The sequence below is a fragment of a genome, unplaced genomic scaffold (assembly GCF_019419815.1).
Source record: "Pyrus x bretschneideri cultivar Hongxiangsu unplaced genomic scaffold, Pyrus_bretschneideri_v1 Contig1, whole genome shotgun sequence".
Classification (NCBI taxonomy): Eukaryota; Viridiplantae; Streptophyta; class Magnoliopsida; order Rosales; family Rosaceae; genus Pyrus; species Pyrus x bretschneideri.
This window is the reverse complement of record NW_025999390.1, coordinates 17,141,437-17,197,421: the sequence shown is the minus strand read 5'-3', so window position 1 is coordinate 17,197,421 and position 55,985 is coordinate 17,141,437. Positions and strand designations below refer to the sequence as shown.

Sequence of the window (55,985 nt, the reverse complement as noted above, 5' to 3'; positions counted from 1 at the left end):
TCCTCACCCTTTTCACTCGTGTACATTGCACAAACAAAAATACAAAAGAAATCATAGTTAATTTCGTTTACATCTTTCCAAGTAAACTTATTTGAACTGAGTTGAAAAAAATTTATTCCACCATCACTTTGCTTATTTTTCAAGCGAACGTATTCCATTAAAAAATTCCCACCTTACTAACATTAAACCCTAATTACCATCTTATTATAAAAATTTGTGCCTTTCGAAATCCAATTTGCATGATATGTGTGAATAGGGAAGAGGATCGAGAGTCGAGACCCTTTGAATAAAGAAAGCACTTTACTCGTGGGACAGCCAGAAAAATAGTGCTCCCTCTCCTCCCTCCCTTTCCCACTGCAACACACTATACCATACCCCTCCCGCTCTGTCTCTCTCCCACGAGAAAACAGATTCTAGAGAGAGAAAGCTCAGAAGGGAAGGAGGTGGCCGACTCGGAAAAGCTAAATGACAGGCGGTGGTTCATCGGGGAGGTTACCAACATGGAAAGAGAGAGAGAACAATAAGAGGAGAGAGAGGAGGAGAAGAGCCATTGCTGCTAAGATATATTCTGGTCTCAGAGCTCAGGGAAGCTACAAGCTTCCCAAGCACTGTGATAACAACGAGGTCTTGAAAGCTCTCTGTGCTGAAGCTGGCTGGGTTGTGGAAGAGGATGGCACCACCTACCGCAAGGTTTGTGGGATTTCATTTTACTGTTATGCAGATTTGACTGAATCCGCTTTTTCTATAACTGGGTTTCTGCTTTTGCTTTTGGCTTTTGGGTTTCATAGATCTCTGCATGCAAATCATATTGGACTTGATTTTGGCTGATTTAGTGAATCCTTGCTTTCTTGTTGAAATCCCAGTTGGGTTTTGATCTTTGAGGATCATTGCATAAGGAGGTGTGGATTGAAGCTTGGTGATTCCAGCTTAAGGAGCTTGTTTCTTGTGGATCTTAATTAGTGGGAAGCTTTTAGTTCTTTAAATGAATTTGTTTTTATTTTTTTTTTTCACAAATTAATCTATACCACAAAATAACCAAACCCTCTTGTTTTTTGTATATCTGTTTCTCTGTTCCGGTTCTGATATGAGTCAGGATCTGTATTATCATGAATTGGGTCTCTCACTAGATTTAAGAAGAGGATTATGAAATTGTCTTGATTTGTTGAAAGTTATGGATGAAATGGTTGAGATTTAGGCATGCAATTTTGTCTTCAATCTTTTGTGAGATCTCCGATGTTGTTTGTACTCGAAAGTATTTGTTTTTCTTTGCTTTAAGGATTCAGCAGGTCATTGATTTACTCTGCTCCATGTGTCAATATGTTGGATTTCAATTGACAGTAGGGGAAAACCCAGGAATTTTAAAGCTATATTTGCTGATTTAGCTTTCTGTTAATTGGTTTATTCGTTTACCTTTTTGTTGAGTTTGTGTGCGGAATGCTTGTTTTGGATGCAGGGATGCAAGCCATCTCCAATGGAAATTGCAGGTGCCCCAACAAATATGAGTGCATGTTCCTCTATTCAACAAAGTCCACAATCCTCAGCTTTCCCAAGTCCTGTGCCATCTTACCATGCCAGTCCATCCTCCTCCTCTTTCCCAAGTCCTACTCGTTTTGATGGAAACCCCTCTTACCTTCTTCCGTTCCTGCGCAACATAGCTTCCATTCCCACAAATCTTCCTCCTCTTAGAATATCCAATAGTGCTCCTGTAACTCCACCTCTTTCTTCTCCAACCTCAAGAGGTTCAAAGCGAAAACCTGATTGGGACTCCCTTACTAATGGCTGCATAAACTCCCTGCGCCACCCTCTTTTCGCAGCCTCTGCCCCTTCAAGTCCTACACGTCGACACCATCTTACACCTGCCACAATACCAGAATGTGATGAGTCTGATGCTTCCACTGTGGACTCTGGGCGTTGGGTCAGTTTTCAGACAGGGGCACCCTCAGTTGCTCCGCCTTCGCCCACATTTAATCTTATGAAACCAGTGTCTGAGCAGAATGTTCTGCAGAATGCTGTTGAAGCCCATGTGGGGATGGGATGGGCAAGCACTGCAGAGAGGGGACGAGGCTCGGATTTTGAGTTTGAGAGTGGCACACTGAAAGCTTGGGAGGGTGAGAGAATACATGAGGTAGGAGCGGATGATCTGGATCTCACACTTGGCAATGGGAAGAACCATTAAGCATCACTCGAAGCTTTAGCCTGAGAATGCAAAGAATCAGGAGGGAAGATCTTAGCATCTTGTGTGGATTTCACTGTGCATTTCTCAATGGTAATTGGTTTTATTTGGCAGCTGAGTAGAGCATCGCTCAGTGTCTACTTTGATTCTGCTATAATTGGGGAACTTCAAAAACATATTTGGTGCATCATGTATTTCTTTAAATGTACAGCTTCCTCTCTCGTGGATCCATTACAGGAATCAGTTCCTATTGAATTTGTTGGTTAAAGAGAGAATTTCCGGGTGCTCTTCACAGAAGGCCTGCAATTCTGAGTCTGAAATATTCCATGTGGGGGAAAAAGAAACAAGAACTCGAAATCGGGGGTGTTAGTTCCCTCGATACGTTTGAAGTATCTTCTTCAATTCTTCATTGATAGACCCCTAATCAAGTTGTCATCAATGGGATTATTTCACCAGCTTCAAACACAGAGAATGCATCGCGTCTTCTCACGAGCATATGCATTTGTTTGTAGACTCTATTGGAAACCCCATGCTCAAATTTCTTGAAGGTAGGTAGTATTATTATATCTATGTATCCTTTTAGAAACTTCTCTATTTCTTTCATGAACACAATCATAAATTGGGAAGGACAGTAGGGATGGTGGGATGACCAGGATGCATGAGAGATGCAGTAAGTTTGAATGTGATTTCGCTCGGTACGGCCACGTCCTTCCTTCGTGTCGATTAGGGTTTCGATTTCTTATGCATTCATACGCAAAGCAGTAAAATCATGGAGGGAGTGAAGAGTTTCTTTCTTCTCTGTAGTGTTTTGTTGCCTTGTTCTTGTGAGTTGTGTGGGTCAAAAAGCATCTCTCTCAGAAGGGAAGCCTCCGAGAGGGACCCATAGGCATGTGATTGTATGCATACTGTGGAAGCCCATGCGACCTAAGGCACGCTTGATGTCTCAGTGTACCAACCAATTCAATAACTTTGCTGCTTCCCCAATTATTGATTGCCCCCGAGTTCAAACTAGTCGCCCAACATCAACAACCAATCTTATTAATCTTCTTCCTTTTTCAAATAAAACTCAATTACAAGCAAAATTTGACGGTTGAATGTGCGTCAAAGAATTTAAGTGAGAGTAAGTCATTTGTATGGTCGTATGGATAGCAACCGGGTGACGGGTGAGAGCCCTACTAAGCCTACCACCCCCTTCTCCGGTCTCCTTGTCGATGCATTTGGGGCCACAGTCAGGGAATTAGAATCATGCATAACAGTATAAATGATATTGGGTCTCTTCATGTTGTTGCCAATGTGTTGAGATCAGCAACTTACACGCGTAATCCAATGTGTGTTATTCATGTGTTAGGTTGAAGTGATGGCATGCAGGATGAGGTGTCAAGACCCTAACCTACGAACTTGAAGAGTGAAAACTAAACCTACTGTTTACTCTTCGAGTATGATCAACCCAAAAGAAAGCTTAAGAATAGCAATAGTATGACCAGTGATCTGAGAAACACAATCAGTAGGGCCTTGGATTCGTGAGGTCGACAGCCCAGATTCAGAACTGAGCTAATTAAGGGATGAGGATCCTCTTCCGAGCAAAGGATGAGGATCCTCTGATCAAGCTTATCGGACCGTTGAAATTTTATCCAACGGTTACAATTATTATAACTTTTAAAGAGGTCCCATATTTATAACCGTTGGATAAAATTTCAACAGCCAGATGAATGTAATCAGGAGGATCCTCATCCTTTACTCAGGAGAGGATCCTCATCCCTAATTAAGGGGCTATAGCTTAATTAACTTATTGGGCTAATTATTTTATTGGATCACCTCCCCCAAACCACGTGGGAAATCAATGTGGCATGTCATATTAGATTCAATTATTCTTCGTTGTAACCTTGCAATTATTAGTCAAGTATGGACAGCGTCCACTTGCTAGGATTTCTTTTCATGGACTTTTACTTAAATGCACAAAATATTGATCGACTCAATCTTAATTTTGAAAATATTATGTACTTATCTCAACGTGATTTTGTTATTATTGTTGAGAATGATTGGGCGTTAGTCGTCTCAAAGCGAATCGCTAGAATGTAACAACTTTTCCACTCTAACGAGCAAGTGATGCTTATGAGTTGATTCAAGCAATTTGTGATGATTAATCATTCCTATCACGAATACATGACTCCCTAGATCTTCGATCTTTCTATTTTACAAAATTGAAAATAATTGCTGCAGATTCAAAGTTAGTTTACTTGAATAGATGGATTCTTTTTCTCTCGTTGATGTGATGTTAGCGGAGGGAGGAATCAAACTCAAGTGTAGTAGCGAATTCTCTAAACCAATTGAGTACAAGTCTCTTGTCATAATTAATCAAGGTTGAACAATATATTAAGAGCACCAAAAACATGCATTAAAGAGTGTCAATTGGGAAGTCCCTGAAATAAGTTTTTTGAAAGATTCTCGCTATTGTAAGTAATTTAATAATATGAACTGTCAATTGTTTAGGTTTCCCTGAAAGATAATCAGCCTTGCATGGCCAAAACATCACCCAAATTGAAAATTTTAACAATTTTGTTAAATGATATTCATAATTTGTGTGTCTTGGATGTATGATGTTTGTCTATTTATTAATTAGAATTCCCTACAAATTTTCTATATCATCTAGAGTCTAGACTAAATATTTGTGCCCTTTAATTTGATAAGTTTTGACCAACCCTCAACATTTTTTGTTAAATTAAATTACATGTCATTATTGTATTTGTGTAATTAAAATAATTTTTAAATTTATCCATTTGGTTGTTTGATGCGTTTTTCCTTATAAGTGGAAATATATTTTCTCTTCTTTCAAATACGTTTCTTCGATAACAATTTTTTTTTTTTAACAAACATTTAATATAATCTCTTTTCCCAAATGGTTTGTTTTTATTAATTTTTTTTCAAATAGTTGTGATCCAACATAACAAGTTCTGTGTAATTTTTTCATTTTTTTTTTTTTTGTGAAATATTTTTCTTTGATGGTTTATTACGTATAGTTGTTGACAAACTGTTATTAGGTACAATACATTATGCATATATTATCAGTGGGTACGTTTATATTTGTAAAATCGTTGATTGGCACGTTTATTTGTAATTTTGGTACGTTTGATTTGGTACATATTGTTAATATTGGTACATTATTTTTCATTTAGGTACGTTCAATTTCATACACATTGTTTATTGGTACATTTATATTGTTTTCAGTTCTATTTTCTCTTAATTAAAACTTATTTGGATACATTTAATTTCGTGGGATTTGAAAATAATATTTTACATCGTAGATAATCATTCCTATATTGTAGGGATTATGGTGAAAATAAATTGAATCTAACCAAGTTTTTTTTTTTTTTTTTACAATTATCTCGAAAGGGAGAGAGGATAATCAAATGGCTAGATTATAGGTAATTTGTTATGATGTGTTTTTGGAGAAATTTGGAGAATTTTGCAAGAGAGTTGAAATTAGGCTTTTGGGAGAAATGAGAACTTTTTATAAGAGTGTGGCCGACCCCTATTTGGAGAAAGGGGTCCGGCCACTTATGGTGGTTTTTGGGTGTAATTGCAAGATATTATGTCAAAATAATATCTTGCAATGAATTAGGAAATTAATTTAGGTAATTAATCCTATTTTGAATGAATAATTAAAGATTACCTTGTGGGAAGGATTTGATGAAGATGGATGAAATAGGTTTTGAATAAATACCTATTTTGATCACTTTTGACCTTGATTGACTTGTGATTGTGTTGCTTGCGCGTAGGAGTTCCGGTGTGCCTCGAGGGTAATTTTGTCTTCTTATCCCAAAAATCCACGTGTCGCCACCATATTTTTCTTGATTATTTTTGGCTCCACAAATGTCCCCACACCTGCTGGGCTGCTCGCAGGAAAGGGCAGTGGCTGTAGAGATCTCCAACTTTGATGCATATTCTCACTTGGACTTGGAATTAGATTCTTCTAGGAAAGGGAAATAAATCGCCTCCAAAGCCTATTTAAGCCTACCTTAAGTAAGGGATTAAATCAACTTTGGAGGGTAATTATTTATCTTCACAAGAAAGAGAGAAAACTAGAGGATATTTGTTCCCTTCCCCTAGCACTCTTCTTTGCTTGCCCGTGCAAAGAACCGTGTTCCGTTGATTTCTTTGTCTTATCTGCACCGCACCGATGTAAGAAAAACTTAATTCTCCTTGTCTTCTTCTTGGGAGGTGCTGCTACTGGGTAGCCGTAGAGGTGGTGTGACACGTCGGTTAACAGGGGCCAAGAGTCGGCTTGGCATGGGCCAAGGAGGAGGTGTGGCAAGGGCCATTTCTTATGCTGCTCGTCTTGACTGAAGCTAAGGACTGGCTCAACATGGGCCAAGGAAGTGGAGTGGTATGGGCCACAGTTTGGGCTACCGCGTCTGAGCTGCTAGCCAAAAATGAGGAAACTGCTTAAGTTTGATTTCTTAGATGCCGTAGATGGAGCAGTCAAGGATGAAGCTGCCAAGATCAGAGCTGCTGAAGATGAAGTGTCTGATGAGCGAACTATTGAGTGTAAAGTGGTTACTGCCCCCTGACCATTTATTGCTTAGTTGGTCTTCAAGCATTCGATCTTTTGAGCTATGTGGCCTTCTCGCACTGGAGAGCTTACCCAGATGGGTGTCTGAGAATTAGTTTACCTTATCACACTGGAGAGCAATTAGTTTATCCTCTCACACTGAAGAGCATATCCATATGGGTGTCAAGGAATTGGTTTACCCTCTCGCATTGAAGAGTAATTAGTTTATCCTCTCGCATTGGAGAGTAAACCCATATAAGGGTTTAAGCAGTCGTTGTAGATAGCAGTTGAGTCCTGACTTATGAAGTAACTTCTTGAATCTTCATTAAGAATAAAGAAATGGATCAACTGTGCTGGAAGGTAGAAGCTGCATAACAAACTGGATAATCCTCAGCTTGCAAGGTCTTGTTCGTCGAGCTGCTTGAGACTTCGAACTTATTTGGAAAAGCCCTAACGGGGTTTAGAAGGTGATGGAGATTTCCCTTGCTTGTGTAGGCCGTGTTGTTGACCTGTCAAGATATTCGTCGTACCGGCCCTCATTTGTCATCTTTTCAAGGTACTACTTCCACTTCTAATAACCGTTAGTAGTATGGCCTGGTCCTTGATGGAATGTGCAATACTTTGTCTGATCCAGCCTGGTAAGATCTCCCTTCATAGGTGGTTGGTAGTTCGAACCAAGGTTCGTTCTTAAGCTTACGGAAAATTTGGCCAATTGGAGCTGTGAACTTGGTGAATGTTTCAGGCGCTGAGTCTTCTCTGGTCGGGGAACGTTCCATTCGCTTATTTTCCAACTCGTTTTTGCTAGACTACTTGGCCTCATCCCATAGTGCGTGCTTCTTCGCCAAAGTATACGAAGTTGTCAGGGTCAGTTCTTCTCACATGATTAATTTTCCGAATAAAAGGTGTTTGGTGGGAAGCCCATTTCTGAATGATGTCATTCCTATGTCTTCGTTGCAATCAACAATCTTGGCCTTCTCCGCTTTAAACCTCTTGACATAATCACAAATTGTCTCCCAAGGGCCTTTTATGATGTTGAAGAGATGATCAGATGTCATTTTGATTGAGTAGTTAGACGAATATTCCTTAGTGAAAACTAAGGAAAGTTCGTTGAAACTCTAGATTGACTATGACGGCAGAGTGTGAAACTAGTCTTACGTCTAGCCTTGTAGAGTTGTGGCAAAAATTTTGCACATAAGCGCATCGTTGTTCTTATAGATGATCATGGTACTACGGTAGTGCTTGAGATGTCGGTCCGGATCTTCCTCTTCCTTGTACGGAGTGAAGTGAGGCATAGTGAACCTGCAAGGTGTATCTGTCTACTCAATCTCTTCCGTGAATGGTGACCTGCTTTTATTGGTCATGTTTCATCGAAGCGCATTGTCAGTAGCCTTGTTGCGCTAGAAATTACGCAATCATTCAGTTATAAGCATCTCAACTTTTTCTTGAATTTGCCTCTGCTGAGGCAGTGGAACTTTCGACTGCCCTCAGTCGTGACCTATTGGTCTATTCTGCTCTTCCCTATGCTCGACTCGTCTATGCCGTGGCTGCGATGCATGTGGCACGTTCCTAGCAAGCGAACAGGCTGTTTACAGGCTGCGGGTTGAACTTGAGCTAGATTGAGTGACTGCTTCTTTCCATCCATCGTGCTGCCTACTCCGATGTGAGGTGGAAAATGCTCCTTGCGAGCCTAGTTGTGAATGAACATTTCGCCTGAAAGTTGTCTATGTTGATAATCAGAGTGTGGCCTTAACTGTGAATATATGCTCGTTTGTTGGCTTGATCGGGAGTGCACGCTCCTTCGCGAGCTAAGACGAGAGTATATGCTATCCTGAGAACTTAGGTAGAAGCGTAAACTACTAAAACGCTTGGATCATGGCTAGTTGAGGAGCTGTTTGTCGAGACCTTGCTAGAAAAGTTCATTGTCTGCCCTTGTTATGCTTCCAAACACCTCGTCTAGGGCACGTTGCATCTCGGTTCGCTGCAATAGCTGATTCACCAAGGTCGCCTGATATGCAAGGGCGCTTGTTAACTCTTTAACTTGTCGAGACAAGTGTGGTTTGCCATTCGGGTTGGAAAGGTTTGGAAGATATGCATCTCCTTGAGTAGTTGAAATGTAATGGACTCCAAGTGTGAGATTTGAGTTGGGAAATGTCAAATCTGCGGAGAAATAGGGTGAAAATACCCCCAATTCAGTCGTCGGTCCAGAAATCTGAATCTGGGACGGTTGAACCGATCTTGGACCGGTCAGGATCGCCAAGTGAGCCACGGGAGCATGTTAAGTTGTGCCACGTGCGCGGCGCGTGGGCGTGGTGCTGCCCTGAGAGCTCATTGGATCTGGGCCAAGGGAATGGTTAGCGCAGCTCGGGGCTGCAATGTATCTTGGCCAACAGTTTGGGCCTGCTCGCACTGGGCTTGGCTCAATTGCCCTGCGGCTTGGGCTGCAGATTGGGCCGTCTGCTGGGCTACTTGCGTAGCTGCTGCCAGCGCTTGGTCCTGGGCTTGGTCCTACTGTAGTGGCAGCGTATAAAGTCATGGTTTGCTACCATGGAGTTGGTCTACTCCCCACTGCCACGGTGGTCTTCGTGGCTACCATGGTGATGGTGCTTCGTGGTGGCAAAGTTGCCCTCTTGCCGCCGCGTTGAGCCTTGTGGATCGTCATGGTGAGGCTACATTGCAATCTCCATCACTTGATCCAAATCTTTGAACATATAAAGCTTCGTTTGTTGTGGTTTCAAAATTTCTTGTCATTGTACTTTTCTTTTACGTTTATCAAAGAATTTTTTATATGAAAAAATTCTAGGAATAAGAATGTACAAAAAATCTACGAATGAACAAAAAATGAGAAACCTTGAATGCGAGAGTCTTCTTCGAGCATGTGAATCAAACTCTCAATGAAAGCACTAATTTGTAGATGCAAATTTCCGCCGTCTTCTTCTTGGACGAAATTGTACCTGCAAAACAATTAACACCTTAGGTCAAGCCCAAGAGCCTCACATGCCCACGATGAAAGGGGGCTTTGGCCGCAGAACCTCCGATGCCAAAGTTAGAATTTGAGGGAAAAGCGTTTAGAGAATTTGGAGAATTTTGCAGGAGAGTTGGAATTAGGTTTTTGGGATAAATAGGAGCTATTTATAGAGGTATGGCCAGCCCCTATTTGGTGAAAAGGAGTCATGCCACTTATGGTGGTTTTTGGGTGTAATTGCAAGATATTATATCAAAATAATATCTTGCAATCAATTAGGAAATTAATTAATTAGAAAATTAATTAATTAATTAATTAGGAAATTAATCAATTAATTTAGGTAATTAATCCTACTTTGAATGAATAATGAAGGTTAACTTGTGGGGAAAGATTTGATGATGACGGATGAAATAAGTTTTGAATAAATACCTATTTTGATCACTTTTGACCTTGATTAAGTTGTAATTGTCCGCTGCTTGCGCGTAAGAGTTCCAGTGTGCCTCGAGGTTAATTTTGTCTTTTTATCCCAAAAATTCACATGTTGCCACCATATTTTTCTTGATTATTTTTTGCTTCACAGATATTATCTACACTAAGGTATGGGGAGTAGGCTAAGCCTCATAATAAGCTTCAAATTCGCCTTTGGCGAGAATTGAACTTAAGAAATCTCACTTACAAGTGAAGAGAAATATCACTAGACTGTAGTACTAAGTGGCCACATTGCAATAAATAATAGGGTGAACTGCCAATTTAATCTCTGAATTATCACTTCGGTGAAAATTAGGTCCCTAAACTATTTTTTTTTTCAAAAAAATCAGTCATTGAATTATAAAAATCTGTCAATCACTAATATTATATTTGAAGATACTATATTCAATTTTTCGTTAATTTAAGTCACGTTACTTGCATGTGATACACATTGAAGGGTAGATTAGCAGTTTTTCATAAAGAAATAGTGTATAGAGTTAACTTTGGAGGGTAATTGGTAGTTTTTCATAAGAAATACTGTAAGTTAACTTTGAATGGTAAATTAGACATTAAATTTGCAACCTATATGAAATGTTAAGGGATTATAGGCGAAAAAGTGATGTTATTATACTCTAAAATGTGTCATGTAACTTAAGTAGACGAAAAATTGGATAAAATAGCTTTGAATATAATAGTAGGGATGAAATTAGCAATTTTTAATGAATCTAGGGACTTATTTTACCCATAAATAATTCAGGGACCTAATTTTCATTGAGGTGATAATTCAGGGACCTAATTTTCACTGAGGTGATAATTCAGGGACTAAATCGGCATTTTCTCCTATATAATAAGGGAGTCTTAATGAAACACTCATGATATTGTTCATTTTTTAACGTTAATAACATTTTTACTCTAAAAAGTTATTTTTGGTACTATTCACTTACAACACTTTTTTATCTTAATTAAAACTCAAAGTTTTCAAGCTATTTTTATTAGTTTTCTTATATAATAATGTCACTTTTCTTTTTCTCAATTATACATCATCTGCTTATGTGTTTTAGACTGTTAGATCGAAGAATTTTCAAAAGCAAAAGGTCTCTCAAATATAGCTAGACCCCACTCTTACAATTGGATCGAGTGCGTTAAAGAGGTATAGAAAGTCTCTTGAATATGGGAATCATGCATGCTGGTGACTGATTGGCGTAACAGCTTCGTACACTTTATGGTTATGATCAAAAGATTGGTGGGGATCTGTTTGATTCAAATCATTGATATCATCAATAAGCCTCTAATTAGTGCTAGGCTATTCTGAGTGGTGAACAGCCGACTTGGGCGAGGAAAGAGAGTTAAGACAAGGAAAATTTTATTTCAACCTTTGTAATCACTTTCTACACTCAATTTAAATTTTAAATGTTAATTGTTTATTTTATCTTATTGTATAATTACTATTAAGTATAAAGTGAAATTAATAATAAAACTCAAATTTATTAATAAACTCACACACTATAATTAAACCCTAGCATCACCCATTGTTTATACTACGTTCTTTCAGGCTAAAACCCTAATAGCTCTAATAGAGAAAAACAAGTTTTTCTATTGATGGATAGTGATTTTAAAGTTTTGAATCCTCCAACTAAGGTATGACTCGATCGATGGATATTTAGTTCGTTTGCTTCTTCTTTGGATTAAATTTCATACTTTTTATATTATATTATATTTATTTTTCTATGCATGTGTCTGTCTGTGCCCTAAAACACCTTGCAAGGACTTTTGATTAGTATTGAAAAGACATATAACTTGATTCTTGATGTAGATAAAGACAAATAATAAAGATGAGAATTCCAAACAACAATTAACTTCTACAACCTGGTAGTGTGATGTACTCCGCACTCACGTGACGATTATCATAGGCCCTGAGGAAACAAGGTTATTTGCATCATACATTCATTTAGAAGTAGAACATAAAGATGAATGAAAATGACTTAATGAGAATATTACCCCTCGCCAAACATGCCTCCATCCAAATTCAAAACATCAAGGTCCAATGTTTTCGGCAAAGTGATGGATTGAACTGGAGCTTTCATTGCATTCTGTGGAAAATTCAAGTCTATGGATGGGTTTGGTAGCAGAAAGAAAAAAAAGCAGCCATAGAAATATTAGTCTTATACGTCATATGCAATTATAGAGTGGTAAAGGACTCCTCTTTGAATAAAAACATTCAATTAGAGATGTTATTCTATAAAGGGAATGGGTAGTTTAGATAATAAATTTGGGTTTAAAGAGATATTAATTCTTTAACAAAAAAAAACAATATGGGTGAAGAGAGTAAGTTGGGTGTAGAAAGGGATTAGATGAGTTCAAATAAAATTTCTCTTAAGAGAAACAAGATTATGGATTCAAATAATTATAGAATAATATTTGCATTCCTCTATGGAATAATGCACATATCTCACATTTTGTGAATAACTAAATGATTTTCAATTGGAATGATTTTTTTATAAGAATGATCTTCAAATAAAGATTAAAAGTTTAAACACTTCGGATTATGAAACTTATACCATTATTATATGTTATTCAAAAGAAGTGAGATTTATATACAAAAAAAATTGGAAAAGAACTTCAATACTCGACGTCTCTTTTATGTCAGGAATTAATGGATTTCTTCATCAAAAGAAGAACTTCAATTGTCACATCCCCACCCGGGCCCCCACCACATCCCGGTCTCAACTCTACCGTAGCATGATATTGTCCTCTTTGGGCCCCGACCACACCCTCACGGTTTTGTTTTTGGGAACTCGCACAAGAACTTCTTAGTGGGTCACCCATCCTGGGATTGCTCTCGCATGAACTCGCTTAACTTCGAAGTTCCTACGAAACCCGAAGCCAGTGAGCTCCCAAAAGGCCTCGTGCTAGGTAAAAATAGGAATATACATACAAGACTTACATGATTCACTCACCTGAACGATATGGGATGTTACAATCCACCTCCTTTAGGGGCCCGACATCCTCGTCGGCACACTTTCGGCCAGGGATTGGCTCTGATACCAAATTGTCACATCCCGGCCCAGGCCCCCACCACATCCTAGGCTCGACTCCACTGTAGCATGATATTGTTTGCTTTGGACCCTGACCACGACTTCACGGTTTTGTTTCTGGGAGCTCACATGAGAACTTCCTAGTGGGTCACCCATCCTAGGATTGCTCTGGCACGAACTCGCTTAATTTCAGAGTTCCTACGGAACCTGAAGCCAGTGAACTCCCAAAATGCCTCGTGCTAAGTAGAGATGAGAATATACATATAAGGCTTATAGGATCCACTCCCCTAAACGATGTGGGATGTTACATCAATACTCGACATCTCTTTGATTTTTATTAATACCTAATACTTGAGGAGAAAGAAAAATGTAGCTCTTATCTTGAAATTCATAGCCAAATACCCTTAAACAAGGAAAAAGAAAATTAAATGTGGCTCTTATCTTGAAATATTTAGTTTGCCAATTGCCTTTAATGGTTCGCAGATAACAATGTCCAGAAAAGTATTGTCACTTTCATCAAATAAAATATAAGAATTGTCAGTTAATATATGAGTAATGTTATTTATACCGTGTTTTTATACCATATTTCTATACCACCTTAGGTGGCATCTGATGTGGACAGCCACATCATTTGAAAAATTTGCAAAACCTAAGAAAATGAAGGAGAAAGACTTCTTGTATACCACAATCATCATTTAATTAACTAATTTTTCTTAATTATTAGTTTATTAAATAATGAACTAAATTAAAAAATTCTTATTAATTCAAATGATGTGGCTGTCTACATCAAATGTCATCTAAGGTGGTATGAAAATGTGATACAAAAACATGGTATGAATATCATTACTCTTAGAGCGCGTTTACTAATCCGTAATCAAATTGAGAGGAATTGAATTGAGGAAGAATTAGATTTAGGAGGAATTGAAATGAGGTGGAATTAGAATCAGATTCCTATTGAAATTGTTTATTGAAACTGTTTGGAATTGAAGTAGGAATGATGTTGAGTCCATATAAGTTGTTTACTAATTCACTTCAATCAGAATGAAAATTTAGTTGATTACTATATTGCGCTTACATAAATAAATTATTTTCACACTAATTAATTTAATTTAATTCTTAATTAAATTTTTATAATAAAATTCATCTATATAAAAATATATAAATAGGTTTTATTTATTTATTAAAAAATGACATGAATGATGTTAAATCCATATAAATTGTTTACTAATTCACTTCAATCGGAATGAAAACTAAGTTGATTACTAAATTGCCCTTACATAAATAAATTATCTTCATACTAATTAATTACATTAAATTTATATAATAAAATTCATCTATATAAAAATATATAAATAGGTTTTATTTATTTCTTAAAAGATGGCATAATGAGTGTCAAATGAAGGGCAATGTTGGGATAATTAGAAACAAGTGAGGGCATAATTGGTAAATAAAATCCATTCCGGATTCCTCAAGTCACAAGGAATTGAAATACCTCCCTTATGTAGGGAGTCCAATTCCTCCAAAATTAGGAGTTGGATTCCTTAATGCGTGTGGACCCCACATGTATTTTGATTGTCCAAGATTACGTAAATAAAGGTGTATGCCGTAATCAGAATCCAATTCCGTAAATTGATTCCGATTACGGGTATGTAAACGTGCCATTAATATATATCTAACCACCTGTCATCTTTGGGTGAATTAATTACCTGAGGCCAAAAAGTCCAAAAAAGAATTTGGATCTCATCCGGATCCAAATTGTGGAGATTCTAAAGATTTTCAAATCTTAGACATTCATCGCATATCATGCGATTAGAAATCGTTTAACTTTTTATTATTTAAAATTAAACATAAATAATATATGACGAAAACTAACTGCAAAATATACGATGAACGGTTAGAATATGAAGATTCCTAAAATCCCTACACAGAGAATCCGTCCAAAAGAAACACAAATACACCCACCAAATAATTAGACGACAGCACGTTTCGTTCAACTAATTCTGTGCCCAACTATTCACATGAAATCTCATCATATCTGAATGGCGCCAACCCATTGACAAAAATATAAATAAATATCACTTAGCTTGTTCATCAATCGATCCTTACTTAAAATTTATGTAATATATACATATATATTTGTCTCACTAATGACTAGATGCAGCACGATAATGACTCAAACCTAATCGTAGAATAATCCGAATGCTTCCACTCGTAATTTCCATACCTAATCGTAGAATAATCCGAATGCTTCCACTCGTAATTTCCATACCTAATCGTAGAATAATCCGAATGCTTCCACTCGTAATTTCCAATCACATAAAATAAAATAATAATTAGGTCACACATTTCGATAAAATTTATCAACTCTTTTAAAAAAATACAAACCATCTGTTCCATTCTTCTTTTCTTACTCTTATCCGCAGAAAGCTAGTAATGTCACTGATTGTGGCCACACAATTTTTTATCAACAGTGCACCTGAGTTGATCTCTAAGATTCCTATAGAGGGGATCGGTGAGGATCCAAATCCTAAAATATCACTCTCCCTTGAAGAGAAAAGATGGTTTTTTTTTTTTCACCCCCACCGACACACCAGGTTTTGAACCTGGACCCCTTACGGTACCCACACCCTCACCACTAGGCTATTCATGGTGGCTTAAGATCAAAGATTGTTTTGATTACTTGAAGAATAATGTTTGGAAGATTAAATTTTTTAAATTAAATTTACAAATTAAATAATGTAATTGTAGATAATTGGATTATTAATTAAGTGTCAGTTAACGTGCTTGTTTCTTATTAGTGACACATTATTTGATTTATAATTTTGTTTAAAAAGTTTGTTCTCCCTGGCATTACTCTTAGGGCTCGTTTACTATTCCGTAATCAAAATGAGGGGAATTTAATTGAGAAGGAATTGGATTGAGGGAAAATTGAAATGAAGTGGAGTTAGAATTGAATTCCTGTTGAAACTATTTACTAAAATTTCTTGGAATCAGGGTAAGAATCATATTTATTTATATAAGTTGTTTACTTAAATATATGAATCGAAATAAAAACTAATGTAATTACTAAATTGCTCATATTCCAAGTATATAATTTTATATTTTTGATATTCTTTTAAAAAAAAACTTTGTGCAAAAACTTTAAAAAGAATTTGTACGGTTTATCAAAATTTTTTTTTTGAAATGTCAAAAAGATATTTGTGTAGTTAATTAATATTAAAAAACCAACTGAGAGCCCAGCTTATTTTTCTTTCTCGTGAAGCCCTAACTGCACCCCATCGCCCAATCTCTTCAGCCATCCCTCAACACTTTTCAGCCTCCCCTTCTTCTTCTTCTTGTTCTCTTCTGATTCTTCTTCCCCATCCGCCAATTGTTTTTTCTTTCTCGTGAAGACCGCACCGCACCCCATTCCCCAATTCTTTTCAGCTTCTCCATCTCTTTTCTCCCTCTTCTTCTTGTTCCCTTCTGACTTTTCTCCTCCTTTGTTGGTCACTGCCCGCAGAGACACAGAGAAGTAGAGAAAGAGGTGGAAGGGAGACGAGATAAGGTTTTTTTGGATAGAAAAAAGGGATTCCAGACAGATATAGGCTAAAGCCATTGCTACCCGCCTACCATGAGCTCAAAGCCACATGCTGCCATACTTTGCAGCCCAGGTCTTGGCCACCTCATCCCCGTCCTCGAGCTTGCAAAACGACTTGTCACCCACCGGAACTTGACCGTGACGATCTTTGCCATCCCATCTCCTACTTCCAAAGCTGAGTCTGAGCTCCTCAAGGCAGCCACCACCCCCAAATTCTGTGACATTGTTGAACTCCCACCGCCCGACATTTCATGGCTTTGTTGGCCCCGATGCTGCTGTCGTTACACTCCTTGCAGTCATGATGCGTGAAGTACGACCTGCGTTTCGGTCAGCCATACTTGGCATGAAGCCTCCCTTCGTCCTACCGTGCTTATCGTGGACCTCTTCAGCACCGAATCTCTGTCCATCGGCGATGAGCTAGGGATTCCCAAGTACGTTTTCATTGCTTGCAATGCATGGTTTCTAGCGTTGACACTATACGTGCGAGTTCTTGATAAGGAAGTGGAAGGAGAGTATGTGGACCAGACTGAACCGCTGAGAATTCCAGGTTGCAAGCCGGTTCGGCCCGAAGACGTCGTAGACCCGATGCTGGACCGGACTGACCAACAATATTTGGAATACGTAAGGATAGGTTCTAATTTCCCCAAGAGTGATGGGATTTTGATAAATACATGGGAGGACTTGCAGCACGAAACATTAGATGCATTCCGGGAGGAGAGACTCTTGGGTGGGGTGGCTAAGGTGCCGGTTTATCCTATTGGACCGTTGACGAGGCCGGTCCAATCAGGTGGTTCAGCTGGTCCAAAAGAGGAGGGCTTGTTTAATTGGCTAGACAAGCAACCTAGTGAGTCCGTGATATTTGTGTCGTTAGGGAGTGGGGGGACCGTGTCTTTTGAGCAGATGACAGAAATGGCTTGGGGGTTGGAGTTGAGTCAACAAAGATTCATTTGGGTTGTACGACCACCATCTAACTCTGCAGATGCTTCTTTTTTCACTTCAGGTAATTCTCAAACTTACCTCTTATATCATCAAATTTTAATTGTTATCTTTAAGAAAAAGTCTATTTGTGTTATGTACTGATTTGGGGTTTAAGATTATTTATGTTATTTACAGTATTTAATACATTATTGATGTGTTATATTTGATACTTTCACTTACATTTAGTACTTTATTTAAGGAGACGGAGACAATGACGCATCAACCTATTTGCCCAAAGGATTCTTAACCCGGACCCGTGACATTGGACTGGTTGTGCCTCTTTGGGTGCCTCAAGTGGACATTTTAAGTCATCCTTCAATAGGAGGGTTTTGGTCACACTGTGGGTGGAACTCAACCATCGAGAGCATCACCAATGGAGTGCCAATGATAGTTTGGCCACTATATGCGGAGCAGAGATTGAACGCTACACTATTGACGGAGGAACTTGGTGTTGCTGTCAGATCAAAAGTGCTACCATTGAAGAAAGTGGTTGGGAGAGAAGAGATAGAGGGAATGGTGAGAAAGATCATGGTAGATAGAGATGGTCAGGCAATACGAGGTAGAGTTAAAGAGCTTAAATTGAGTGCTGCCAAAGCATTGAGCGTAGCTGGTTCTTCATATAATGCATTGTCTCAAATATCGGGTGGCAATCAAAGCAAATGCTAGAAGATTTGCTGAACAGGAAGGCTCTCAAATATGCTTCTTGTTTTCAACAAGCTTTTTAACTAAAATAGTCTATGAGATTAACCTAATTCGTCAATTTGATCTCTAACAATGAAAACTGATAAATCTTGTTAGAGACCAAACTAAAGAGTTAAGTCAATCTCATAGACTATTTTGGCTAGAAAGCATTTTCAATACTATATGGTGAAGTATAAACATCAATAATATTTATGGTCAAATGGTGTGTATTCTCTTATTTCAGCCCATGTTTGTCATCAGGCCAACAGGATGGCACATCGTCTTGCTAAATTTGCTCTGCATTGTGAGGGTTTTCATTCTTTGTTCGAGGAATCCTCAGACCTGTTGTCTGACCTCTTTGTGCTAGAATGTAATGGTTGGTTGTCTTTGTGAAGGGCGGGCCTATAAATTGTCCATTCTCTGTGTTGAGTTGTAATCAGCCTCTTTTGAATTAGTGAAATTTCTATCATTGGGCTTAAAAAAAAAATGTGTAGAATGAATTTTGTTCTTTTGTTCTCAATCACATCAATTGATCTACTCACATATCTACGGTCCCTTTTAAGATAAGTATGTATTTTGTTGTCATACATGGATGAATATTCATACTACATAGTTTGGTTCATTTAATTTGACTACATAATTTGATACACAAAATTTTGATTCATTTAATTACGTAATATCCTATCAATAAACAAACTAGAAAGACAGTATACCAAGCTAATAGTTACACCACTAATGGGTAGCATTAAGGGTAATGTAACAAAAGAAAAATTCCAACAAAATCTTAAGTGTACGTAAGCTATAAATTTGATTTTGTTTTGTTGGTTTGAATTTGATACACCTACTTATGCAATATATATATATATATTAAAAACCGGTTTTTGCGGGTTGATAAACCGGTAGGTAAGCCTGACATTTCATTTTATAACTTAAAAACGAGCGGTGTGATGAGCTCATGCGCAAGGCCCTATTGTTGAAACTGAATCCATATTAATGAGAAAAGTGACATTACATGTACTTATAAGTAGTTGAGTTGTTCTCTATATTGTCAATTGATTTTATGGTGGAACCTCAACTTTTTTCATGGTATTAAAGCAGAATATCTCACATGTGAAGCCCAACAGCCACACGTGCTTGACGTCACCCAAGTTGTATTGTCCACATGTTAGACTTAAAATTCGCCACACGTGATGAAGGCTTGTTGAGAATGAATCCCACATTGATGAAAGAAGAGATCTTGCGTGTGTTTATAAGTAGTTGGACTACTCTCCATATCAGTTGGGCTACTCTCCATATTAGGCATGTTGAGAATGAATTGATGAGAGGAGAGATATTATGTGTGCTTATAAGTAGTTGTGTTACTCTTCATATTAGGCGTGTTGAGAATGCATCCCACATTGATGAAATGAGAGACCTTGCGTGTGCTTACAAGTAATTTAACCACTCTCCATATTATCAATTGATTTTATGGTAAAATCTCAACTTTCTTCCGTTATGCCCAGAAGAGAAAATCTATTTCATACTGTCCCTACTGACAATGGTTTCTGAGGGCTTGGAAATTGAGTGTACTGATACTGAAGCACCACCATCGGAAACAACTTTAGATATCAAAAGTCCAAACCGTGAAGGATAGTTGACCACGGTTGCAGTGGTTTATAATTCGCTGATAAGGGCTTAATGAGATCATTGGCACTAGCAAACTTTAAAGAGTGTCTTTAGAGCATTTTCACTGGTGTAGACAAATGCAAATAATGTTTTATTATAGTAGTGAAAAACAATTATTTTTATACAATCTGATGCGGGTTTGATCTCTATTGATTCATCTTTCTCCTAACAACTAACTATTTAGCAATTAGCACACTAACACTATCATTCTACTAAAAGAAAATGGTGTAGGCAAATAAAACAAACAAAACCGTATTGTAATAACTAATGTGGCAAGTTAACTACTCAATTTCCTATACGATTTGAGCAACGTTTTATCTACATGGCTCATCAAAACGAATTTGATCGTTCATTTATCTACATGGCTCATCAAAACGAATTTGATCGTTCTCTTGGAGATGCTCTCATATGTCAATCCACATAGGATTGACATATCGGTTGGAGCTTGCTCCTACTTTCAAATTTAATTACATGACATTTCACTTAGGATTTGACATCTCCTTTGGAGATGGTCTAAAAAAACAAATGGGAAAGGTAAAAAGTGTTTCTTTTCATGCTTTTAAGGTGAAAAGTTAGAATATATGATTTTAATGCATTAAAAATGTAGTTTAATTTGTTAGTGGAATACATGATGATAAGCGGGGAAGGTAAGTATTATTTCCCTTTTAAGTTTAAGGTTAAATTAAAAAAAAATTAAAAATAAATAAATTGACATAGAAATCTATTAATACTAATATTTGTGGTGTAATTCAAAAGATTTTGATTGAAAACTAATAAGATTTCGATCAAAGAATATAATGGATAAATATCGCATCTAAATCTCCCATGCATGTGTACTAGACTCAGGACCACATACATGCATGGTGGCCTAAAACATATGTGATTACTTTCTCTTCCCTATAAACTCCTACTGTCCCTTTGATTTTTTTCTTAAATTCCAGCAAAAAAACAAACTCTCTATCACGAAGTCCATGGAGATCACCAGCTCAAAGCAACATGCAGCACTACTGTGCAGCCCAGGAATGGGGCACCTCATCCCAGTCCTCGAGCTCGGAAAACGACTTGTCACACACCAAAACTTCACTGTCACAATCTTTGCCGTCTCATCTCACACCTCCGAGGCCGAGTCTCAACTCATTAACACAGCCGCAAACCCAAAACTCTGTCGAGTCGTCGAACTCCCATCGCCAGACATTTCCGGCCTTGTCGCTCCTAATGCTGCTGTTGTGACAATCCTTGCAGTCATGATGCAAGAAGTACGACATGCGTTCCGGTCAGCCTTACTTGCCATGGAGTTTTGCCCCACGGTGCTTATCGTAGACTTGTTTGGCACCGAATCATTTTTCATTGCCAATGAGTTGGGGATTCCAAAAGGGGTGTGCTATCCACACATCCCATTTTACTTCTTACACACCCCTTGATAATTTCTGTCTGTTGATCTTCTTCAATTTATCCAATTCGACGGCCAAAAATTAAAAAGGTGTGTGAGAAGTAAAATGGGGTATGTGGAAATCACACGTCTTCCAAAATGTGTTTATATTCCTTGCAGACTTGCAGTGCATGGTTTCTCTCCCTCACGGTTTATGGTCCAACCCTAGATTTTGAAGTCAAAGGAGAGTTCACCGAACAAAAAGAGCCAATCAAAATCCCCGGCTGTAGGTCCATGCTTCCACAACCAGACGTCGTCAACTCTTTTTTGAACCGGACCGGACAGCAGTACTTTGATTTTGTTGAGATTTGTCGTCAGACTTCAAAAGGTGATGGTGTTCTAGTGAACATTTGGGAGGATCTAGAGCCCAAGACTCTTGCAGCACTTAGAGATGAGAAATTGTTGGGCGGGTACACAAATGTGCCCGTGTTTCCAATTGAGTCGTTCCTAAGGCCCAATAACCTTCCGACGGGAAAGGTGTTTGATTGGCTAGACATGCAGCCCAACGAGTCTGTGATTTATGTGTCGTTCGAGCAAATGACCGAACTCGCTTGGGGTTTAGAGCTGAGTCAACAAGGGTTCATTTGGGTGATACACTCGCCTACCTTAACAGCGGATGGTGCCTTCTTCACAGGTGGAAGCGATGACGATGGCAATAACCCATCAAAGTACTTACCTAAAGGGTTCTTGGACCGGACCAAGGATCTCGGGGTAGTCATCCCTTTTTGGGCCCCACAAGTGGACATTTTGGCCCATCCAGCAGTTGGAGGGTTTTTGTCGCACTGTGGATGGAATTCAACCCAGAGAGCATCACGAACGGAGTAGCTATGATTGCTTGGCTGCTCTAAGTAGAGCAGAGGATGAACGCCACACTCTTAACAGAGGAGCTTGGTGTGGCGGTTCGGTTTAAGATTCCACTGTGGAAGAAAGTGGTGGAGAGGGAGGAGATAGAGGAAATGGTGAGAAAGATCATGGCGGACGAAGAAGGTTGAGAGAGAGTGAAGAAGATGAAAGCAAGTGGTGCAAAATCTTTGGAAAAGGGAGGTTCGTCTTGTAATGCCCTCTCTCAATTCGCAAAGCATAGTGAATTTAAGTGAGAGTAAGTCATTTGTATGTGCGTCAAAGATCCAGGGAAGTGATGTATTTGCAAAGAATCAATCCAATCCAACCCAATAAATGATCGAGTTGAAGTCGGGTTGGGTTTGGGTTGGTTTTTCTTTCATTTTAACCCACTTGATCGATTTGAAACCAAATTGAGCATGACGGATTCGGATTGACCCAACTCAAACCGCATCCCTAGTAAATATACATGCCTATAATTATATGACAATTATGTAAATGTACAAGTGTATCATAATATTTCTCTTTTATTTGTAAGGAATTGTTATTAGCACTTTTTGAAGTGCTAATAATAATTCCCTATTTGTATACACACATTAATATTGTTGTCTTGTACATTCAGAGTCCTTGGACTCGGTGCTTGTAATATAAATCATTTTGCAGATGTACTTTTGAAATTGTCATGTGATATAATCTAACTTTTGACCTACTTAGAGTGATATTATTTGTTTAGCCTCTTCTTGACCACTATCGTGTGATTCACTGTTGCCAAAAATCAAACCCAGAACGTGCCGTATAGAATACATGTCTGGAATTCGTCTCCAACCACTGGTCTATCCTATGGTGGTTGACCTAAAATTAATAATTAGTTATGCTAGATAAATCACCTTTCCAAACCAAAAGACAAGCCTTTGCCTGGTCTACTGAAGCTTTAAAATGAATTCTCTTTGATTTACCGTGAAAAATAAAAACACCTAAACAAGTAAAAGAAGTCATACCTAAACGAAATTCAAGACGTCTTTCGACATGAGCCTTATGATGATTATCTTTTATCATGCACGCATTACCACTCCTAAGGGGGAATTTGTTTCACGGGACTTTAAAACAATCGTGTAACTCATGAAGGACTTGGACTTGGTAGAAAGTTCTTAGGCATTTTGTTGCTCTCTTGGCAAACAATGACCAATTCTAAATCATAAGAAAAAAGCTGGTCTATGCGCAAAATGCATTTTTACATAAGGTCTAGTTGATCAATAGATTTTTCTTAGAGTCTCTTCCAAAGTCTTCCTAGGTCTTCTTTTACTCCTTTGACCCTGAACCTTTATCCCATAATCGCATCTTCTAACTAGAGTGTCAGTAGGCATTCGTTTCACATGTCCAAACAACCGTAACCGATTTTCTCTTATCTTTCCTTCAATTTCAGCTACTCCTACTTTATTTCGAATATCCTCATTCCTAATCTTATCATTTCTTGCGTGCCCACACATTCAACGAAGCATTTTCATCTCCGCTACACCTATTTTAGGTACGTGTTGATGCTTCACCCCCCCCCCCCAACATTCCGTGCCATAAAGCATTGTTGGCCTTATTGTCGTCATATAAAATTTTCCCTTAAGCTTCAGTAACATACGACGGTCACACAACACGCCGGATGCACTATTCCACTTCATCCATCCAGCTTGTATTCTATGGTTGAGGTCTCAATCCAACTCTCCGTTCTTTTGCAAGATAGATCCTAGGTAGCGAAATCAGTTGTTCCTTGGTACTTCCTAATCTCCAATCCTCACGCCTTCGTTTGCACTGAACTTTAGATTCCAACACTTCTCTCCAAAGATTAAGCTTCGCATTTACTCATTCCTGAGTTTCATCTATCAACATTATATGGGTAGCAAGGAAAAGATCAAGATCCAAGTCAAACGATGGTTTCGACGTGCAGTGAGAAGAGAGTAACACCGTTATGGTGAGCTACCAAGCAGGAAGAATAACCAAGGTTTTAGAAAATGTTAGGCGCTAATAAGGTGACGGGCAGGAGTCTAGCGCCTAAGCAGAGTCTAGGCGGATTTATGTAAATTTATAATTTACCTTGTAATAAGTGCCTACTTGTATAGATAATAAAAGAATGATAAAGGGTGGTGATTTCCACACACCCGTTGTTAATTTTTATCCTTTGATCTTCTTCGATTCATTTAATCCGAAAGCTGAAAATTAGAAGAATGCGTGAGAAGTAAAAAAGGGTGTATGGATATTACACCCCATATGATAAAATGCAAAAGTAGAAGTAGAAGTAGAAGAATATACAAAGTACATCCATCCAACAAGTTCAATATTTAAAAAACAGTAAGCATATAATCATAATGAGGAGTATTCTTGGATGATAAACTAAATTCTTCTAGTTAATAATCCTTTCATTGGATTGGACATAGATTAAATTATTTAACCTCGTTGTATCTAGTTTATTTCTTTTCTTTGTATTTATCCCCTCAAAAGTGCTCCAATTCATTTCACAATTAGATGAACTTATAGTCAATCCATCCTTTGCAAAATAAGGACACCACTTCCATAAATATACCACTATGAAACTAAAAAAACTAAAAAAGCACACAATTAATAAAAAACTGACAAAAAAAAAAAAAAAAAAAAAAAACCAAACCGCCTAGGAGCCTCTTAGGTGCTGCCTAGCCCGCCGCCTAGGCGCCACTTAGCTCCAAACCGATTTTTTGAAACAATTTGACCTAAATCGCGGCGGGCCATCACCGCCTAGGTCGATTTTTGGAATACTGAGAATAACGTGTTCATAGTAGGAGAAACACATAACCATGCATGATTAACGATATTTCAAGTTAATCATGTTTTTTCATGTCGTAAAATTAGAACACATGATTGCAGTTAATTCAAAGAATGCGGAGTGATTTGGTCGAGTTCAGTTGTAATTCGAATGTTATTTGGATTGGCGAAGCAGTTCGTCCAATGCAGAGTCCGAATTGGCAAGGCTATGCGAGATCAACGCCCCATGCCGGAAAGTTGAGACTGCGTGATAATAGGACTCGAGGCACGCACATATAACTAATCGTCAAGGCTAACAGTCCACAGAATCCAATCATCGGTGTCATAGGTCCGATTTCTCAGTAACATTGGAAAGCAGGAATATGCATTATCGATGTCTAAACAACGAAGACTTGTAAAAGAAGGAAGCAAAGTTTCCAAATAAATAATCATAAAAACGGATGGCACAAGAGATACTACTCATCTTGATTATTGAGTCAATATGCACATTCAGAAAGCACACGTGTCTGATTCTCCTGGAGAGACGAGGGAGGGATGCAGCTCATACGCTTATGGGTTCAGTGGCTTTTTTCAGCCACGCCTTCTCGGATTCATCCAAGTACGGAGCCAGAATATCCTTACATTTGGAATGGTAGGTGTTGAGCCATTCCAATTCTTCAGGTACTAAAAGACTCAAGTCGATCAACTTTCTCTGGTATGGTGCCTGGAAAGAGAATAGAACGGATAGAAAATTCTACATCAGCTCAACTTTTATTGACCTCTATAAACTGAGTGAGAAAGTGTCGTAATAACGTAAATGCCAGGCCATTGGGTGACTACGTTAACTCGTGTACAAATTAAGTTCATGTCCAATGTTTATGTGCGAGTCGTCCAAACGAAAAGAAAAAGGAAAGAAAAGGCATGCATAGCATGGAAATCGAACTATTTCACAGTAAGGAAAGTAATAAATTGCACAATCACATTGCATAACAGTTGAATTAATAGAGACTAAAGCAAGCTTACCCAAGTTATATGCTCAAATTGTAAGTAACCCTTGTCACCGAAGTTGAATTTTGTATCAGCTTCGTTGACTATAAGCACGTTCTCCAATCTTATACCGAAATTGCCATCCTCGTAGTATCCAGGTTCTGAAAAGTGCAGTTTCGGTGGAGTCAATTACAATTCACACAGTCCCATTCAAGAAGCTCATAATTATTCACATTCATGGATACTCAAACCAATTTATAAACCAAGCATGGCCTCAAAGAGTAAGACTAATTAGTATCTATAAATCACGATAATCAACAAAAGAAACATGACTACTAGAGAGCACGGATAATCAACAAAAGAATTAAGAGGAAAACCTAAGCAATATCTATAAATCACGATGCATGGCTATCCTCTGGTATGTGGGATTTAATTCCTTCTTTGTTAAGTTTGAGAAAGTTCTTGTACAAGCGTAAAATGAAACAAATAATATACTAATGACAACAACAATTGTATATACTGAAACTAACCATCTGTTACAGTCATGGAAGCTTGCAGCGGGACATTTCGAGCATGTGGTCTGAAACTAATCAAATGTGGACCTGCTCAACCAGTGCCAATGGAAGATAGAAATGAAAATTCATTTATCAGCTCAAAAACAATGCACTGGAGAGTAAAGGATGAGCAGTTGTAGTTAATATTTACCTTCATGAACATTTAGATAAGACCCAATCCCATGACCGGTACCATGTCGATAATCTAGACCACTCTTCCACAAAGGAACTCGAGCAAGAATGTCAAGGGCATGACCTGTAAAAAGATTGTGAATGTAAATGTATTCAACAATGATATACTTACAAAATTACACTTGAAAAATCTGATTAAAATTTGAAAGAACAAAAAGAAGATAAAAACATGAAATACCATTGGTTCCATTAGGAAATCGAGCATTCCCGAGACCTATATGACCTTTGAGGACCTGCAAAAGTAATGCAGCATGTCAAGCTAGTTCATAGAACCTAACATGAGTATTGACTTGAATAAATTTTGGGATAACAGTCTACACATGCAGACAGAATGGATTCAGCCGTTGTGAATCAAAGATTCAAAATTCATCTAACACATAGAATCAAAAATAATATCTGAAAATATTGAAATTCCATTGTGAATCTAAATTCATAACTCGTAGGTTATCAGCTGAATCTAAGGGTTCATTTAGATGGAAGGATATAAAATGGGGATTTGGATTTGAGTTTCAAGTGTAAAAAGCTAATATGGATTGTACTGCTTCATTGTGTTTGCGTGGTTATTTTGTGACATGGTAAACTGAAATCTTAACAAAGATAGTAATAAGCTTGGGGAAGGTGCTGAGGGTCAGGGTGGGATACGGTTGTTAAAAACTGTAGGTGGTGAGTCTGGTGACAATGAATCATTAATAGCAGAATGAATGAACCATTACAAGACTTTTGCAATTCAAGCCACAGAAAAACAGAGTTGGGACAACAACGTTCAAATTACGATGAGCTCAACTACCAAATAACAATGTCACAAAAGAGAAGAACAAAAAGAACTTACTGCCGTATAGCACGCTTTCTCATGCGCTGAAGGTTTGCCAAAATGAACCGTCCGTGTTATATCAGTTGTTCCATCAAGATACTGCAACCATGCCATCAACATTAAAAATTAAAGAAACAGAAGCATCGTGAGTAAATGATACACTAGAACATTAAAAATGAAATTGGTCGGTAATTTTTATCAGCGGAACCTTCCATGACATTTGACAAACCTGTGCCCCAGAGTCAAAAAGATATATGCTGTCCGGATCAAACTCAGCACAAGTTTCTGCTTCTGGTGAATAATGAATGATTGCCGCATTTGGGCCAACAGACGAAATAGTAGGGAAACTTAAACCTCTAAAGTTCTGCAAATATGACAGAAAAAGAAATTCATATCATGTCAAGCAAACCAAACATGCATGGAGGTAGATAAGCATACAAGTAAACATCTAACAATAAATTGAACAGCATATTTCATTTTCTGTATCCGCTTGTTGCAAATATTATTGAGTGTGGAAGAGAGTTTTTACAGTCAGAACCATGATTGCAAATATACCAAATAGAAAGAACATCACAGGATCCAAGAAATATATATGAGGGAAAAGCACACTTGTATCAAAGGAATTTTGCTACCGTCATGTTGGATTTTCGTATTAAAAGTTCACACTACCTCTTTTGATGCTCGAAAGCCCTCCAGCTTATCACTTACAGTCACCTCGGTTAGCTTTGCAGTTTTCCTGTCATAGTTCATTCGATTCAATCAACATGCAAATATATAATAGAATTATAAAAATTTGTGCCACTCAGCGTATATTGAGCAACTAAAATATTAAATTAAGCATAGAACGGTATAAGGCATCAACTGTATGAAAGTCCATAGAATGGATGATCATTAACTGCAATTGGACAAAAGCAGTTCTATGTGTGATTTTCACATCTTGCTGACATCGTAAATCATACCATATCAAGATCATGATGCATCTCATCCACACAATGAGAGGTATGAAATTCAACAAGGAGACTCAAACTTACGAGTGGTTTTTCTTATCTGTTGCCTCCCCCTCCGAAAAGAAACCAGAAGCCCCATATATCTCCTGCGCCTGCATTTTTATTATACAAGCTCAAGCATTAGTTCAGGCCTTTCATATTGCTGCAAATCTAGGAAACTAAACGCATCAAAATCTGGAAAACATATAGAATAGAAACTAAGAAAATATTGTTTAGAAATTTAAAGATATTACAATACCATACGTGTCACAATTTACCTGCTTATCAAACCACACAAGATATTGCACAACAGCTGCACCATCCCGGATATGAGCTTTCTTTAACCCTTCCAATTCGACCGGGTTCTAAAATTTTAGAGCAATCAGTTGATAAGAAAAAATGAATAGAAAAAAATCACTGGCACAACTATCAGAAACAAATTGCTATCTCCACAGGATAGGAAGTGCAGCATGCTACCTTTAGAGCTTTTGCTAGGGCCAAAGGCGACTGCTGTAAAATAACTTTTTCGGGGTTTAGTCTTGAATACAAAGCATAACAGCATGAACCAGGGTCAGCCCATATGAGGTCATTATCTGTTTCTTCTGCTTTGTTTCCACCATTACCCTTTTCAGCTTCAGTTCCTTTAACTGTAGATGAAGGTTTGAGCTGATTAGACGCAAGCAAGGCAACATCCGAGCTCACTGCTTTATAGTCCCGGACAGCAATCCCATATTCTTCCAAATAAGAGTTTACCTGCATATCGAGTGAATTTGTCAGATATGTCTACTAAACCAATTAACTGCTCATGCTCACTCTAGCATTCTGACATGGAAAAAAGGATATACGAAAAAGAAATGGGGGACAGCATAATTTTGTCCAAAGGGTACAATTAATGTTATCAGTTAAAGACACAAAAATTGGTGATGGAAAATAGTAAATGCATCTATTATTACCGGTGGCTTGATAACTTCAAGCCAATATTCACTGCCTTATGAAGGTTGCTTAATAAGATGATATGTGTGTGTATCTATGTGTGTGTGTGTATTATTTATGATAGTATATCAACTGTGTATGGTTTAACTGACCTCAGCAGAAACCTTCCTTTTGTCAACATAAAAGAAAGCCGATTTGGATGTCACGATAGCAAATGCATGAACAACTGGACTGTAGGCAACATCAGTGCCACGAATATTATACAACCAAGCAACCTGTAGAGTAGCAATTAAATTGAGATACCGCATGACAAAATCAAAATAGAGTAAAGTAGGATGCCACATAAAGCAACAGACCAAACAGACTAACCTCATCAAGCGCTGAGATGATTATACCGCGAGCGTTCCCTTGTACGATTTTTTGTCTTAAATCCTTCAACTTATCCACAACAGAACGACCAGCATATTCCAAAGGATGTACAATGACCGGATTAATTTCCACAGGGGGGCGATTATTCCAAACTTCATCTACCAAATTTGTGGAAGTCTGAACCAACTTCTGTTGTTTCTTGGCAAAGGCACGCTCCCATAGTTGCGCAGTGTTTATTGACGCGCACCAAGGATCAATACCAATGGCTGAACCTTCAGGAAGATTCTACAAAAACAAATCACAAAAGTCACTTAATACAGCGGCAAACAAGAATCCGCAAAGTCACAGGTAATTTAACTGGAGTCATCATTTAGAACCAACTTGTAAATTAATGCCAGCGTCGATAGAAAAAGGTCAAAAGTACTGAATATACAACATTGAAAATAACAACAGAAGTTACTCAAAGAAGCAGTGACTCACATCTGCCATCCAGACATCGACAGTCGGGTCTTCTCCCATTCGCATAAGCTGCCACTGGTCACTGAGTTGCTGCGTTGCCTGCAAAAAGTACCGACCATCGGTCCATAGCCGCGCTTCATTCTTCGTTATAAGTGCCAAACCTGAACACAATTTAACACGACAACATTAAAAGCTTCAAAATTCAACTTAAAGCAATCAAATTTAGACAGCAGCATCCTTAAACAACATCACAATACTAACCAGCACTCCCGGTGAAGCCGGAAACGAACTCACGCCGTTTGTCTCGTGCCGAAACATACTCACTCTGCAATTACAACACAAAAATCACTCCTAACATCCTTAAAAGTAAATAAAAAAATAAAACACAAAATTTACAAATTGCAATCTAAAAGTTCCAATCTTGATAGAGGAACAGATCAAATGAATAAAATCGAAAATGTTCGGATACAAGGTTTCATCGAAACAACGTTAAAGTCGAGTGACAAGGGCATAATTAAAATTGACAGATTGAGACAGACCTGGTGGTAATCTTCAGAAGGGACGACCAAGGCGTCGAGAGGCGGAGAGTGGGACGCCATTAGAGACCTCAGAGCGGCGAGAGTGTCCGCCATATCTGTTTTTCGGCGACGAATTTGGAGTCGTCGAAAAAACGAAGAGAGAGTGATTGCGAGAGTGAATCTGAACAAAGTAGTTTTCTTTCGAGGTCCGACTTTAATACGATGTTGCAATTCGTTGGAGTCTGCGTTCCGAGTTTCCGGAAATGTCCCTTGTCGCTACTTCTTTTTTTTTTTTTTTTTTTATGTTTTGTTGGAGAACAAGATAATGCATTATTCAGGTAAAGACGCCAAAGATTACAAAAGAGCTTACCACGAAGCAAACAAGCCAGCTACGGCAAAGAAAGAAGAGCAGTACAAGGAGGTGCATACGACACTGCATCAAATGCTAAAGTGTCACTCCTTGCACTACCAACTAAAAGCCTAAGGGAGACAGGGAGAATCGTCATTACATAGAACATGTACAAGGGAAGATGGGGGTCGGTTGACCCAAACTTAATCACATACCTCCCTACTTTGCCGCGACGCCAAATTGTCCTTGTCACTATTCCTTCGATCCTCCTAAATTATGATATGTTTTGTCGCCTACGGTAGGGTTCAAAACGTCATTATGAAAAAAGTAGGGGTGCAACTTGGATTGGGCCAATCCGAACCCATCTATGTCCAACCCGACTTTAAACTCCAAATAAGTGAGTATTTTTTTAAGTTATAATCCGTCCAAGTCCAACCCAATTTCAACCCGTTCATTGATTGGGTTGAGTTGGGTTGATCATTTGTCCGTCCATCCCCAATCAAACCCAACCTGACTAACCAAACCAAATCTAACCAGATTGTAACCCATTTCAATTAATGCTCATACTACACCCAAGTGAGCCAAGTCCAAAAACCAATGCCCTTTCTAATATTTTTTTAATAAATTACCCTTTATAATTACTTAAGCTTTTAGAGAATAAGGGGCTTTGATTAGTAAGCCCATATTCATAGTCTCTAAATCCTAAAACTTTATAGTAGATTGATTTATGAAATTAATGTTAGCTAGATTTGATGCTACTTGGCTTAATTTTTTTTAGGAATTATTGGAAATTAAATTGTTTAAGATTAAACTTGAAAAAATTAGGCAACCCGAACCCAACCCAACTAAACCCTAACCCAATTAAACCCGAGTCCAAATAAACTTGAATAAAACCCAACCCGAACCCGAGCCCAAATTGTAAAAGTTGGGTTAGAATTTGGTTGACCTTCCAATCCGCCTAAATTGCACCCTACACAAAATAACAATTTCTGATCTTTTATTCAAGCAATATTTAATTTAATTAAAATTTACAGAGAAAGAGTTTCGAACTTAAATTATTCTGTTCAACTTAAATTCGTTATGTTGCAGCGATAACTATCAATGGATTTACCAATGAAGCCAAGATCAATGTGTTTTGATAGACCTATGGCCTATCGCCCAGCAATGCAATCTGCAGTTGCTGTCATCAACTGCCGATGTCTATCATCTTGCCCGAAAATCGAATAACGAAGTACACTTACCCGACGCAATCATGGTTAGATTTTCTCTACACCAAGAAACATTCCCACATTGATGATTGCTAGTAGTTACAGATTTGCACACAAGAAAAGCCAACTGCTCCTCGCAGCAAAGTACTTACTGTTCTCAACCAGTTTTCATCAACACCAATCGTAACAAATGTGCGAATTTTATTGATATGTCAAGTGCTATCTGAATTACACGTTTTCAAACCGAAAGTATACAATATGACACACCCCACAAATTCACAAATTATTGGACAACAATCAGGGAAAGAACAAATTAAAAACCTTTACATCTTTCTGAACATATATAACAACTTGAAGTGAAGCCATAAGAAAGAACTGACATCGATATAGGTAACAAGAGAATGCCAAGAACGATCGTAGAAGGAATACATTTAGATCGACAAACAGAACAGGAAAATGATGGCAAAGAAATATGCTAAAATCCGGAAATCACTATCAGGCGGCAAGTTTCTTGACTACTGATGCCATATACTTCCCCTGATGCTCTGCAAGAGCCAACTCAGTTTCACTTGCGCCTCTTGTGCCGTCACCAGCAAAGACACCAGCGCCATACGGAGAACCCCCTCTTACAGAGTCCATCTTAAACATGCCAGCTCCAAAAGTATACCCAACGGGAACAAACAGCATTCCGTGGTGTGCTAGTTGGGTGATTGCCGTCCATCTGCGACAAAAGAGCAGAACACAAGTCTCAATAAAATTTCTAATCAATTTACACCTTTCAAGGCTGAGCAGTAACTTTAACCGAAGGATGGATCCGATACCATAAAACTAGGGTAATTAATAACAAGGTGCTTCTGCTTCAGATTGTTTGCGACAAATAGCCCAAAACTAAATAACCATACAAAGAAACAAGCTTTATGCATCCTATAGTGTAACATTTTATTCTAAAACAAATTTGAAAGTTTAACCTCACAAATTTATGCACATTAATCCCTAAAAAACATGGAAAAATCATTTCTTCAAATGCATATTGGAACAATGCTACCCAAAAACCCAAACTTTACTAATCTGATTTCGAATTAAACAAGAATTCCACTAACTCAAACACTACCATCCATAAAAATTATTAATTTCATGTCAATTGCGCAGCTAAAACCGATAAACCTTCATTTGGGCAACAATGATCTCCATTAATCTTCACAAATTATTAATTAACAAAGCATAAAAACCCAATTTTGCAAACCATATGAGAAAACCAACCAAACAATTCAACTCCCAATTCAACTTCTTAGATTTTTTAATTTAATAAAAGAAGTTTAGAATTGAGAATTGAGGCAAAAGCTTACAGAGTGGTTTCTTGGCCGCCGCCTTGAGTCCCGGTGCTGACAAAGAACCCACCAGGCTTCCCAGCCAGGGTCTGCTCCTTCCACAGCTGCCCGGTCGAGTCGAAAAACGCCTTCATCTGCGCCGCCATGCTCCCGAACCTCGTCGGAAACCCAAACAAAACACCGTCCGCCCCCGCCAGCTCAGCCGCCGAAATCTCCGGAATTTCATGGTCCTTGGGCGGCGCCTTCATCTTCTCCAAAACCTCGGCTGGCAGCGTCTCGGGCACCCGGTACAGAACCCCCTCCGCCCCCTCCACGCCGTCAACCCCCTTCTTCATCCGCCTGGCCAGCTCCTCCACGTGCCCGTACATCGAGTAGAACACTATGAATATCCTCAATTTCGTAACCGGGCCCGGATTCGGGTGCGATTCGGCGACGACAGAAACGTTGTTTGGCTTGGGAGCGGAACTGGGAGTGCCGCCGGTGGAAGCCGGCGCCGGGCTTCGCGAGGCATTATTGGCGGTGTCGGGAATTGGTGCGGCATCGGAGAGGACTTTCTTCTTGCTTGGGACACAGCCCCCGCCTTTCCCCATCGAGAATAACGATATTCCTTACTGCGGATAGGAGGTATTTGCACCGGAATCCAAACACCGGTTTTCAAATTTCGAGCTTTCGGGTGTTGTTTAGTTGCAGTTGAGCGCAGAGTCGAGAGCTGTCAAAGTAAAACCAGCCGGATAGGAGGACTCTTATATTTGGCTGCAATCCAATGACTGCTTATGTATGTACCTACGTGTGCATCTGAATATTTTGTGTTTATCAGGCGACACGTGTCCACTTTAAACAAACATGGCGTGTCGTTCTGGGGTTTTTGTGAATTTTTCTGGACCGAGTCTAACGGGGCCGCCGGCCACCGCTTAATCAAACCATATGACTAAATATCTTATCATCTTTGAAGAAATTTTTTGGTGTTATCATTACGACGCTCGCATGATGTATGATTTACGCGAGCCATTGTTCACGTGTTTTGGATTAACAACATGACATTTTACAAATGAATTCGAGATTCTTTGATGACCATTCTTTTTTAATTTTTCGAAAACTTAAAAAATGAATACTCGTTTTAGCTACTTTAGTTTTTAAGAAAAATGAAAACTGAAAACCAAAATGTAAGTGCAAAAATTGAAAACCAAACGACTACTAGACGACTTCTGAATCATGTATAGATGCTAAAGTTATGTCAAAATTTATGTCAAGTCTCAACGTGTTATAACAAAATTAGATAGATAAAACAATATCACGTGATTGTATGATTATCCTATTCTTGAATTTTATCGTTACTTATTTTATTGCAATGATGAAAACTTTTGAAGGAATGAGGCAAGGGAGTTTGGAATTAGGCACAAAAGCATCTTTCGGAGCTTTGCCTTTTCAAAATCGTGTACGACCTACCTACCACTGTCCATATAATAAGTCGTTAAACACGATTAATTAAGATCATAATGACGTATGGGCGTTTTGTCGCAGGGAGCAGCCCCATAAAATTTTAACGAATATTAGCACCGATTTAATTGACGCTGACAATTTATTGTTGGAAGAATCTAAAGGACAAGTGGAGAAATTTGATTTTACATGTACAGAAATAGAGAAAAATACAAAGGAATAGTCAAAATAAAGAAAATTAATTTAAAAAATAAATAAAGGAAAGACTTGGACACGTTAATTGCCTATCAGCGCGGTCAAGACTCGAGCACAAGGACCTATACCACAACGAAGAAATTTCCAGTCCGGAAACCTAATGCAGACGGATGAGTTCACAACAACGGAAAACAAGTTTGATCGAAGGAGTTGTAGCTGTTCGATCAACGGGTTCACAATTATACTACGATAAAATCAATATCAATGCAAATTCATATAACGAAACACGCAAAACAGCCGCCGGACATTTTTACCCCTCCGGGAAAAGCCGCCGGGCTACAAAGGGATCTCGGCTTGCACATGGTAATTCTATATGTTACGATTATGAAGTCCAAACACCTGTCAATTGAAATTAACAAAGATTCAAACAGAGTTAAGAATTTGATCACGAACTGTAAGTCACCGGATGTTACTCTAAAGAGAGCTTTTAGTACCTGTCAATTGAAATTCACACAGAGATCGAAACGAAGTTATACAGCACTGGAAAGTTGCTCTAAGAAGTGTAATTCAAACTCCTGACGATAGTACTTCTACAATTTTCAGCAGACTACATCTACAAGTCATTAGAATTGTGTGCTACGTTCACACCTCACTTCGGATTCCTAAGAACGATGATAACAGAGTCCCCACGGAGAAACATCTTGCTGATGAACCTGTCTTTGTTAACCGGCTGGGCCTTTTTCTTGCCTTTTCCAGTCTTCGGCACCTACATAGACAAATAAACAATTAAAAAAGAACTAGCGATAAGTAACATAGCGTTGATGATCGATGATCAACAACCACAAGCTGTATCCCAATGAAATCAAAATGCAAAAGAACCAACCGAAAATACCTCAGTCCACATCTCCCTGACATTTTCCAGAACCATGTTGCAATGCCTGTCAAATGCTCTCACACGGCCAAGAAGCTTTCGGTTGTTACGGCAATTGATGAGCACCTGTTTGCACGACAAGAACCAAATTGAATAAGAATACTTGCCCTTGGTATGTAAAGCCTTTCCAGACAAAGAACCATAAGATTCTCGGAAAGCATTACCTGAGTATTATTTTTTACACTCATCATAAGGACAGAAAGTGGCCCTGTGTTGAATTCCTCCTCCTCGTTCTTGGCACCCTGCAGCATTCAGGTTCGATAAGCATATTTACACAAAATGATACCACTAAGAATAAATATGTTGATTTAGGGGTTTCAGTAATGAGCAGGACAATGGACACGTGAGACCACATCATTTAGCAAGCGAGGTCAATCTCAAATGTTTAGTCACGATGATTTCATTACAGGAACAAGAAGTCAATAGTTGCTAGAAAGTTTATGCCAAGACCCTAAAGAAATACACAGACCATTTGAACCATAACACAATTAAAAATTACAATTTCATTAGATAATTACGGGTGTGCCGATGCATTGAACCAAAAAATGACTAATTGATGTGCAACAAGAGTATGGACTCACACTGTTTCCATGAAAACTAACAACATTTAATGGTGCAAAGAGAGACATAACAAAGATGCACTAAATAAGCTCAAGAGCACTATAACTTACATCTTCCTCCATTGGTCGGCTGTGAAGCGAGGATGATAAACACAAAACAAAAGGAAAAGGAAAATTTGTTAGTACTTCAGAAAATAAAAGCTAAGAAGAATTGTGGATTGACGTATCAAACTAATCATTACCTCATCTCGAACCGAGGGTTTTGGGAAGTTCTTAATCCAACAGCTGAACCTGGAAAGGAACAAGATATATTAACCTGAGTATTAAGTAAAAACTGAATGGCAGAAACTACTGATACTACTAAACAAAATGGCAACAGAAGGTAAGAAATCTAAGTAGGCACAGATCAAATATTATAACTTAAGTAGATGTATCATGTAACTTAAGTAGATGTATCATGCCAAATCCAAAACTAATTCTTGCAACCGTTTGATACAGCATTAAGAAAAGCAAAACTTAAGGGTATGTTTGGTATCTTTTTGGAAATTTTTTTATCATTTCTCAAAACATTTCTTAAGAACATTTCTTTAAAACAATTTTCTTTAAGACTCAAAAACTTGATTGGTTTATGATTTAAATTTTTTAAATCTTACGACTTAAACTAGACGAAGAGATCTAAAAAGAGGGGGTCGCAGGAGAGAGGAGGAAAGAAAGTAAGAGATGATTGAAGGAAAGAGAAAGAAAAGAGAGGATTGGACGAGATAGAGAGGAAGAGGAGTGAGAGAAAGAACCGAGAGAATGAAGAGAACGGATTGGAGAAGAGACAAAAAAGGTTTAAAAAAAAAAAAGAAAGAAGAGAGATAGATTTGGAGTGAGAGGGGAGGAGGGAGAGAAAAGAAATGAGTGGGTTTAAGTTAAAAACTCTAAAAACTCACTTTTTATGTTTTTAGATAATAGACTATATTTTTGAGTTAGTCTTGAGTTCAGTTTTTGAAAATAGTCTTACCAAACAAGTTTTTTAAGACCTAAAACTTGCAAATTGTTTTTGAGTTTAAAAAGTTGGATTCGAGCAGAGTACCAAACAAGCCCTCCAACAAAGAAAAGTATACGCCACACCATGGAGAATGAAATTTTCATCAAAAAAAGTCACTAAAATCAAGACAGGGTTTTCGTGGATCAAAACAGAACAAAAAATTTTAGTATTGACACATTACCATTATAATAAAATGATACAGAACAACAACAACAACAAAAACAACAAAGCCTTTTCCCACTATGTGGGTTGGTTGTATGAATCCTCGAACGCCACTGCGCTCGGTTTTGTGTCACGTTTTCTGTTAGCAATAAAATGATACAGAAGAAGATTAAAAATCTTGTGAGAATGCTCTAGTGAGGTATCCAGACTATCAACACTAAAAAGCTCGAAAAAACAAAAGTTATATCTGAAACGCCATCAGAAGCAAGATAAGTTCTTTTGCGCAACTTCAACATCGAAAAACCGATAACAAACTGGAAAATCCACTAATTCAAGTTTTCAAAACATTAAATTTGTTATGTGGGCTGATTTCAATGTTGCTCAGTTAGTTTATTTACAGTCCTAGCTATCAAATTGTTCAAATTAAATTTAAAAAAAAATTAAATAGAATAGAACTAACCACATCAAGCTCTAATTATACGTAAAATGTGAAAGTATATTATAATCCAACGAAGATCGAACATTACGAGAGACTAATTGAATCCTCAAGTAAGGAGAATACGAACAGATATTCATAAAATTAACGACAGATCATCAAAATTATCTACTAAAATTTGGATAAATTACACAGTTTTACAGGATAAAGATCCTTACCTAGTCGAACACGACGAGAGAGAAGATCTGTGCGATGGGGCTAGGACTGCGTGACAACTCCCGAGTAAAGCACAGTTAGGGTTTTTGGTTTATGTTTACGAAAGCGCCCGATGAAGGGCGGCATAGGGCGGTTTGGGTTTAAAAATGACTTAAGTTTGCAAAAGCCCACACTACAGAACCCAATCAGGTTATTGTAGGAAGGCCCAATTGGGTACCTAAAGCTTTGAAAATCCAACTAATAAACAACTGCAATGTTACGTGTTATATCAATTGTTTTTTTGTTTTTTTTTGGTTTTTTGGTTCGATCAACATGTGTTGTATAAGTTGGTATTAACAAATTTTGGGATTGAATTTCAACGAATTGGTCTAATGGAAAACGTGCAAAAGTTTAAAACTCAAACCGAATTTGAATTCTCGCAGATATATTCATTGGAGCTACCAGCTCTCTCTTAGTGTACCATTTGCCTCGGGGCCAAAATTTAGTTGCCGCTCAAAATGTCCCTGAGAAGTCTACTTCGAAGGATTCTTCTGGGAAATCCAGTGCTAATGAGAAGGTAATGCAATTGAATTGTCTTCTAGCTCTGCTCGTAAAGGTCTTTCTCCTGCTACAAAGACTGCAGCTTTTTTTAGCTAATGCCTATGTATGATGGGATACCTCTTATATTAAAAAAATGAAAAAACATATTGGGATAGGTTGCTTGACCATGAGTTCCAGACTGTATATTTTATGGTGATGAGTGCAGCACTTTGGAATATTAAGCTGCACTGCACTTAACATTCTAAAACTCCGAAAGGATTAATCTAACAATTGTATCTGAAGCTCTGATGAAGCTACTCAAATTTTCTTTCCAAGGCATCCGTGAATGGGTGTGTAAGTTTGAAGGAGAAAGATGAATTCTTCATGCTTGTCGTCAGTTGGGTTGAGGGACAACAAAGAGAGGAAGAGTAAATATTGCCGGAAAAAGAGCATAAATAATTTAGAAAAAAAAAAAGTAAATATATTTAAGAGAAATAGCAATTTCAAGCAGAGTCTTAGCCGTTAATAGTCGGTTAAGATATATACATAGGTTAAAATATAACGGTTCATATTATTGACAAAAGTTACTGTAAAGTTTTCAAACTCTAGATGATAAAAGTAGAGGAAGTCATTTTATCAGTTCATATGCCCACCTATCTTTAAATTGTTTTAACCATTACATCAAAACAAAGGGAGACTCAGCAATTGCAAAAGAAGTTTGGGTGGTTAATGTGGGGATCGAATATGTGGCTAGCATATAGCAAACATTTGTTAACTCAAATGAGCTCTTTTTTGTTCACATCTTTTTTTTTTTTTTTTTTTTTTTTAAAAGGGAACAACTAGGTGGCAATTAAGTCACGATAACCACAATTAAGCAGACTCGCCAACTCGGAACATTGAACTCAAAACCTTCCACATTTTCTTTGTCTGCTTGGAGAGCCACAGTCCTACGCCCTTACTACTGAGCCACTTGTTGTGGCTCTTTGTCTAAATAGCCAAAATGGTCCCTGAGATTTGTATAACATATCATTTTGGTCTTTGAGATTGAAAATCAATAGAAATGGTCTCTGAGATTGTCCACCATCCATCATTTTGGTTTTTCCGTTAAAAACTCCGTTAAGTGTCTCGGAGCACTTGGCCGGAAGTTTGTACAATTTTCAAAGCTTCGTAACTCAATCGTTTCTTAACCAAATTTGACCCATAGTATATCAAAATGAAGATAGGAAAGTGTACAACAAGGTTATACTTATTTGGAATCCCAATGGTTGCTGGAGATGGCCAAAAAATAGCCTGAAAGGTGACTGGTCCGCTGGAAAACTGGAAAACTCGCTGGAAACTGGGTAAACTTTAAACGTTCATACGTTCTTCAATACTCAATGAAATCGAGTGATTCAAAAACGAAAATCATACTTCTCAATGAGACGAAGAGAATGGTACCTTTCTTGAAGGCTAAATATCAGTGGTTTGGCCAGAAAATGGCTAGAAATTGGTTGTCTTGGTCTCGAGTTAGCCATTTTGAAGCCGTTTTCCGACCAAGTTTAAAGTTTACCCAGTTTCTGGCAAGTTTTCCAATTTTCCCACAAACTAGTCACCTTTCAGGCTATTTTTTGGCCATCTCCAGCAACCATTGAGCTTCCAAATAAGTATAATCTTGTTATACACTTTCCTATCTTCATTTTGATATATTATGGGTCGAATTTGGTTAAGAATCGATTGAGTTATGAAGTTTTGAAAATTGCCTAAACTTCCGGCCTAGAGCTCCGGGACACTTAACGGAGTTTTTAACGAATGACCAAAATGATGGATGGTTGACAATCTCATGGACCATTTCTATTGATTTTCAATCTCAGAGACCAAAATGATGTGTTATGTAAATCTCAGGAACCATTTTGGCTATTTACCAGTGGCTTTTTTTGTTCACGTCTCTTATTACTGAGTTCTTTTTGAGAAGTTATTACTGGGTTCTTACTAACCTAAGGTCCTAAGCCCCAACACTTTCAAGGGTTTCTTTCTCAATTGAGCTTACTGGACTTTGCTCTAGTCATTTTATGTGGATGGGAACTTAAATCTGTTGTGGTTTCTTTTCTTTTTTTTTGTTATAGTTGAGTGCTTCAAATCTTCGACCTAGTTTATTCTTACACATTATCATACTCAACAACCCAAATTGTTTAACTATTAAACACTAAGGGCAGGTATGGTGGAACGGACATAGTTGAATTTCGTATTTTGAATTGGTTAGGCTAGGATTAGATAGGATAGGTTGGGTTTTATGTCTGCTATTTGGTATTTTGAACTGCTTATGACGACCCAAAAACCGCTGCCCGCGACCTATCCTCGTTGGTGTTCAACCTAGAAAGAGAGAGAGAGAGATAAAGAGAGATGTTGGCGACAAAGAGATGTGAGGAAGAGCTAACTGGAAAGGAGGAGGCGCGATGCATTCTTAACCCATGTTCATCAACGGGTTATGAATCCGTCCAATTCTGGACTTGGATCCAAAGTAGGAATCTAATCCATGATGCTCTTTAAACGTATCAAACAACGGTCTTGGACTCAAGTCCTATTTTAAAGGCTCATAATTTGTCCCATCTAGCCCACCAAACGAGCCCTAATAGTCTTTTTTATGTACATGTGTCAAACCAAAATTTAGGTCACGTTTATTTATAAGGAAGAGTATGGTACTCTTACCATCTAGTTGTACCATCTTTCTAATGGAGATAGGTCATCTCTATTAGGGAGATGGTATAAATGATAGTACAACTAGGTGGTAAGAGTAGCATTTTTGTATAAGGAATGGAATTTGAAGAAATATGTATCATTCATATTCACATAACAACCAAATGAATAAAAATGTCATATCTTTATTAGAGAGATGATACAAATGATAGTACAACTAGGTAGTAAGTGTAGTATTTTTGTATAAAGAATGGAATTTGAAGAAATATGTATCATTCATTTTCATGTAACAACCAAATGAATAAAAAGTAAGTGGGTCTCATAAATTTTGGGTATGACATATCTGAGAAAATAAAAACATATAAATATGCCATTAATATTGGGGATTGTTTTGCTCACACTCAATCATTTTAATTTCTCATTTAATTTGGGCTAAGCATGCCCTTATGTGTAAAAAGAAATAAGTCATTGCATAGGTTCCAAATATTAAGTGGAAGTAGTGTTGCACCGTTGCTATTCCCACCATCTTAAATTTCCAGCCCCCTACTAAATAATTTTTCTCTTCACGTTCCTTGAATACCCTTGAATTAACAATCTCCCAACCCCAAGATTATATTTCATGCCTCTCTTATCTATATAGGGTTTAAAAATTTAGTCTTCTTATCATTTCCATCTATGTATTATCTTTTTCTCAAAACCTCTAACTCTTTTCTCTCACCAAGATTAGCATCCTAGTCCTACAAGTTGTAAATGGGCTAGTTTAAATTCTTTAAGAAATAAGCGACTACGCACTTTCTTTGTGCATTCCTAATCTCCTAATTTTGGTTGCAACTTTTGATTTTATTATTAGTTCAATCCCACAACTAAAACAGAAGAGCGGAGAAAGAATGCAAGGGAGATCATTTTTTTATTGTTTGTTGAATCACTGCCATACATGACTCTTAGCAGCCCACGTCATAGAAAGTTTGCCAATCAAGCATGTGGATATGATCAGCATAGCCTTTGCAGACACCTTGACCTTACTGGATACGCCCTACTTTTATTTTGGAAGCAAAATGACGATGTTCTCGGGCAGCATGCAGCCGCTAGCATTTGACACGGTGTCTTATATTGTCTATAAATAACCTAGCTAGTACAACTGCCTATAGTTTTATATTTCCCTCTCTTCAAAATTTAATAGGTTACCAAAACTATTCTATATATTTAAAATAAAATAGATCGTTGAAAGAATGCAGCACCCTCAGCAAAGTAATTGGACCTGAATCCTTTTACCTCTACTTAGGCTTTTAGCAAACCAAGATTTGGTTTCCCGAATTTCAACAAAAACACAAAATGTTCTCCCTCAATTTGAGGAAATCTTCCTACCATTCACACACTTTTGTGTTTTATATAGAAAACTGTAGAATTTACGTCTGAAGTCTAAGCTAGCTAGACACTGTTTCTTTTAACATGTACATGCATGCATGATGACACTAATAGACACAAAATCATTTGACGCTTAAATGTCAGATTATTAATACAAAGCACTGAGCCATGTTGATTCTTACTTGAAGATGCGATGTATGTTATAACTTTGTGAAAGCCAGTTGATGTGAGCGATTTCATACCACTGATAAAAGTAAGTTCCACACTAATTTGATATATAGTTATAATACTGTTGACCCTAAAAATTACCAAACCTAAGTAGCGTACATGTCGAGTAATTAATAAGCTAACTACGTCTTTCGGTTGTGTGCGGGGTGTGCCAACTCATCAGCCGAGTTCGCCCGAGGAGTAAAATATGTTGATGTGGCGTTGGGCACGCTGCTAACTTCTTGATCTTATGACTACGGGCGAGGAAGGAACATGCAACGACCTTCGGGTTCTAGAGTCTGAAGACAAGGCTGCTAATTCTGCGAAATTCAATTTCGAATTCGTCTTTCAATGTGCCGAATGTAGTAATATGGTAACACCTCACTCCGATGAGAAGGTTGATGAGATGATCTCTACCAACAACGACTCGGAAATCCTTGTCGACCGAGACTTGGATAAATAACCAATTGGTCTCGAAGCAGTATTGTCTATCCAAACTGAAGGTGCTCCTAAGTCGGCTGGTTTCCTTCACAGTGCTGTTTATCCAAACTAAATATGTTTTTGGCGGGAACAACAACGACTTGGAAATCCTTGTCGACCGAGACTTGGATAAATAACCAGTTGGTCTCGAAGCAGTGTTGTCTATCCAAACTGAAGGTGCTCCTGGGTCGGCTGGTTTCCTTCACAGTGTTGTTTATCCAAACTGAAGATGTTTTTGGCGGGAACAAAGGGGGAAAGGAAAAAGTTTCAGGATTGTTGAGAAACTTTGCACAGGGCAATTTGTGTGTTGATTTGAAGGGCTTTTCTTTTGCGGAATGCCTTGTATTTATAGAAAACTTGCTTGATATGTCGTACTATCGTTGGATCTGAATCATGGAACACTATCTTGATGCCAGACGTATCAAAGCACTGACCTTCTTCCGCACGTTGCTAATCTGCATGTATTTGAAATTATCCTTGAAATATCCTTGAGATAATTCTCATATGCAGGTGCATTAATCTTCCATGTGGAAGCCATAAAATGCTCCCTTTTATTGTTTGTCTCATCAGTGCAAACCAATTGCAGCCATTTACCAAAAATGTAATCATTATCCTCCATCACCTTTATATCCGTGCATGCATTAATCTTTCTGCCAATCAATATCCATTTACCAACCACCACCACCATGTATTAGAACTCTTGACATAATACTCTGATGTTCCAATCCATCCGTCTAAATGCCGAGAATCCCAAAACAAATTGAACTGTATTGCTTGCCTTCAAGTTGGAGCTATGACTTGTATCCCATTTATTTTGTACAAGAAAATCAAGATAATTCATCGAAAGATACTTACTATGATTGAAAATCATAACATTATCTCTTAACAGCAAAATTATCTTAACTTTTTCATCCAACGGTCTAGAACTCTACTCATTCAACGGCCTTGATTGCACAGGCCGATGGTGTTATTTTGAGTCCAAACAAATACACACGCACGTGAACGATTGTCGATTGACAACATATAACTCTACAGGTTAACATGTTCTTAAACGTAGATACATCACAGGTAAGACCGAAAATTTTGAGTAGACAACATACGTGCCAGCTAAATGTTAGGTAACGGAACATCGCCTTTCATGTACACGGCACTGTATTTGGATCGAAGGACACCTGAGGAGGAATCTAGAAAAACTTTAGTTTGATGCTCCGAGTATCCGTACCTACATCTTAACACGTGTTGAACAAGATCGATGTTTTAATCCTTTCAGACTTCAGATTATCCAGGTCGTCATAAAAGCTACAGAAGAAACGTATATATACAAAGTGAAGCAGCATGTGCTAAAGCTAGAGGTTGTTCACTTGTTCCGCAGAGAGAGGAGAGCCAGCTTCGAATCCCTAAAAATAAGTGTAAGAAAATGTGTAAGGAAATGACGAAGGAATGCCACATAACCCTAGATCTTGTCAATCAAACCATCCACACACTTCGTACAGTTTCTCGATGTTTGAACCATAATATAATTAGGGTGTTGTTAGTGACAGTGTTAATTAAGTTTAGAATCTTTTGGTGTTATTAAACTAAACCTCTCAAAGATACACACACAGCTGTTGAGAAGATTTTTTGCTTTTTAAGTATGGGGAATAATCCCACTTTATGTTGTTATATGTGTTGGTGTTGGCGTGGGGAACAAATTTAAATTAGGATCTTATACAAATGAAAGTGACAACCCCAGGGGTTTGCCTTCCAATAGCAAAGATTAAAAGATAACTCTCTCTTTAATCTTTATGGATTTCCTTTTAAGTATTTGAATAATTGAAACTTTTCACTAAACGGGTAAAGAGAAAATTTTATAGGTAAATACACACAAGTCACGTAGTGTATCAGTTCACGTATTATATAGTATGAGTAAACCATAAGGTTAATATGCCTCACTTATAAGGTGTTAATATAAAAACAAATCAGCATATTATAATTTAAATTGAATAATAATGTCACGTGGTTATTTCACGTAGACTGAAAAATTGCTCGGTATGCAGGTTAGGTAGATGACTTTGGCCAATTGTCTAACAATTTACGATTGATTGGCCGGTGTCGTTATACATGGATATGGTGGGGGTGTGAGCAAGCAAGTGCTCTTAACTATGATAAAGTTTAATTAGAGCCTATATAATATACACTTGGTCATAATCCACCTAAAAATGGCCTAAATTAAGGCGTAATTCAAGGGTTGTTGAAATCAACGTTTGAAATAAGGTATATTTTAGAGGTTTCTACTAGCGTATTGCCGAGCCATGCGTCAGTTAGAAGTCGGCAGCAGGCAATCAAATTAGCGCACAAAGTTAGATGGAGAGAGCGTGAGCTAGGCTTTTAGTATGGGAAGAGGGAAACATGCAAGGGTACTGTGTGTGGCATATACAAGACAAACAAACTTGACTGCATTGAGAAGAGACCTTGATCTTGATGACACGCTAATTAATCACACGCATCATATCCAATTAAGCAGCTGCTTTATACTTTATAGTTTTGTTTTCGTCTTTTTTTATTATTTTATTTTATAAAATACTTTAAATATTATGAAAAATGGAATGGTAGACATCAATGGCCAAGGCTTTAGGTAAGTGGGGGCCTAGCTAGCTAGATAGGGCATATGACTTCTAGTACATGTAATGTGGACTGCATTCTAAAGTGTAACTTTCATTTGAAAACGATTGGTGGGCAATGGTCACTGGACACTAAATTTGTGGAAATAATGTCAATATATGTACTGTTAACCCTGGAGTGAACTTTAGTTAGTTGATTACACTTCATGCAATTAAGTTAATTCATTTATAAATATTTATAGTTTTCTAATTTTATTTGTATGTAACGAAGTTAAAATTTTATCATAAATAAGCGCGCAATAAGTAAAGAAACTCTTAATTACACAATTATAGTTTCCTCATCATAAAATGCACCTAGAATACATTTCAGCAAACACTGAGAATCACACATAATGCAGCTAATACTAAAGATTGTGGTCAAAGTTGAACATTGAAATGAAGATGAGTGAAAGAAAAGGCATAGTTACTAGGGTCATTTGTCCCTTCAGAAACTAATTAAATTGGAATGATACAAACAATAATAATATGGCCTCTGTGCGAAAATGACACGCATAAATCAAGGTTCATTTGAACCTATTCATCACTTTTACAATCTTTGTCACAAAAAGAGAGTTCACTATATAGGCTGAATCCACTCCCTTCAAATAAAATAAATAGAACTTGAAAAATAATGCCATTAGATAAGAGACATACATGTATTCGTACAATTATTACATGTGAAGGTTTTTTATGCTAGTGTATCATGTATAAGATCTGATTAGCCTGTTAATTCAAGCGGGACCAGTGCATATTCCTTTTGAAAGGGAATAAACTTGATAAAAGTGGTGATTAGACAGATGTAAAAGATGATTCCAGATGCAATATAACGTTATGGATTTTCCTAAATCAAAGGGAATATATTTGATTAGGCCTAACTAATAATTACTGAAAGAAATCTAATTAGTACACAACCATTAGCTGTTTAGCATCTAACTCCAGAGTTGGAAGATGGGAAACAATGGTGGGAATTGTCGGGATAAACATAACACCCATTAGTTTAGTCTTTGTAGATTTGTTTAGTCAAAATAATTATAAAAAGTTGATTAGTTAATTAAACCCCAAAAAGAAAACAACTCAAAAAGTATACAAAGGCATCCCTTCCATGCCATGCGCATGCCAGCTTAGCAGCATCTCTCTCTCTCTTACTTGTCACTAGGGTTTCATCCTTATCCTTAATTACCAGATCTTTACTTTAATCCAAACTAACCGTAGTAAACTTAGCAGCCTTATCTTTTCCAAATCGTTCTTTTGATTGTATCTCTTACTTTTATCTTGCTTCAAAGAGCATCAACTGATCGAATAAATTAGCTATTCACACTTCCAAAGCACTCTTCACATTTCATTAACCAAATGAAAAAAATTCGTACATGTCACAACTTTATTAGCCAACAAAAACTAAACCCTATTAACCATATAGCAACAAGAACATGCGTGCACCAACAGTTTTGTTCACAAATATCGAACCCAATCAATGACAACTCTTGACTTTGGCAACCAAACCAACCAAATTTGTAATTACAAGCTTTCCCTATCAACCCTTTTGCATCAAACTTTAAAAAATGGGGTCCAAGTCTTGTATAGAAAACATTACACGTGTCACACAACTGGGGCAGTCTTTATCAGAGTGACACTAGCTAGGTCACAGTTATTTCCTTCATTAATTCGTCCACCACCATAGGAATGACTCGAAATCTTTCAAGTTTCTTTGAAAAAATTTTGACAGAGAGAAAACTCACATTCACTGCATATACATATGTCAGTTGAACTGTAAGTTCCATTCACTGAATGTAGTCCAAGTAGAAAATCTACAAACATGCAAATCAGTTGTGCATGCGTATGGAAATTAATTTCGTTTGTTGATACATTAGCGACACCACATGCATCAACGATTATAATCAGAAATGTGTGTAACCCTAACTAGGACTGCTCTAACTAACCATTACATTTACGTAAGTCAGTTAAACAATTGCATTCAAAGAAGATAAGCATCATCATATAGAATGAGCATAAGAAGAAACGCATGCATTCCACGATTGTGTTTCTTTATTCAGTCATAGCTTAGCTTTTTTCCACAATTAGGGCTATAGTATATCAAACATAAATCCACAACTAGGACTAATTAAGAAAAATATATTAAGGGGTTTGTTAATCAAGTGTAAGAAGTGCGTGGTACAAATATGGCGGCTAGTGTAGTATTGCTAATTTACTGCTGAATTATATAATAATAACGTGGACATCTGATTCCTGATTGGTAGGCAGGTTTGTGAATTAGGTCTCCTGCGCATGAGAGAGTTACACGTGGGTGGATAGAATATGTGGTCCCTTGAAAACCCTAAAGCAAATCCTAGGGGTTTTGACACGTGTAAAAGCCTCTTGTTGCTCCCCATGTGCTCCTTTGGCCACTTAACCAGACTTTGAAAGCTGCCTGCCATAGCCAAAAGTCCATCCGACCTTGCTAGCTATATGGCTCTGAGCCGACTAAAGCTTAAGGGTACTTTGTCCTATTGACCAAGGACAATTGGCCTGTCTGTCACTTCTTGCTCCCTCCTCAGTCCTCCCTCTTTCATTATTAACATTACGTTTGTATGTTTTTACCTGCACCGAGTTTTATATATCAAGTTCTTACAAAGTCGGAGTGAGAACTACGCAAGTAAAAGGAATATGCTCTCTTACGAGATGGTTTTGCCAAAACGTATGTGATATGTAATAAGTTTATGTTAGTAAATTGTTACTTCGAACTTTTGATCAAGGTAAATTTATAATAAGCTAGTTATACTCATAACCTAACATTATAAGTGCTTATTTGATGATATAAGTACGGTTAGAAAACATTACTCAATATCGAGCCAAGCAATTAAACGAGTCTTTGACATTATTCTATCTCAAATAGATAATGATAATGTATGATATGGTTGCTTCAAACTTCAAAGTATCTTTGAGTCTACTCAATAGGAAGTACTTTTTAACTAGTCTTAGTAATTGGGTGATATAATTCATTCAAATCGCTCTCACGCGGTGTCTCTACTTACAACATATGGAATTATGGATATGATATATCCAATCCAGCTAAAATGCTTAAGCGTGGATTCTTTTACTTGTGCTATCAGATTTAAGGTCATGATTCCATCACTAATGAGGATATAATTAATATGGGGATCAGATGTTATTGTCATTTATAATTATAAAAAAAAGAAAATACTACAATAGCAACCAAATATCGATATGGATTTTCCTTTGCATTTTCTTGTTTCTTTTGTACATTTATTTTTATTGTAAACATTTTTTCTTCATAATTCCGATATGAACTTTATCTGTACTACCTAATTTTTAGAATGAAAACTCTTACATGAGCTAATAAGGAGTTGAATCACCCATCATATCACAAATTAATGCTGTACAAAAACAACAATTTTAGTCATGATTTCGGAGCTTTCTACTTCCCTTACACTTTTTGACATTTTGCTTTCAGGTCCTTCGTGGATTCAACAAACGCATAACCTTTTCAAGGACAGACATGCATAGTGGCTTTTGGAGTGCAGATTTCTCGTTCATACTTCATACATGAATGTTACCGGAAAATTTGATCAAGCTAAGCCATGCCACATATTTTCCCCTGCCCTTGTGAGCTGTGACCACTCAGTCGTTTCATCATCATCCAGTCGGACATTTATGTAATGATGGAAAACCGTGGGAGAAAAAAGGAAAGTAAATGGATGAGAAAGTGACTCTGCTGTGTTGTTTGATTGTGCGGGCGACAGGGAAAATGTTGTTGCTTTCTCTTTGTAATTCAGTATCTTCAAAACAAACACAAGATAAAACAGAGAACCTCAAAAGATAAATAAATTTAAATTTTTGTCTCTTCCTGTGTTTTCTCTCTTTGATTGGTGTTTTCTCTCTTTCATTGTTATTTAGGTTATTAATTCTAAAGATTTAATAACATGAAGGGAAAAAAACTCATTTGATGAATTGTTTTAGAGACATATTCACTATTTTGGAGATATAGCCCTAATTTTAGATGTCCTAAATGTGATCAGTATTCTATGACTGAGGTAGTTACTAGGATTGACTCCTACATGAGTTTTACAAATGAGTAATGTTAGGGAGATCATGTATTTAAATTAAATTTTGTAAATCATATGATATAGTTGTTATAATTAGATTATTATTTTGTTGTTGATTAACATGCTTATTTTTTATCGGTGACACATTATGTAATTTATATATTTGGTCTAAAAAGTTGATATTTCTAACATTTTCTATTATGGATATATCATGAGTCATGTTGGGAAAAAGAATTAGTATAAGATTACTTGGGCTCTAATTGAAGCATTTACAACAAAAAAAAATTCTATTTTAAATAGGAAAACTAATGAAAATGGTTTAAAAACTTTGAGTTTTAACGATAAGAACAAAATAAAGGGTAAGTAAATGGTACCAGAATGAACTTTTTAGTGTAAATATATGATTTTTCATTAAAGTGAATAGTACTGTAAACTTTCATTAAAGTTTTCATTTTAAATTTTATACATATTCCCATAAATATTAAAACAAATCGTGTGTCAAGTGTTAAAGAAAGTGCGGGTGTTAAAGAAAAAACGTCAACACTGACGACATCTTTAGTGGCCATCAATTTCCTCCAACCTCTCCACAAGTATTTTATTAACCTCCTTATTACTTTATGATTCTTGATGTAATAAGGTAAAAAAACAAGTGGGCTCCAAGCTTTTTCTATGTTATTTACATGCTTGTTAAGCAAACACAAAACACTCTAAGATGCTTGCATTTTCACGGTATCACCCATCTCGAGCCACGCATGACCTACTAGTTTACTAACGTATATATAAAGCCTAAGCTAATTAAGCTAAGCTAATTGAGTGTGGCTTGGCTAAAACTGACATAGAAAGAGGAGATTTTACCACCCAACTGGACTACAAAAGTGAATTGCAAGTCCAAATCCATAGGCCAACTACACCACATTGTTTATTGACTTCGAGGTGGTCAGGTTTGGGATCCCAACCTAACCGGATTTACAAAGTTTGTGCGTGGTTAGGGGCTTTAACTTTTTCTTTCATACCATAATTGCCCTATCCGTTTTTGGTTAATCACCAAATTAGGAACCCTAAATCAACCATAGGTCACAGGCGGGTTACACTTCCACCAAAATAAGCATCCTAATTTGGCGTTTTAGTGTATATAATTTTCTGTTTTTGTTCTAGTGATATTTACTTTAACTTACAAGTAAGAAGTCTTAGGTTTGATTCTTGTTAAAGACGAATTTGATCTAAATTATTGCTAAATCATTGTAAAACTAATCTCACTCCCTCCCCATAAGTATAAATAGTACCGTTTGTTAAAAAAAAAAAAAAATCTATTATTGTATCAAATTCAATCATGGCCATCAAAACCTAGATGCATCTTCACGTTTGTAGGGTGAATATGGAACCAAGTTTTAAAGATTATGTTTTTTATTCCCTATTTTTTAATCTAATATGCGGTTAGCTTTGCATGTATGTTTTTCCCAATTTTCCCTTTAATGCATAAGTGACGAAGAAAGAAACAACTCCAACAACGTGATGCATGACTAGCACATCCCCATGTTTTTCTACATAGTTAAGGACATTACTGTAAAACTCCTTTTACTGTAAAACAAATTAAAGCTTGAAAGGATGTATGACTCACTCACAGAGAAAACTTTTCCTTATAAATAAGGTCAATGTTGCATCCCAAGCCATTCAACTTCAACACATTTGTTTCTTAAGAGAGTGAGAGGTAGAGAAAAATTAAGAGAGTTGCAGAGAGAGTGATAGAACTAGCTAGCCATAGGAAATCAGGAAGCATGACAACAAACAGCCACCAAATTGTTGAAGACGATCATCAGATGCTACTGATCTCTCACTTGTACTCGGCCTCTGATGTCTACACTCAAATTGTACCCCCCCAAGGTTTGTACTTCAAAAGCATACAAACTTTTCTAATTTTCCTTCCCTCTTGTTGATGAGAGTTCTTTGATAACGATTGCAGTTCTTAGTCTGAAAACCAATTTCTTAAAGCTACTTTGTTTTTTTAATTTCAAATTTGGCTTGAAATCAGTTTACATTTTTACAAAAAGTAAAAACTGAAAACACAATTACCAAACAAATTTTTGGTTTAAAAAAAATAGTTCAAACAAAACATGTCATTGAAATGGTTATTAAACTGCACCTTAATTAATATTTTAACTTTTTTTTTTAAATTTTATTATTATGCTTAGGAGCCTCAAAGCCGGCAAGACGACGTCGCAGGAAGAGCAAAGGTGGAGAAGCTGGTGGTGTTGGGCTTAAGAAGAGGAAGCTCACAGCTGAACAAGTAGACCTTCTTGAGCTCAATTTTGGCAACGAACACAAACTGGAGTCTGACAAGAAAGACAGGCTTGCTTCTGAACTGGGTCTTGATCCTCGTCAAGTTGCTGTTTGGTTCCAAAACCGTAGGGCTCGTTGGAAGAACAAAAAGTTGGAGGAAGAATACTCAACCTTAAAGAAAGAAAATGAAACAACTGTTGCTGAGAAATGTAGACTTGAATCCGAGGTAATTCCTCTCTCTCTCTCTCTCTCTCTCTCTCTCTCTCTCTCTCTCTCTCTCTATGTGCATATGCTTTTTGCTTAAGTGAGTTTTACATCATTGACCTTGTTGGGTTTAGTTTACTTTCTAAAGAAATCGAGGAAAACTGAACTATAAACTATATAGTAAGTATAATTTACAACTATATATTGTTCAGGATTCAAAGCAAGCATAGCATTTGAATTTTACCATTTTAGTTTTCATTTGGTTTCTTGGTAAGCCAATCAAGGTGGGTTAAAAGTAGATTATATTTTTGTTTAGGGCATTGATGGGCATTCCATCTTTTTATTTATATATTCAGTATTTCTTTACTCAAATATATATAGTTTAATTTAGTAGTTTGAGATATCACACTACTTTTGTTTTTATACTAGTGACAGGGAGGAGAGAAAAATTATACTCAAAAACTTCCAGTACAAGGGTAAGTACTTTGTTAGGAAGGGTTTCCAAGAAATATCACACCAAAGTTGTTGGCTCGTAGTTATGTCTTACTCTTATCCCTTGGAAAGGAAAATTAGAAAACTTAGATAAAAATTAAAAGGACAAGGTGCATGCAACAGGGCCACCACATAGGCACAACACGAACATTCATGATCTGTAGGCTCAAAGAATTGTTGGGTTTGGAGAGTAGGGCTTGTACGAATACGCTGTCACATTAATATTTCATGTCATACAAGTTGCTTGGATTTTGGCATAGAAAACACATAAAGAGTTTTCTTTTTCTGGGGTTGGGGGGTGGGAAGGGGGGATGGACAAACCACATCTTGCTGCCATCTCATTAGACAGCAAAAGACTCTTATTCCAGCTCTCATGGGACGTCCGCACAATCTTGTTTAAGGTGGTTGGTGTTGGCCCATTAGGGCCTCGCCGTGACTCATTTGGGGAACGTCACGTGAGCACATTTGGTCCACATTGACATTGAGTACATGTTTTATAAACACACAACTTGAAATATATATATAGTTTCATGCATAACTTTTTAAAGCATTGATATGCAGATGTCGAAGCTCAAGGATCAACTCTCGGAGGCTGAGAAGGAGATCCAACGGCTCTCGCAGCGGGTCGATCATGGCGGCTCCAGCAACAGTCCGAGCTCCTCACTCTCCATGGAAGCCATTGATCCTCCATTTTTAGGAGAATTTGGGGTGGAAGAGTACGATGATGTTTTTTACATGCCCCAGAACAATTACATTCATGGCATGGAATGGATGAACCTGTATATGTGAATCTGGATCCATTTAGAACTTTGTAGATAGTAACAAGCTAATGTAAATCGTTATCTTCCTCTATGTAGTGTTTAGTGTGCTTGACTAGGAATTTGGAAATTGATTAATGTACTAATTATTAATATAATAACTTGCCTATCGACTGGAAGTGAGCTGATTAATTTAGTTAATGACTTCATTAATCTTTTAATATGATATAGGTACAACTTGTGCATGCCTTAAATCATTATACGATCATGTGGACTAAGTATTCAGTACACCACCAGAAATTAATATTTTCCCTACAAATTTTTGCCCGATGAACCAAAATTTGTCAAGTGAAGTGATTTTGCCCGACAAAATTTTCAGTTGGTCAGGCAAAACTAGTCAATATTTAGGGTTTTGTCAAAAACTTTACGTGATGGAGAGAGTTGGTTGGGCAAGAAAGCTTTCGTTGGGCAAACATTTGGCGTCAAGAAAAAAAGGCCGCATAGTGTATGAAATCATTCGACGATTAGAACTGAAAAATCATGATTTAGCAATCATTTTAGCTCCAATTTTGATGATATTTTTACAAATACAATCATAAAGAAACAATACAAGGCTACAACTTCATTATTAGTGGCACAACAGGACATGATTACTCAGTATTCTCAGAAGGTAAAGTCCATATGCTGTGAAGAAACTTTTTTGCTACGGTCAGGGGCAAGAGTGGAGTCGAACCAGATGCCCAAGTGTTTTTAGTTATATAGTGCATACTGTACAAATATTTTCAACTGTAGCAGAGTTGCTAGCTCTTCCATGGATGGATTAAGGGATTAAGTTAAAAGGATTATACATGAATCGATTACTTTAGTGCACGTTAATCATTCAAGTTGTTCTTTTGCTTTTAAGGTTACAGATTGTATTCCGTTTGATCCTAAAGGAAGTTGATCTCATGTAAAAATGTCTCTCCTTAAAATATCGTAAACTAAGTTGAAGTTCGATTAGTTAAAGATTATTGGAAGCTGATGAGCTAATATGTTATATGTCAACCAGCGATTTCCATGTCACGCTCATGACGCTAGCTATGTCATGAACTAGAAATCTAATGATTTGTGAGATGGAAGGTGTTTGTTTACTGGGAAAATATCAAACTGAGAACAGTCGGCAGAGAAAATTAAAGCTAAAAGCTTCTGCGTTTTGGATTAACAAAGGCCGTGCTTCTCCAACAAACTATTAAGGGAGCACTTCATAGGTGATACAATAAAATTCTCTCGTACGTCTCTAAAAAAAGTGAATAATATAAAATCAATGTGTGGCGGGTATTACCTGTTCTAGCCTAATATCTAATTCAGGTTGAATTGGCCTAGCTACACCGACTTGACTAATGACTCTGACTTTTGAATGTTCTTCCATGACTTGGCTCATTGCACTGCTGATGAAGGAATTATTGATGTCTTAAAACGTCCGACAATATGAAGGGTGTTGGAATTTAGAACACTACTTCGGATTGTATTGGAATTGAGTGGTG

At 37.4% G+C, this 55,985-nt stretch overlaps 6 protein-coding genes and 1 pseudogene across 8 annotated transcripts; 4 read left to right on the top strand and 3 right to left on the bottom strand.

Moving 5' to 3' along the window:
* The first annotated feature begins 285 nt into the window (after window positions 1–285).
* LOC103963178 (BES1/BZR1 homolog protein 2) lies at window positions 286–2,972 on the top strand. 2 transcript variants are annotated; one of them, XR_007260221.1, is made up of 3 exons: window positions 286–690; window positions 1,454–2,266; window positions 2,385–2,972. XR_007260221.1 is itself a non-coding variant. In XM_009375953.3 (2 exons), the coding sequence occupies exons 1-2, from the start codon at window positions 466–468 to the stop codon at window positions 2,174–2,176; spliced, it is 948 nt and encodes a 315-aa protein (XP_009374228.2). In that variant the 5' UTR covers window positions 287–465; the 3' UTR covers window positions 2,177–2,972. The 2 variants fall into 2 exon arrangements, 1 of the variants encoding a protein (XP_009374228.2); XM_009375953.3 differs by having other exon boundaries at window positions 287–690; window positions 1,454–2,972.
* Window positions 2,973–16,475: 13,503 nt separating this feature from the next.
* LOC103963186 (anthocyanidin 3-O-glucosyltransferase 5) lies at window positions 16,476–18,820 on the top strand. The gene is given in 4 exon segments (XM_018651398.2): window positions 16,476–17,019; window positions 17,021–17,108; window positions 17,111–17,767; window positions 17,945–18,820. Coding segments are annotated over 4 exon segments (1,431 nt in total). The 5' UTR covers window positions 16,476–16,800; the 3' UTR covers window positions 18,412–18,820.
* A 2,240-nt stretch (window positions 18,821–21,060) lies between these two features.
* On the top strand, window positions 21,061–22,913 carry LOC103963187 (annotated as a pseudogene).
* Window positions 22,914–25,449: 2,536 nt separating this feature from the next.
* On the bottom strand, window positions 25,450–31,220 carry LOC103963181 (aminopeptidase P1). The gene is made up of 16 exons (XM_009375958.3): window positions 30,954–31,220; window positions 30,676–30,739; window positions 30,436–30,575; window positions 29,956–30,240; window positions 29,739–29,861; window positions 29,131–29,406; window positions 28,932–29,018; window positions 28,699–28,766; window positions 28,337–28,403; window positions 27,897–28,031; window positions 27,686–27,766; window positions 27,035–27,089; window positions 26,816–26,920; window positions 26,641–26,712; window positions 26,147–26,271; window positions 25,450–25,847 (listed from the first exon to the last, which is right to left on the bottom strand). The coding sequence occupies exons 1-16, from the start codon at window positions 31,044–31,046 to the stop codon at window positions 25,686–25,688; spliced, it is 1,938 nt and encodes a 645-aa protein (XP_009374233.2). The 5' UTR covers window positions 31,047–31,220; the 3' UTR covers window positions 25,450–25,685.
* A 1,453-nt stretch (window positions 31,221–32,673) lies between these two features.
* On the bottom strand, window positions 32,674–34,496 carry LOC125468307 (probable NAD(P)H dehydrogenase (quinone) FQR1-like 2). Its single transcript, XM_048589535.1, has 2 exons — window positions 33,836–34,496; window positions 32,674–33,210 (listed from the first exon to the last, which is right to left on the bottom strand). The coding sequence occupies exons 1-2, from the start codon at window positions 34,405–34,407 to the stop codon at window positions 32,985–32,987; spliced, it is 798 nt and encodes a 265-aa protein (XP_048445492.1). The 5' UTR covers window positions 34,408–34,496; the 3' UTR covers window positions 32,674–32,984.
* Window positions 34,497–35,918: 1,422 nt separating this feature from the next.
* Window positions 35,919–38,935, bottom strand: LOC103963179 (probable small nuclear ribonucleoprotein Sm D2). 2 transcript variants are annotated; one of them, XM_048589529.1, is made up of 7 exons: window positions 38,790–38,908; window positions 38,205–38,274; window positions 37,183–37,231; window positions 37,052–37,070; window positions 36,545–36,622; window positions 36,342–36,446; window positions 35,919–36,215 (listed from the first exon to the last, which is right to left on the bottom strand). In XM_048589529.1, the coding sequence occupies exons 3-7, from the start codon at window positions 37,185–37,187 to the stop codon at window positions 36,099–36,101; spliced, it is 324 nt and encodes a 107-aa protein (XP_048445486.1). In that variant the 5' UTR covers window positions 37,188–37,231; window positions 38,205–38,274; window positions 38,790–38,908; the 3' UTR covers window positions 35,919–36,098. The 2 variants fall into 2 exon arrangements, with proteins under 2 accessions (XP_048445486.1, XP_009374229.3); XM_009375954.3 differs by lacking the exon at window positions 38,205–38,274 and having other exon boundaries at window positions 38,790–38,935.
* Window positions 38,936–52,355: 13,420 nt separating this feature from the next.
* LOC103963182 (homeobox-leucine zipper protein ATHB-40) lies at window positions 52,356–54,641 on the top strand. The gene is made up of 3 exons (XM_009375959.3): window positions 52,356–52,612; window positions 52,921–53,234; window positions 54,266–54,641. Exons 1-3 carry the CDS (start codon window positions 52,507–52,509, stop codon window positions 54,491–54,493), a joined length of 648 nt encoding a protein of 215 aa, XP_009374234.1. The 5' UTR covers window positions 52,356–52,506; the 3' UTR covers window positions 54,494–54,641.
* The last annotated feature ends 1,344 nt before the right edge of the window (window positions 54,642–55,985 follow it).

Bases quoted from the DNA above. Each gene is read 5' to 3' on its own strand.
- LOC103963178 (XM_009375953.3), top strand. From the start codon at position 466: ATGACAGGCGGTGGTTCATCGGGGAGGTTACCAACATGGAAAGAGAGA. The intron at 691-1,453 runs GTTTGTGGGATT...TTTTGGATGCAG, and splicing joins ATGGCACCACCTACCGCAAG to GGATGCAAGCCATCTCCAAT.
- LOC103963181 (XM_009375958.3), bottom strand. From the start codon at position 31,046: ATGGCGGACACTCTCGCCGCTCTGAGGTCTCTAATGGCGTCCCACTCT. The intron at 26,921-27,034 runs GTATTTCATGTT...ATCTTTTTACAG, and splicing joins ATTTCCTAATGGAACCAATG to GTCATGCCCTTGACATTCTT. The intron at 26,272-26,640 runs GTTAGTTTCAGT...TGCACTTTTCAG, and splicing joins TTCCATGACTGTAACAGATG to AACCTGGATACTACGAGGAT.
- LOC125468307 (XM_048589535.1), bottom strand. From the start codon at position 34,407: ATGGGGAAAGGCGGGGGCTGTGTCCCAAGCAAGAAGAAAGTCCTCTCC. The intron at 33,211-33,835 runs GTAAGCTTTTGC...CTTTTGTCGCAG, and splicing joins GGCGGCCAAGAAACCACTCT to ATGGACGGCAATCACCCAAC.
- LOC103963179 (XM_009375954.3), bottom strand. The intron at 36,447-36,544 runs GTAATGCTTTCC...TCGTGCAAACAG, and splicing joins GTGTAAAAAATAATACTCAG to GTGCTCATCAATTGCCGTAA. The intron at 36,216-36,341 runs GTATTTTCGGTT...TTGTCTATGTAG, and splicing joins TCAGGGAGATGTGGACTGAG to GTGCCGAAGACTGGAAAAGG.
- LOC103963182 (XM_009375959.3), top strand. From the start codon at position 52,507: ATGACAACAAACAGCCACCAAATTGTTGAAGACGATCATCAGATGCTA. The intron at 52,613-52,920 runs GTTTGTACTTCA...TATTATGCTTAG, and splicing joins TCAAATTGTACCCCCCCAAG to GAGCCTCAAAGCCGGCAAGA. The intron at 53,235-54,265 runs GTAATTCCTCTC...ATTGATATGCAG, and splicing joins AATGTAGACTTGAATCCGAG to ATGTCGAAGCTCAAGGATCA.